Genomic DNA, 72,089 nt, shown 5'->3' with positions numbered 1-72,089 from the left:
GTGTCATACTGCCTTGATTACTGTAGCTTCATAGAAAGGTTGAAGTCAGGAAGAGTGTTGTTGGGTCAATCGGTATCCTGCTGAAACTTGCTGCCTTGTGGACCTGGAAACCTCTGGAGAAGAGAGATTCTTGCACTATGCTGAGAATTCTCATAGCCCTGGGACAGTTCTAACCATGTGGCAGTTGCCTACCAGATTGTTATTAACTAAATTAGCACACATATTGAGGCTCATGTGCTATAAATTATGGCTACATGTTGTGGGCTATGAGGTAAAGTTAAAGTTCACTGATTATTTTTATGGATAGACATCATCTCTTTAAGGGAATGTGTCAATTAGGAAAATCAGACATAGCCAAATGTTGTATCACAAATAAATAAAGTAGAGGAATCATTCAGATCTTGAGTTGCTGAAACTCTATTGCATTTACTGTCACATGAAATAAATAATTATTGGTCAGAGCCTAAACCTTGTGCTGATGATTGAGGTGAAGGAATTAGGAGGCATGGGACCAGTGGTTATTCCTTTTGTGAAGTTAAGAACCACTTCAAATTAATAATGGCCCCTTCTTTGGCTCTTTTGCAATGACTAATATCTGTATGTCTTGTATTCTGAACTTGGTCACAAATATAAATTACTAGATTTTTCTTGTACATACTATTTTTTATATGTTGGGCATGTTGTAGACAGACCACCAACAGATACTCCAGTTGTGAGCCTCCTGACCATTCAAGTGAAAGAGCCACCTGCAATGAGCTCACTGTGCCTCATCACCCACTGCCAGAGCCCCGAGGGGCATGGGGGCTGGGGTTGAGGAGGACTCTCCTTCCCTGACGCTGGGACACCCAGCATTGGGCTGGGCACTTAAAAAATGGTTATGAAAAAACCCATCTTCTCCAAACCAACATCAACAGTGAAAATCAATGATGGATGTCTCCCGGTGTGATGATGTGAGGGTGACACCTCAACCTGTGACCTTCCTCCTGAAACACACCACCCTAGTCTGATCATGAGAAACTCAGCTGACAAATCCCAATAGAAGAACACTCCACAAAGTTCCTGGCCAACACTCCTCAAAACTGCCAAGGTCATCAAAACCAAGGAAAGTATGAGAACAAGTCAGGCAAGAGGACCCTAAATGCCATGTGATGTCTTGGGTGTGATCCTGGGAGAAAAAAGGACAAACTTAGGGTAAAAACTAAGGCAATCTGAATCAACTATGGACTTTAGTTGGTGATCATATGTCAATATTGATTCATTACAAATAACAAATATCCCGTAGTAATGGAAGTTGTTACTAATAAGGGAAACTGGGTCTGTACTCCCTGTACTGTCCTCTCAGTTCTTATGTAAGTCCAAAGCTATTCCAAGAAATAAATTCTATTTGAAATAAAATCCCATCTTTCCTGTGGGGATTTGTTTTACATGGCTCTTATCTGAGATCGTTTACAGGAAAGAGGCTGTCACCTCACACTGCCTTTACACCCATGCCCTAGGGAGCCCTGTCCCTGTGGCCCCAGGCACCCTGACCCTTTTCAGTGACCACAGGGTCCTTGTTTACCTCCAAGTGGAGGTAATTGCTCCTTGCGCTCTGAGCTCGCCAGCACTCAAACATCCCCTCAAAGGGATTGGCTCCACTTACAGGTTCACAGCAAACAAGGGAGTCACGGAACAGGGAGGAGGGTCTCAGCCTCATGCCCCATCCTCTTTCCCACCAGAGTAAGAATTTCCTGTGTCTTTGCATGAAAATATGGATGTCTTATATTTAGATAGGAGATGATATGGGGTGTACCCCTTACATCCACAGTGAGTATCTTTCTGTCATTATCTCCTCTTGCTTTGGGGACTATCTTCCCTAATTTTCCTTTTGGTGTTTCTCAAAAGGCAGATTTGGTTTTGCCCCCACCTATTTTATTGTGGAAAAAATGATAGGAAATTGTTTTGCTCATGGCTTTCACTGCTTCAGTTTGAAATTGCAAAGTCCTCAGAGACCTCCAGCACATCTGTTCATCTGTGACCTATCTGTGCACCACATCAGGAGGAGGGAGAAACCCAGCAGTGTGGTTTGATCTCTAAGTAGGTCAGGATCTTTAAGAGAAAGACCCAATGAGCCTGCAGCTGGGGTTTTATGAATCTGGGTGGGCAGCCAGCCGCCCAGGCAGATGCCCGGAGTGCCAAAGGGGAGCTTGGGCCACTCAGATGCTGCAACCAGAAGAGGCTTTAGGAATTCCCACCTGCACACAGCAGGTCCTGGGTGACTGCTGAGAAGGGGTGTGTGTGGCATCTGGCATGGGACAGAGTTAGCAGTGACCAGCAGGTGGGGAGCCCCATCCTGCTGACTCAACGGCACCTTGGCTCTGCAGGAGTGGGAGCAAAAAGGGAAGAGGGTTAGATATGCAGCAGGCGGGGCTCTCAGGAAACCAAGAGCTCTACAGCGTTGGAGCTCCACCATAACTGATTGCAGCTGGTGACATATTTCTGTATATTGGCGTGTCTTTGTTCAGATTCCACCCAGGATAAGACAAACTTCCTCTGTTTGAGACGTGCCATGTTGTTAACACTTGTGCCTGGTAGCCCACAACCCATGTGAGCCCCCAGGGCAGGCCATAGATGCTCCTACCTGATGCCCCTGGGACTGCATGGAGGTTGGCCCCAGGGAGGGAGATCAGGCTGGCCTTATTTCCCTCATGCACCATCTAATTGCTCCATGGGCATGAGGAAGATGCTCTCCTCGAATAAGCTAGGCCCTGTCCTACCCAGGAAGACTGGGTGGCCCCAGAAGGGTTGAGGGCTGGGGATACACAGACCTGGGAGCTGGGCGGATGTGTTGGCCAAGGTCGTGTGGCTGCGCTGAACTGGGTCTGTGCCTTTCTTCCTGTATCCCAGTCCCTGGCCCAGAGAAGGGACAAGCTTCTTGTCCAGCTCAGGAGCAGGGGATGGGGTTAAAACCAGGAGGCTGGGTGACCCACACTCTCCCCATCTCATCACAAGGATGCAGCCTGGAATGGCCTAGGCAGAGCTGGGCAGCTGTGGCTTCAACTGAAGTGCTGTGGCCAGGTCAGTCCACAGATGAGTCTGATAGCCGAGAGTGACCTTCCCAAAGCAGCCAAGCTCTCTGGTGCCCCAACCATGACCAGGCTGTGCCCCAAGCCACTCACTCCCCTCCAAGACCCTGTGCTCCCCCTGACTGCCCAGCTCGAAGACCCCACAGGTGAAAATTCCATCCTGTCCTTAAGGCCCCAACTGACTGGATTCTCCTTCCAGGAATCTGGAGGCTGGTGCTTGGCTTGCTGATGGAGACATGCTCACCATGGCAGTGCCAGGCACACAGTACAACAGTGAGCTTTTTGTCCCTGGATAATGTAGGAAATGTTTGAAATCAAAGTAAGGAAAAGCTCATGTTGAGCTTTCTGTGTAATTTGTGATGTGATGTCGACCCAGCCAAAAGCAGGCTGTCATGGGGAGGGGTGTCTGCAGGGCTAGGAAGGGCTGGCAGGGAGGGGGTCCAGGAGGAGAGTTAATTCTCTGTCTCCCTGAGCCTAGGGACCTTCATTGGCATCTTCATTATGTGCTTTGTGCAGCAAAGTTCCAGACAGCAAGCATTCCCACAGAGGCTGCCCTGCCCACCCTGTGCTTCCCTTTGCAGGCAAGGCTGCATCCACGGGCCAGAGGGCCCCACCTACTGAATGGCCACAAACAATCCCACAGCTGTGGGGGAGGTTGTCCTGCAGCATTTCTCAGGGGACCCTGGGCTTCAGGGTCACTTCTTGGCTGTGTCCTTCCTCCTCTATTTTGGGGCTTTCACAGGAAATGCCTTCATTGTCATTGCCATCAGCCTGCATCCAGGCTCCATGCCCCAGTGAACCTCTTTCTCACCAACCTGGCCCTTGTAGACACCACCTGCACATCCACTATTCTCCCCAAATTGCTAGAGAACATGGTGGTCCAGGGGGACACCATCTCCAACCAGGGCTGCCTGGTCCGGGTCTTCTTCCTGATATGGTTCCTAGGGGCCAAGCCACTGCTGCTCAGGGCTGTGGCCTGTGACCGTTATGTGGCCATCTACCACCCAATGAGCTACAGCACGCTGAGGAGCTGGCCCATCTGTGCCCTGCTCTTGGGCAGCATGTGGGCAGTCTTTGCAGTCAGCATATCTGTGCACACAGGCATGATGACCAGGTTAACACTCTGGGGTCCCTGTCAAATCCATCACTTTCTGTGTTAAGTCCCCAAGCTGCTGCTGCTCTCCGGTAGCCCAACAGCCCTGAACAACATTATGATCGTCATTGTGGACATTTATTCTGAAGTAGTCAACCTCCTTCTCACCCTGGTGCTCTACAGCTGCATCCTCACCAGCATCCTGGGCATGCACTCAGTCGTGGGCAAGTGGTGGACATTTCTCATCTCACCTCCTCGTGGCTGCCTGGTACTACTCCACCATCATCTACACATACAGCTGCCCAGGCTTCAGCTCCTCCATGGAAAATGGCAGTTGTTGCTATGCTGCACAAGACAATCAGCCCCACCTTGAACCCCCTCATCTACTCTTTGTGGAACAAGGATGTCAACATGGCCCTCAAGAAAGTATTTTCCAACATTTAACAAATGAAGGGAAATGGCCAATGTTGAATTTTTGGGTGTTAACCAGCTAATCTCAAAATAGGACTTAGAGAATCTGATTTAAGTGGCAAAATGCAAGAAAGCAATAGATTTGTACATAATGTGTTTTCCCTGTAGGAGCTGCAATGTTCCACGTGGCACTTCAACTAAGCTGTCCAAGGTCCTTAGAACAGGCACTCTCAGGGCTCCAGGGAGCAGGAAAAGCCAATGTCCAGCCTGCCCACTGTCCTGCCCCTGCACCTGGCTTGAACTTTGGTCTCACTGAGGCCTCAGATGAAATGCCACCCACAGAGTCTCTGTTTGTCCCCTTATCTGAAAGTTCTCTTCCAGCTATTCACACTATAGCACTCTGTTTATTTTTTGAAACCTTAATGTTTATTTACCCAAGTATATTTTACTAGAACACAAGCCCCATGAGTACATGGACTTTTGTCTGTTCAGTTCCATGTTGTACTCCCAGCATCTAGAATAGTAACTTGCATGTGGCAGGCATCTGAAGTCAGTTGAATGCATGAATGCCTCACATTCTCGAATGTAGACTTTGTGTCCTCAAAGTTTCCATCTGCTTTGTTCAAGCTGAGCACAACACAATAATCACTTCCTGAGTGAATGATGTCCCCATGTCCTTCTGGAGAACCAAGGGGCTGGACTTTGCCCTTTATATGTGGTTTTGAGGAGTTTAGAATTGGGCCACACAGTTGTTTGGGGTTTTAGGGCTGCCATGACAAGCTTTGCCTGTAACTAAAGTTAAGAAGCAAAGTGCAGTTTCCAAAGCCTGAACTACACGTCCAAGCATGTCTGCATGCAGTCCTCTCAAGGGAGACCTGTCCCCGGGAGGCTCCAGTGGACAGGGAGGGAACCCTTCAGTGGCATAGAGGGTGGAGATTGTAAGGGGACATTTTCTGAAAATGAGACTTAAAAGTCACATGCATCACTTTAAATGGAACTCCTAAGAGGATGGAATTGTGTGGAAGTCTTTGGAAGTGCTGAGCCTGTCTTGGTCCTTGGTGAGCTGGTGCTGCTCCTTCTGCGTTGGCAGCCCTAAAGCTTCCCTGGTACACGTGCTCCCCACTGGTGCTCCTGTCCACTTGAATTGTAGCTCCTCCTCAGCCTGAACATACATCAACTAGCCATTGCTGACTGCCTCGAGGGGCTTCCTAGAAATAGGCCCTGAGACAGCACTTTGTGGAAGTGATTTATTAAAGCATCACTCCAGAGAAACCAGCCTAGGGAAGGACACAGAACCAAATATGAGTGTGATTGACTCCAGTTGAAGCCTCAACCTTGGTCTGATCCTGCAGGCAGCTCTGGAACATGAAATTGGCATGGGTAAAGGGGTGGACTTTCATTCTCCCACACCCACTGGCCCCTGTCCACTGGCCTTAGGGCAGGGATGTACGTGGGCAGGACAGCCTGGTCCTCACATCCAGTGAGATGGCATGGGAACTGCGGTGCAGGCCTTGCATGGAGGGAGGTGCGGGGTGGAGGGAAGTACTCAGGAGTGGGCGCATGGAGGGAAAAAGCAGACCTGCTGCAGGGTCCAGTGCAGGGCCTGTTGGTAACTGTATGTGCCATTTGTGTGCTGTATCTGTACTTTAGAAAGGCACAGTGTAGTCAGTCCACCATGGCAGCCCTGAGACCCAGCCGGGGCCTAGCACTGGGCTGTGAGCTACAAATTCTTAATAAATGTATGGGGGGGGGAGGTTAAGATGGCAGAGGAGTAGGGGACCCTAATGTTGTCTGGTCCCTGGAATTCAGCTAGATAGTTACCAAATCATTCTGAACACCTGTGAAATCAACCAGAAATCTAAGAAAAAAATTGCTGCAATTCTACAAATAGAAAAGCAATGGTAGGAAGTGCAGAGAAGTGAATCTGAGGTGATATATCGAAAGATAAACCGCGGGGGAGGGAGCTTCTTTAAGCTGGCTACCAGAAAGTGTTATAAGCAACAGAGTGCAAAATCAGAACTTTTAAAAGTCTGCCTGAAAGGTGATCAGGTGCTGAAGCAAGGTGGAACCTCAGGTGCGACAGCATGGTCTCAGGATCCCCAGGGTCCCAAACAGAACAGGAGTGCCTGACTCCCAGACATCGGAGCAAGGAAGCTGGCTGCAAACAGCGAGCCCAGGCACCAGCTTTCTGCTCTGTGTTGCCATAAACTGGGAACCGCCCAAAGTTGGGTGACCGCTCTCTGAGCAGGGGCCCAGCAAGAAGCAGAACTGGGTCAGGACCCTCCTCCATTCCCTGAGAGGAGCAGCACAGGTTCACCCCACAGGAGTCCGTGAAGTTTGGAGACTCAAAGGGGGGGGTCACAAGTCTGAAATAAAAACAGTCGCAGGCTGAGCAAACACAGAGTATGGACGCAAACCAGGGAGACAAGAGTGATTGACTGCTTTTCTATGAGGGTGCACTGAAGAGTAGGGGTGCTTTCAGCTTCAGGGCTGACAGTGGAGCGCCGCCATTTTTATCCCCGCCCCCACCAGCTCCAGAGCTGCTGACACTGAACCCAGCCCCCTGGCAAGGGCAGTGCAATTCCTCCTGGGAAAAGACACCTGAGAATCAGCTCAACAGGGCCCTCCCCCAGAAGACCAGCAGGAATTTGGGGTGAATACCAAGTTCATCCATCATAGAGACCTGCAAGACTTCAGTCTTTGAGGAAAATTGTATATAGAATTCGTGGGGGGGGGGTTATTATTATTCTTTAATCTTCCCGTTTTCTTTTTTCTTTTTTTAATTTCATTTATTTGACAGAGAGAGAGACAGCAAGAGAGGGAACACAAGCAGGGGGAGTGGGAGAGGGAGAAGCAGGCTCCCCGCTGAGCAGGGAGCCTGATGCAGGGCTCGATCCCAGGACCCTGGGATCATCACCCGAGCTGAAGGCAGATGCTCAAAGACTGAGCCACCCAGGTGCCCCCGTTTTATTTTTTTTTCTTTCCTTTTTTTTTTTTTAATTATGTTCAGTTAGCCAACATATAGTACATCATTAGTTTTTGGTGTAGAGTTCAGCAATTCATTAGTTGCATATAACACCCAGTGCTCATCACCATATGTGCCCTTCTTAATACCCATTCAGCTATTCTTATTTTATCAATTCTTTTTTTTTAAGTCCTTTTTAATTTTAATTTTTATATTTATGCTATATATATATGTTTTTCAATTGTGGTTTCCTGTCTTTGTATTCAATTCTATTTTTGCATATATATAAGTTTTTCTTTCTTTCCTATTGTGGGATCTAGTTTCTTCTAATAAACAGACCAAAATACAGCCAGGGTCTAGTTTATTGTTTGTTCTGTTTTACTTTTTGTTTGATTTCTCTCTCTCTCTCTCTGTTACTATTTTCTTCTGATTTGTTTTGTTTGTATTGTTTTGGTGTTGTTGTTGCTATTTTTGTATTTTCTCTCCTTTCATCTATTCTTTTCTGGACATAATGATGAGATGGAGAAACTCACCCCAAAAAACAAACAGGAAGCAGTACTCATTGCCAGGCATTTAATCAATATGAATATAAGTAAGATTCAGAACTAGAATTCAAAACAATAATTATAAAGATATTAGCTGGGCTTGAAAAAAGCATAGAAGATACTAGAGAATCCCTTACTGGAGAAATAAAATAACTAAAATCTAAACAAGTCAAAATCAGAAAGGCTATTACTGAGATGCAGTAAAAAATGGAGGCTCTAACTGCTAAGATAAATGAGGCAGAAGAGAGAATCAGTGATATAGTGATATAGAAGACAAAATGATGGAAAATGAGGAAGCTGAGAAAAAGAGAGATAAATAACTACTGACTCCCAAGGGGATAATTCGAGATACGTGATACTATAAAGTGAAATAACATTAGAATAATTGGAGTCCCAGAAGAAGAGGAGTGGGGGCAGAAGGTTTATTTGAATAAATTATAATGGAGAATTTCCCTAATCTGGGGAAGGAAACATGCATCCAAGTCTAGGAGGCACAGATAATCCCCACCCTCAAAATCAATAAAAATAGGTCAATACCTAGACATATGATAGTGAAACTTGCAAATTTCAGAGATAAAGAGAAAATCCTGAAAGCAGTTCAGGACAACAGATCCTTAACCTACAGAGGCTGAAACATAAGACTGGCATCAGCCCTGTCCACAGATACCTGGCAGGCCAAAAAGGACTGGTATGATATATTCAAGGGGCTAAATGAGAAAAATATGCAGCCAAGAATACTTTATCCAGCAAGGCTGTCATTCAGAATACAAGAAGAGATAAAGAGCTTCCAGAACAAACAGAAACTAAAAGAATTTGTGATCCCTAAACCAGCCCTGCAAGAATATTAAAGAGGGGGGGGGGGGCGCCTGGGTGTCTCAGTCATTAAGCATCTGCCTTCAGCTTGGGTCATGATCCCTGGGTCCTGGGATCGAGTTCCATGTAGGGCTCCCTGCTTGGCAGGAAGCCTACTTCTCCCTCTCCCACTCCCCCTGCTTGTGTTCCTGCTCTCGATATCTCTGTCTCTGTCAAATAAATAAATAAAATCTTAAAAAAAAAAAAAGAAATATTAAAGGGGATCCTTTAAGTGGAGAAAGAGCCCCAAAATAACAGAGACCATACAGAAACAGAGACAATATACAGAAACAGGGACTTTACAGGTACAATGGCACTAAATTCATCTTTCAGTAATTACTGTGAACGTAAAGGGGCATAATGTTCCAATCAAAAGACACAGGGTATCAGATTGGATTTAAAAAAAAAAAGACCCATCAATATGCTGTCTGCAATAGACCCATTTTATTTTTCTTTAATTTTTTTTATTTTATTATGTTATGTTAGTCACCATACAATACATCATTAGTTTTTGATGTAAAGATCCATGATTCATTGTTTTCGTTTAACACCCATTGCTCCATGCAGTATGTGCCCTCCTTAATACCCATCACCGGGCTAACCAATCTCCCCTCCCCCCTCCCCTCTAAAACCCTGTTTGTTTCTCAGAGTCCATAGTCTCTCATGGTTCATCTCTCCCTCCAATTTCCCCACCTTCATTTTTACCTTCCTCCTAATGTCCTCCATGCTATTCCTTATGTTCCACAAATAAGTGAAACCATATGATAATTGATTTCTCTGCTGGACTTATTTCACTTAACATAATCTCCTCCAATCCCATCCATGTTGATGTAAAAGTTGGGTATTCATCCTTTCTGATGGCTGAGTAATAGTCCATTGTATATATGGACCACATCTTCTTTATTCATTCATCTGTTGCAGGGCATCTCAGCTCTTTCTGCAGTTTGGCTATTGCGGACATTGCTGCTATGAACATTGGAGTGCATATGGCCCTTCTTTTCACTATATCTGTGTCTTTGGGGTAAATATCCAGGAGTGCAATTGCTGGGTCATAGGGTAGCTCTATTTTTAAATTTTTGAGGCACCTCCACACTGTTTTCCAAAGTGGCTGTACCAACTTGCATTCCCACCAACAGTGTAAGAGGGTTCCCCTTTATCCACAACCTCTCCAACATTTCTTGTTTCTTGCCTTGTCAATTTTTGCCATTCTAACTGGTGTAAGGTGGTATCTCAATGTGGTTTTGATTTGGATTTCCCTGATGGCTAATGATGATGAACATTTTTTCATGTGTCTGTTAGCCATTTGTATGTCTTCTATGGAGAAGTGTCTGTTCATATCTTCTGCCCACTTTTTGACTTGATTGTTTTTTGGGTGTTGAATTTGAGAAGTTCTTTATAGATTTTGGATACCAGCCCTTTATCTGTAGTGTCATTTGCAAATATCTTCTCCCATTCTGTGGGTTGCCTCTTTGTTTTGTTGACTGTTTCCTTTGCTGTGCAGAAGCTTTTTATCTTGATGAAGTCCCAAAAGTTCATTTTTGCATTTGTTTCACTAGTTTTTGGAGATGTATCTTGAAAGAAGTTGCTGTGGCCGATGTCAAAGAGGTTACTGCCTATGTTCTCCTCTAGGATTTTGATGGATTCCTGTCTCACATTGAGGTCTTCCATCCATTTTGAGTTTATCTTTGTGAATGGTGTTAGAGAATGGTTGAGTTTCATTCTTCTGCATGTGGCTGTCCAATTTTCCCAGCACCATTTATTGAAAAGACTGTCTTTCTTCCATTGCATATTTTTTCCTGCTTTGTCAAAGATTAGTTGACCATAGAGTTGAGGGTCCATATCGGGGTTCTCTATTCTGTTCCATTGGTCTATATTTCTGTTTTTGTGCCAGTACCATGCTGTCTTGGTGATCACTGCTTTGTAATATAGCTTGAAATTGGACAGTGATGCTCCCAGCTTTGTTTTTCTTTTTCAACATTTCCTTGGCAATTCAGGGTCTTTTCTGATTCCATACAAATTTTAGGACTGTTTGTTCCAGCACTCTCTCTTTTCACAGATGACATGATACTTTATGTGGAAAACTAAAAAGACTCCACCCCAAATTACTAAAACTCATACAGCAATTCAGTAATGTGGAAGGATACAAAATCAATGCACAGAAATCAGTTGCTTTCTTATACACTAACAATGCAACTGTAGAAAGAGAAATTAGAGAAATGATTCCATTTACAATAGCACCAAAAACCGTAAGATACCTCAAACTAAATCTAACCAAAGAGGTAAAGGATCTATACTCTAGGAACTACAGAACACTCATGAAAGAAATTGAAGAAGACACAAAAAGATGGGAAAACATTCCATGCTCATGGATCGGAAGAATAAACATTGTTAAAATGTCTATGCTACCCAGGCCAATCTATACCTTCAATGCTATCCCAATCAAAATTCCAACTACATTTTTCCAAGTGCTGGAACAATAGACTCATTTTAGACCCAAAGGCACCCCCAGATTGAAAGTGAGGGCATGGAGGGGGCAGAGCAAAATGGCGGAGGAGTCGGAGACCTGGATTTCATTTGTCTCAGGAATTCAGCTGGATAGGGATCAAACCATTCTGAACACCTACAAACTCAACAGGAGATCAAAGAAAAGAATAGCAACAACTCTCTGAACAGAAAAGCAACCACTTTCTGGAAGTGGTTATTCGGGAGGATAGATGGCGGGGGAGGGGGCCTCCGTCGGCCGCTTTGGGCAAGTGATAGAGCCACGGTCCACAAACTCAGAACTTTTAGAAGTCGGCTCTGCTGAGGGATGTCACTCCAGTGGCTAAGCGGGGGGTGGAACCCTCTCTGGGACAGTGTGGTCTCAGGACCCTCGAGGTCACAGAAAGACCGGGGGTGCCTGAGTGCGGCAGAGCTCCCAGGTATCGGAGCGGGGAAGCTGGCTGCAGAGACAGAGCCGAGGCGCGGGTTCTCAGCTCGGGGTTGCCATAAACTGTGATCCACGGCACAGTCGGGCCACTACTCCTCCAGCAGGGACCCAACAAGCGGCAGATCCGGGGAGACTCCCCTTCCTCCCCCGGGAGGAGTGGCACGGGAGCCCACTGCAAGGATCTGCTGGGTTTGGAGATTTCACACGGGGTCGTGTGCCAGAGATAGAAACGCTCAGTCACAGGCCAGGTGCGGATGGAGTACAACTGGAGACCGGGGAGATGGGAGTGACTGACGGCTTTTCTCTGGGGGCACACTGAGGAGTGGGGCCCCGAGGTCTTGGCTCTTCCAGGGTGGAGATTGGGAGGCCATTTTCACTATCGTCCTCCAAAGCTGTACTGAAAGCTTGCAGGGAACAAAAGCTCCCGAGAGCAAACCTGAGCAGATTACTTAGCCCTGACAGGCAAGCGTGGGGCAATTCTGCCTCTGGCAAAGACAGTTGGGAACCACAACAACAGGCCCCTCCCCCAGAAGATCAGCAAGAAGAGCCAGCCAAGACCAAGTCTACCGATCAATGAGAACGGCAGAACTCCAGCGCTAGGGGAATAATGCACATAGAATCCATGGCTTTTTTACCATGATTCTTTAGTCCTTTGAAGTTAATTTTTTTAACTGTCTTTTTTTTTAATTTTTCTTTTTCCCTTTTTCAACCAACATCTTACCAATCCCTTTTTTAAAAAACATTTTTATTTTTCATTTTTAGAGTCATATTCTATCCCTTCATAGTAGTTACCCTTATTTTTGGCATATATATATAAGTTTTTCTCTCTTTAAAATTTTGAGATACAGTTTCTTCTAACAGATCAAAATATACCCTAAATCTCTACTGTAGGCTTTGTTCTACTCTCCTGACTGATCACATCCTCTCCCTTTTTTTTCTTTTATTTTTTTAAATCCTCTTCTTTCTTTTTTCAAACAACTTCTTATCAATTCCTTTTATAAAATTTTTTATAATTTTCATCCTTACAGTCATATTCCATATCTTCATCATATCAACCCTTATTTTTGTACATATATAAGTTTTTCTTTCTTTAAAATTTTGGGAGGCACTTTCTTCTAACAGACCAAAATACACCCCAAATCTAGTGTGTGGCACTGATCTATGCACCAGCCTGATCATATTTGATCATATTCTGTTTTTTTGTTTGGGTTTATTTTTTGTTTTGTTCTGTTTTTGTTTATTTTTATCTTTTTCTTTTTTCTTTCTTTCGCTTTCTTTTCCCCCAGCTTCAGGTCTTTTCTGATTTGTTTAGAATATATTTTCTGGGGACTTTGTTACCCTGTTAGCATTTTCTTCTCTCAGTAATCTATTCTCCTCTCAACAAAATGACAAGATGGAAAAAATCACCTCAACAAAAAGAACAAGAGGTAGTACCAACTGCCAGGGACCTACTCAATATGGACATTAGTACAGTGTCGGATCTAGAGTTCAGAATCATGACTTTAAAGATACTAGCTGGGCTTGAAAAAAGCATGGAATTTATTACAGAAACCCTTTCTGGAGAAATAAAGTAACTAAAATCTAACCAAGTCGAAATCAAAAAGGCTATTCATGAGGTGCAATAAAAAATGGGGGTGCTAACTGCTAGGATAAATGAGGCAGAAGAGAGAATCAGTAATATAGAAGACCAAATGATGGAAAATAAAGAAGCTGAGAAAAAGACAGATAAACAACTACTGGATCACGAGGGCAGAATTCGAGAGATAAGCGATACCATAAGACAAAACAACATTAGAATAATTGGGATCCCAGAAGAAGAAGAAAGAGAGAGGGGGGCAGAAGGTATATTGGAGCAAATTATAGCAGAGAACTTCCCTAATTTGGGGAAAGGAAACAGGCATCAAAATCCAGGAGGCACAGAGAACCCCTCTCAAAATCAATAAAAATAGGTCAACACCCCGACATCTAATAGTAAAACTTACGAGTCTTCGAGACAAAGAGAAAATCCTGAAAGCAGCTCAGGAGAAGAGATATGTAACCTACAATGGTAGAAACATTAGATTGGCAACAGACCTATCCACAGAGACCTGGCAGGCCAGAAAGGACTGGCAGGATATACTCAGAGCACTAAACGAGAAAAATATGCAGCCAAGAATACTATATCCAGCTAGGCTGTCATTGAAAATAGAAGGAGAGATAAAAAGCTTCCAGGACAAACAAAAACTAAAGGAATTTGGGACGCCTGGGTGGCTCAGTCGGTTAACTGTCTGCCTTCAGCTCAGGTCATGATCCCAGGGTCCTGGGATCGAGTCCCGCATCGGGCTCCCTGCTCCGCGGGGAGCCTGCTTCTCCCTCTGCCTCTGCCTCTCTCTCTCTATCTCTCATGAATAAATAAATAAAATCTTAAAAAAAAAAAAAAACTAAAGGAATTTGCAAACACGAAACCAGCCCTACAAGAAATATTGAAAGGGGTCCTCTAAGCAAAGACAGAGCCTAAAGCAACATAGACCAGAAAGGAACACAGACAATATACAGTAACAGTCACCTTACAGGAAATACAATGGCACTAAATTCGTATCTTTCAATAGTTACCCTGAATGTAAATGGGCTAAATGCCCCAATCAAAAGAGACAGGCTATCAGATTGGATTAAAAAACAAGACCCATCGATATGCTGTCTGCAAGAGACTCATTTTAGACCCCCAGATTGAAAGTGAGGGGGTGGAAAACCATTTACCATGCTAATGGACACCAAAAGAAAGCTGGGGTGGCAATCCTTATATCAGACAAATTAGATTTTAAAACCAAAGACTGTAATAAGAGATGAGGAAGGACACTATATCCTACTTAAAGGGTCTATCCAACAAGAAGATCTAACAATTGTAAATATCTATGCCCCTAACATGGGAGCAGCCAATTATATAAGGCAATTAATAACAAAAGCAAAGAAACACATCGACAACAATACAGTAATAGTGGGGGACTTTAACACCCCCCTCAATGAAATGGACAGATTATCTAAGCAAAAGATCAACAAGGAAATAAAGACTTTAAATGACACACTGGACCAAATGGACTTCACAGACATATTCAGAACATTCCATCCCAAAGCAAAGGAATAAACATTCTTCTCTAGTGCCCATGGAACATTCTCCAGAATAGATCACATCCTAGGTCACAAATCAGGTCTCAACTGGTACCAAAAGACTGGGATCATTCCCTGCCTATTTTCAGACCACAATGCTTTGAAACTAGAACTCAATCACAAGAGGAAAGTCGGAAAGAACTCAAATACATGGAGGCTAAAGAGCATCCTACTGAAGAATGAATGGGTAAACCAGGAAATTAAAGAAGAATTAAAAAAATACATGGAAACCAATGAAAATGAAAACACAACCATTCAAAATCTTTGGGATGCAGCAAAGGCAGGCCTAAGAGGAAAGTTTATAGCAATACAAGCCTTTCTCAAGAAACAAGAAAGGTGTCAAGTACACAACCTAACCCTACACCTAAAGGAGCTGGAGAAAGAACAGCAAATAAAGCCTAAACCCAGCAAGAGAAGAGAAATAATAAAGATCAGAGCAGAAATCAATGAAATAGAAACCAAAAGAACAGTAGAACAGATCAACGAAACTAGGAGCTGGTTCTTTGAAAGAATTAACAAGATTGATAAACCCCTGGCCACACTTAGCAAAAAGAAAAGAGAAAGGACCTAAATCAACAAAATCATGAATGAAAGAGGAGAGATCACAACCAACACCAAAGAAATACAAACAATTATAAGAACATATTATCAGCAACTCTATGCCAGCAAATTAGATAACCTGGAAGAAATGGATGCATTCCTAGAGATATATCAACTACCAAAACTGAACCAGGAAGAAATAGAAAACCGGAACAGACCTATAACCAGTAAGGAAATTGAAGCAGTCATCAAAAATCTCCCAACAAACAAAAGCCCAGGGCCAGATGGCTTCCCAGGGGAATTCTACCAAACATTTCAAGAAGAATTAATACCTATTCTTCTGAAACTGTTCCAAAAAATAGAAATGGAAGGAAAATTTCCAAACTTGTTTTATGAGGCCAGCATTACTTTGATCCCCAAACCAGACAAAGACCCCATCAAAAAGGAGAATTACAGAGCAATATCCCTGATGAACATGGATGCAAAAATTCTCACCAAAATATTAGCCAATAGGATCCAACAGTACATTAAAAGGATTATTCACCACGACCAAGTGGGATTGATCCCTGGGCTGCAAGGTTGGTTCAACATCTGCATATCAATCAACGTGATACAATACATTAACAAAAGAAAGAACAAGAATCATATGATCCCCTCAATGGCTGCAGAAAAAGTATTTGGCAAAGTACAGCATCCTTTCTTGATCAAAACTCTTCAGAGTATAGGCATAGAGGGTACATACCTCAATATTATAAAAGTCATCTATGAAAAACCTACAGCGAATATCATTCTCAATGGGGAAAAACTGAGAGCTTTCCCCCTAAGGTCAGGAATGCAGCAGGGATGTCCACTATAACCACTGCTATTCAACATAGTATTAGAAGTCCTAGCCACAGCCATCAGACAACAAAAAGAAATCAAAGGCATCCAAATTGGCAAAGAAGAAGTCAAACTCTCACTCTTTGCAGATGATATGATACTTTATGTGGAAAACCCCAAAGATTCCACCCCAATACTGCTAGAACTCATACAGGAATTCAGTAAAGTGGCAGGATATAAAATCAGTGCACAGAAGTCAGTGGCATTCCTATACACCAACAACAAGACAGAAGAAAGAGAAATTAAGGAGTCGATCCCATTTACAATTGTAAATTGTAACCATAAGATACCTAGGAATAAATCTAATGAAAGAGGCAAAGGATCTGTACTCAGAAAACTATAAAATACTCATGAAAGAAATGGAGGAAGACACAAAGAAATGGAAAAACATTTCATGCTCATGGATTGGAAGAACAAATATTGTGAAGATGTCAATGCTACCTAGAGCAATCTACACATTCAATGCAATCCCCATCAAAATACCATCCACTTTTTTCAAAGAAATGGAACAAATAATCCTAAAATTTGTATGGAACCAGAAAAGACCCCGAATAGCCAGAGGAATGTTAAAAAAAGAAAAGCAAAGCTGGCGGCATCACAATTCTGGACTTCCAGCTCTATTACAAAACTGTCATCATCAAGACAGTATGGTACTGGCACAAAAGCAGACACATAGATCAATGGAACAGAATAGAGAGCCCAGAAATGGACCCTCAACTCTATGGTCAACTAATCTTCGACAAAGCAGGAAAGAATGTCCACTGGAAAAAAGACAGTCTCTTCAACAAATAGTGTTGGGAAAATTGGACAGCCACGTGCAGAAGAATGAAACTGGACCATTTCCTTACACCACACACAAAAATAGACTCCAAATGGTTGAAAGACCTCAATGTGAGACAGGAGTCCATCAAAATCCTAAAGGAGAACACAGGCAGCAACCTCTTCGACCTCAGCCGAAGCAACTTCTTCATAGAAACATCACCAAAGGCAAGGGAAGCAAGGGCAAAAATGAACTATTGGGACTTCATCAAGATAAAAAGCTTTTGCACAGCAAAGGAAACAGTCAACAAAACCAAAAGACAACCGACAGAATGGGAGAAGATATTTGCAATTGACGTATCAGATAAAGGGCTAGTATCCAAAATCTATAAAGCACTTATCAAACTCAACACCCAAAGAACAAAGAATCCAATCAAGAAATGGGCAGAAGACATGAACGACATTTTTCCAAAGAAGACATCCAAATGGCCAACAGACACATGAAAAAGTGCTCAACATTGCTCGGCATCAGGGAAATCCAAATCAAAACCTCAATGAGCTACCACCTCACACCAGTCAGAATGGCTAAAATTAACAAGTCAGGAAACAACAGATGTTGGCGGGGATGTGGAGAAAGGGGAACCCTCCTACACTGTTGGTGGGAATGCAAGCTGGTGCAACCACTCTGGAAAACAGTATGGAGGTTCCTCAAAAAGTTGAAAATAGAGCTACTGTACAATCCAGCAACTGCACTACTGGGTATTTACCCCAAAGATACAAATGCAGGGATCCGAAGGGGTACATGCACCCTGATGTTTATAGCAGCAATGTCCACAATAGCCAAACTGTGGAAAGAGCCAAGATGTCTATTGACAGATGAATGGATAAAGAAGAGGTGGAATATATATACAATGGAATATTATGCAGCCATCAAAAGGAATGAGATCTTGCCATTTGCAACGACGTAGATAGAACTGAAGGGTATTATGCTGAGTGAAATAAGTCAATCAGAGAAAGACATGTATCATATGACCTCACTGATATGACGAATTCTTAATCTCAGGAAACAAACTGAGGGTTGCTGGAGTCGGGGGTGGGGTGGGAGGGATGGGGTGACTGGGTGATAGACACTGGGGAGGGTATGTGCTCTGGTAAGTGCTGTGAATTGGGCAAGACTGTTGAATCTCAGATCGGTACCTCTGAAACAAATAATGCAATATATGTTAAGAAAAAAAAAAAAGAAGATAGCAGGAGGGGAAGAATGAAGGGGGGGAAATCGGAGGGGGAGATGAACCATGAGAGACGATGGACTCTGAGAAACATACTGAGGGTTCTAGAGGGGAGGGGGGTGGGAGGATGGGTTAGCCTGGTGATGGGTATTAAAGAGGGCACGTTCTGCACGGAGCACTGGGTGTTATGCACAAACAATGAATCATGGAACATTACATCAAAAACTAATGATGTAATGTATGGTGATTACGATAACAATAAAAAATTTAAAAAAAAAAAGAAAATGAGGGCATGGAAAACGTTTTATCATGCCAATGGACATCAAAAGAAAGCTGAGGTGACAATCCTTATATCAGACAAATTTGATTTTAAACCAAAGACTGTAATAAGAGATAAAGAAGGGCACTATATCATAATAAAAGTGTCTCTCCAACAAGAATATCTAACAATTGTAAATATTTATGCCCCTAATATTGGAGCAGCCAATTATATAAAACAATTAATAAAATTAAATAAACACATCAATAATAATACAATAATAGTAGGGGACTTTAACACCCCATTCACTGCAATAGACAGATCATCTAAGCAGAAGATCAACAAGGAAACAAGGGCTTTGAATGACACACTGGACCAGATGGACTTTACAGATATATTCAGAGCATTTCATCCTAAAGCAATAGAATACACATTCTTCTTGAGTGCACATGGAACATTCTCTAGAATAGATCACATACTGGGTCACAAATCATGTCTCAACTGGTACCAAAAGATTGGGATTATATCCTACATATTCTCAGATCACAATGTTTTAAAACTTGAACTCAATCACAAAAGAAAATTCGAAGGAACACAAATACATGGAGGCTAAAGAGCATTCTACTAAAGAATGAATGACCCAACCAGGAAATTAAAGAAGAATTTAAAAAATTCATGGAAACCAATGAAAATGAAAACACAAGATTCCAGAAACTTTGGGATGCAGCAAAGGCAGTCCTAAAAGGGAAGTATATAGCAATACAGGCATTTCTCAAGAAACAAGAAAAGACTCATACACAAGCTAACCTTACACCTAAAGGAGCTGGAGAAAGAACAACAAAAAAAAGCCTAATTCCAGCAGGAGGAGATAAATAATAAAGATTAGAGCATAAATCAATGAAATAGAAATCAAAAGAACAATAGAGCAGATGAACAAAACTGGGAGCTGGTTCTTTGAAAGAATCAATAAGATCAATAAACCCCAAGGCAGACTTCTCAGAAAGGAAAGAGAAAGGACCTAAACAAATAAAATCATAAATGAAAGAAGAGAGATCACAACCAACACTGAAGAAATACAGCTATAAGAGAATATTATGAGCAATTTTATGCCAACAAATTAGGTAATCTGGAAAAAATGGATACATTCCTAGAAATATATAAATTTTATCCATTCATCTGTTGAAGGGCATCTCAGCTCCTTCCACAGTTTGGCTATTGTGGACATTGCTGCTATGAATATTGGAGTGCATGTGCCCCTTCTTTTCACTATATCTGTATCTTTGGGGTAAATACCCAATAGTGCAATTGCTGGGTTGTAGCGTAGCTCTATTTTTAACATCTTGAGGAACCGCCATACAGTTTTCCAGAGTGGCTGTACCAGCTTGCATTCCCACCAACAGTGTTAGAGGGTTCCCCTTTCTCTACAACCTCTCCAACATTTGTTGTTTCTCTCCCTGTCCATTTTGGCCATTCTAACTGGTGTAAGGTGGTATCTCAATGTGGTTTTGATTTGGATTTCCCTGATGGCTAATGATGATGAACATTTTTTCATGTGTCTGTTAGCCATTTGTATGTCTTCTATGGAGAAGTGTCTGTTCATATCTTCTGCCCACTTTTTGACTTGATTGTTTTTTGGGTGTTGAGTTTGAGAAGTTCTTTATAGATTTTGGATACCAGCCCTTTATCTGTAGTGTCATTTGCAAATATCTTCTCCCATTCTGTGGGTTGCCTCTTTGTTTTGTTGACTGTTTCCTTTGCTGTGCAGAAGCTTTTTATCTTGATGAAGTCCCAAAAGCGCATTTTTGCTTTTGTTTCACTAGCTTTTGGAGATGTATCTTGAAAGAAGTTGCTGTGGCCGATGTCAAAGAGGTTACTGCCTACGTTCTTCTCTAGGATTTTGATGGATTCCTGTCTCACATTGAGGTCTTTCATCCACTTTGAGTTTATCTTTGTGAGTGGTGTTAGAGAATGGTTGAGTTTCATTCTTCTGCATGTGGCTGTCCAATTTTCCCAGCACCATTTATTGAAGAGACTGTCTTTTTTCCATTGCATGTTTTTTCCTGCTTTGTCAAAGATTATTTGACCATAGAGTTGAGGGTCCATATCTGGGTTCTCTATTCTGTTCCATTGTCTATATGTCTGTTTTTGTGCCAGTACCATGCTGTCTTGGTGATCACTGCTTTGTAATATAGCTTGAAATCAGGCAACGTGATGCCCCCAGCTTTGTTTTTCTTTTTCAACATTTCCTTGGCGATTCGGGGTCTTTTCTGATTCCATACAATTTAGGATTGTTTTTTCCAGCACTTTGAAAAATGTCTTTGGAATTTTGATCAGGATGGCATTGAAGGTTTAGATTGCTCTGGGTAGCATAGACATTTTAACAATGTTTATTCTTCCGATCCATGAGCATGGAATATTTTTCCATCTTTTTGTGTCTTCTTCAATTTCCCTCATGAGTGTTTTGTAGTTCCTAGAGTATAGATCCTTTACCTCTTTGGTTAGGTTTATTCCGAGGTATCTTATGGTTTTTGGTGCTATTGTAAATGGAATCGTTTCTTTAATTTCTCTTTCCACAGTTGCATTGTTAGGGTATAAGAAAGCAACTGATTTCTGTGCATTGATTTTGTATCCTGCCACATTACTGAATTGCTGGATGAGTTCTAGTAATTTGGGGGTGGAGTCTTTTGGGTTTTCCACATAAAGTATCATGTCGTCTGCGAAAAGAGAGAGTTTGACTTCCTCTTTGCCAATTTGAATACCTTTTATTTCTTTTTGTTGTCTGACTGCTGTTGCTAGGACTTCTAGTACTGTGTTGAACAACAGTGGTGAGAGTGGGCACCCTTGACGTGTTCCTGATCTTAAGGGAAAGGCTCTCAGCTTTTCCCCATTGAGGATGATATTCACTGTGGGTTTTTCATAGATGGATTTTATGAGCTTGAGGAATGTTCCCTCTATCCCTATACTCTGGAGAGTTTTAATCAGGAAAGGATGTTGTATTTTGTCAAATGCTTTTTCTGCAATTGAGAGGACCATATGTTTCTTCTCCCTTCTCTTATTAATGTGTTCTATCACATTGATTGATTTGCGAATGTTGAACCACCCTTGCATCCCGGGGATAAATCCCACTTGGTCGTGGTGGATGATCCTTTTAATGTATTGTTGGATCCTATTAGCTAGGATTTTGTTGAGGATTTTGGAATCCATATTCATCAGGGATATTGGTCTGAAATTCTCCTTTTTGATGGGGTCTTTGCCTGGTTTGGGGATTAAGGTAATGCTGACTTCATAGAATGAGTTTGGAAGTTTCCTTCTGTTTCTATTTTTTGAAACAGCTTCAGTAGAATAGGTATTATTTCTTCTTTGAATGTTTGGTAGAATTCCCCAAGGAATCCATCAGGCCCTGGACTCTTGTTTTTTGGGAGGTTTTTGATCACTGCTTCAATCTCGTTACTGGTTATTGGCCTATTCAGGTTGTCAATTTCTTCCTGTTTCAGTCTTGGCAGCTTATAGGTTTCCAGGAAGGCCTCCATTTCATCCAGATTGCTCAGTTTATTGGCATATAGTTGTTGATAATAATTTCTAATAATTGTCTCTTCAATAAATGGTGCTGGGAAAATTGGACAGCCACATGCAGAAGAATGAAACTCGACCATTCTCTAACACCATTCACAAAGATAAACTCAAAGTGGATGAAAGACCTCAGTGTGAGATAGGAATCCATCAAAATCCTAGAGAACATAGGCAGTAACCTCTTTGACATCGGCCACAGCAACTTCTTTCAAGATACATCTCCAAAAGCTAGTGAAACAAAAGCAAAAATGCACTTTTGGGACTTCATCAAGATAAAAAGCTTCTGGGGGTGCCTGGGTGGCTCAGTCGTTAAGCATCTGCCTTCGGCTCAGGTCATGATCCCAGGGTCCTGGGATCGAGGCCCACATCGGGCTCCCTGCTCAGCAGGAAGCCTGCTTCTTCCTCTCCCACTCTCCCTTCTTGTGTTCCCTCTCTCTCAGTCTAAATAAATAAATAAAATCTTTAAAAAAAAAAAAGATAAAAAGCTTCTGCACAGCAAAGGAAACAGTCAGCAAAACAAAGAGGCAACCAACCGAATGGGAGAAGATATTTGCAAAGAACACATCAGATAAAGGGCTGGTATCCAAGGTCTATAAAGAACTTCTCAAACTCAACACCAAAAAACCCACACATAATCCAGTCAAGAAATGGGCAGAAAGATGAATAGACACTTCTCCAAAGAAGACATACAAATGGCCAACAGGCACATCACTAGCCATCAGAGAAATACAAATAAAGACCACAATGAGATACCACCTTACACCAGTTAGAATGGCAAAAATTAACAAGACATGAAACAACAAATGTTGATGAGGATGTGGAGAAAGGGGACCCCTCTTACACTGTTGGTGGGAATGCAAGCTGGTACAGCCACTCTGGAAAAGAGTATGGAGTTTCCTCAAGATATTAAAAATTTATATATACTTAACTAATGAATCATTGAACACTGCATCAAGGACAAATTATGTACTATACAGTGGCTAACTGAACAAAAAAATAATAATTAAAAAAAGACATTAAAAATAGAGCTATCCTACAACCCAACAATTGCACTACTAGGTATTGACCCCAAAGATACAAATGTAGTGATCTGAAGGGGCACCTGCACCCCGATGTTCATAGCAGCAATGTCCACAATAGCCAAAGTGTGGAAGGAGCTGACATGTCCTTCAACAGACAAATGGATAAAGGAGATGTGGTTCATATATACAATGGAATATTACTCTGCCATCAGAAAGGATGAATATGTATCATTTGCATCGACATGGATGGAACTGAAGGGGATTATGCCAAGTGAAATAAGCCAGTCAGAAAAAGACAATTATCATATGGTCTCACTCATATGTAGAATATAAGGAATAGGGCAGAGGGCCATAGGGGAAGGGAGGGAAAACTGAATGGGAGGTCATCAGAGAGGGAGATGAACCATGAGAGACTCTGGACTCCGGGAAACAAACTGAGGGTTGCTGGAGGGGAGGTGGGTGGGGAGATGGGGTAGCCAGGTGATGGGTATTGAGGAGGGCATGTGTTGTGATGAGCACTGGGTGTTATATGCAACTAATGAATCCTTGAGCACTACATCAAAACTAATGATGTACTATATCTTGGTTAATTGAACTTAATGAAAGAGAAAGAAAAAGAAAGAAAGAAAGAAAGAAAGAAAGAAAGAAAGAAAGAAAGAAAGAAAGAAAGAAAGAAAGAAAGAAAGAAAGAAGAAAAGTTGTAAGCCAGAACACAATGAGATGGCATCTCTAACGCATGGAAGCATCTGGGGGCAAGACCACAGTGTATGTTACACACCCTCAGATGATTTGGAACAAAATGAAAATTTTGTGTGTGCATTTTCTAACAAATATTTAAGGAAAGAATAATACTAATTTTACAAAACATCTTCCAGGGAGGGTAAAGACTAAAGCATTCCTGACTTAGCTGACAAGGCCACCATTGTCCTGACTTCCAAAACAGACAACAAAGATATTATAAGAAAAGAAAACAGCAGATCAAAACCCTCAACAAAATATTACAAAGTTACTCTGATAACGTATAAAGGATATACATCATGTCAATTGAAGCTCAGTCTAAGAATGGACAGGTGGTTCAGTATCTTAGAATCAATCACTGTAGTTCACATTCCAACAGACTAAAAAAGTATATGATGATCCTATGAGATGCAGAAAAAAACAGTTGACAAAATTCAACATGCATCAATAATAAATATTCTAGGAAAAATAGGAATTAAAGAAAACTGCCTCAAACTAGTAAGGGGTATTGACAAAACACCAAGAGCCACACTGTATTTCGCAGTGAAGAACCAAATGCTTTCCCTCTCAGATCATAAACAATGGCTCCTGCTCAACCTCACGCGAGAAGCACTGGCCAGTAAGATGAGGCAAAGGACAACAATAACAGTAAAAGGCATAGAGAATTGTGAGGAAGAAGTAAAGTATTTCACTCCACACACATGATTATCTATGTAGAAAACCCAAAGATTTTACCAAAAGTCACTAAAATTAATAAATTCATTTTTAAAACTCACAGTATACAAGGTCACTATACAAACATCAGTTGCATGTCTATATACAAGCAATGAAACCATTAGAAACAAAACTTTAAAGTACCGGGGCGCCTGGGTGGCTCAGTCAGTTAAGCATCTGCCTTTGGCTCAGGTCATGATCCCGGGGTCCTGGGATCGAGTCCCGCACCGGGGTCCCTGCTCAGCGGGGAGTCTGCTTCTCTCTCTCCTCCCCACTTGTGCTCACTCTCGTTATCTCTGTCTCTCTCAAATAAGCAAATAAAATCTTTTAAAAAAAAATTTTACGTACCATTTGCAATAGCACCGAAAAGCAGGAAATACTTCATTATAAATTTAGCAAAACATGTGCAAAATTTGTATGCAGGAAACTAAACCCCTGATGAGAGAAATCAAAGGTGACCCAAGAAGAAGAGCAGATAGATTAGGTCACCAGAACAGAAAACCTGACCGGGAGAAAATCCTTGCAAACCGCATTTCTCTTCTCTGGTTCCTGAGGCCCTGGACAAACACCTGCTCTTGGAAATACAGAGGCTTCCTTGAAGGCCAGTCAGACCAGAGATCCAGCCAGGAGGACATGGGAGGACACAGGGCATCTGGGGCCACCGCAGAGCCTCCTGTGGCTAAAGCTGCCTTCCAGAGCATCCCCGGAGGCCACCGTGAGCAAAAGTGAGTGAAGCACTGCAGCTCCGCCCTCTGAATTGTTGGGAGAACAAACACCTGCTTCCCAAAACTTGACCACGGTCCTCAGAGCTCAGTGCAGGTGGGGTTAGGGCACCACACTCTGAGTTAACACTTCTTCAGGTTCTACTGAAAGTGACCGATCAAGGAAAGGACGCGGTAGAAATTTTTGGTTTTATGCCCCATCATTAAAAAGCATAATATCAAATTTTTATGACCCTTGAGCTTATTCAGATCTGTTATTTTTGCACTTTGTTCAAAACCTGGTTTTCTCACTCAACTGCCCTGCTGATAATACTGCTTTCGAAATTAAACAAATAATCTGTGAAGAATCTAAGATCCAAATCCATGACTAGACAATACTTGGGGTCCTCTCCTTCAGCCACGGCCTCCTGAGAGAACCTGAGAAACGATCCCAGATGCCAGCCCCCAGCCCTGCGTCAAGTCAAGAGCCAAGAACAGAAAATGAGTCTCACACCCCGTGAGAGAAACACTTACCCAGTCACGTCAGAGCTGGCCTGGCCCTGTCAGCAGCAGAGTCTGCGCGCGGCTGACTCCAAGTCACATCAGTGAAATAGCATTACCATTGGATGTAAAGTCAGTCAGAGCACAGGTCAAAGAGAGCACGGAGGGTCAAGGATGTGAGGAGAAAGCTGGGCTGCCAGGCAGTGTCTCGGGGAGTGTGTCCAGCATGCACTGAGCCTCCATGTTGAGGCCCGCGGGGTGCAGAGGCATCTCCATCCGTGACACAGTATGGGCCCCAATAGCCCACACCCAGGGTGGTCTCAGCCCCTGCAGGTGTGGAAGGCCTCCTCGCTGCGGACATTCAGGGTCCTTACACACGGCAGCCTCCAGGCTCAACGCCGGCCTTTCCCAGATGAACACGTCAGAGCCACACTCTGTTCCAAAGACCAGTCTGGACAGGTGGAAAGGTCCTAGGTGTGGATCCAGCCAAACCTGTGTGAGGCCAGTATGCATGTCCACACACGATTCATCCCACCTGGATAGCAGTTCCTATATCCGAAATAGAGGGATAAAAGTACCCCTCCAGCCAGCTGGGAAGAGAGGCCTCACAGTAGTCTGCTCAGGCCAATGGACAGAAACCTGATCAGTTATTGATTTGTTGTTTCTTAAAAGGCCATTTTAATCCTCCCAACTGCGTGTGTAAGATGTCACTCAGAGTACGAGGACTTGGAAAGCTGCCTCCCTGCAGGCAAGGCAGAATGAAAGGCCAGGTCCAGCAGAGGGGTGGCCAGTGCCCACCAGGCTGAGGCTCTCGGCTTGCCCCTTCTGCCCATGACCTAACTTCCACAAGAAGCCTCACAAAACACGCTGAGGGGCGGGGGTGGGGAGGGGGCAGTTTGCCCCGAGCCAGCAGCTCCAACTATCACCACTTGCTTAAGGTAATCGATTCCTCATAATTAGTAAATAATCTGTGGGAAATATTCTGAGGCCATGTAAGGTCCTGTGTCTGTCCCAAGTTTTACTTGTCCACACGTTTTTAGCAATGATTGATGATGTCATTTCCTTCCTCCTACTTTAAGGATGAGCATTCTCTTAGTTCCATTTTTTTAAATTTTATTTTATTATGTTATATAATAACATAATAAAGTCATCATACAGCACATCATTAGTTTTTTGTTTTTTGGTTTTTTTTAAAGATTTTATTTATTTATTTGAGACAGAGAGAATGAGAGACAGAGAGCATGAGAGGGAGGAGGGTCAGAGGGAGAAGCAGACTCCCTGCCGAGCAGGAAGCCCGATGCGGGACTCGATCCTGGGACTCCAGGATCATGACCTGAGCTGAAGGCAGTCGCTTAACCAACTGAGCCACCCAGGCGCCCTACACATCATTAGTTTTTGATGTCATGTTCCATAATTCACTGTTTGCATATAACACCCAGTGCTCCATGCAGAACGTGCCCTCCTCAATACCCACCACCAGGCTAACCCATCCTCCCACCCCCCTCCCCTCTAGAACCCTCAGTATGTTTCTCAGAGTCCATCGTCTCTCATGGTTCATCTCCCCCTCTGATTTCTCCCACTCCATTTAATTAATTAATGAAAATATGGACTCGTAGAATCTTAGCATGGTTGTTTCCTACCGTTAATTATTCGGGTTCTTGAATTGGTTCAGGTTTCACTAGCAGGAGCCCCTTCCACCTGGCTCTGTCCCCTTTGTGACTTCTTGTCATCATTCTTTGAGCAGTTTCTTGCTGGAAAGCACCAGCTCCTTCGCAGGACGTGTGGCCCAGCTCTCCTTCCCTGTCGTGCCCACGTGTTCAGCTGCAGCAGCTCAGGGCCATGGCCGTCTCCCGCACACTGCAGGGCAGCTGCTGGATGAGCCCGGGCTGTGCTCAGCGCTGCTGCGGGCGTGTGGGTGCTCCGTGCGTCAGCACACACGGGCCTTCTGCGGCCCCAGCGCCACCACACACTTCCGCTCTGAGACCCTCCATGCGTGCGAGCAGCATCAGGCTGTCTCAGCTGGTGCCTTCTACAGAGTCACAGGCTTCCTGCTCGCCCCAGTGCCCCAGGGCTGCACCATCACCAACATCCTGCACATCTGCTCACCGAGGACTCCTCCCGCCTCCTGCTGGTCACCTTGCGCTCCCCGGCTGTGTTCTGTGCCTACATCAGCCTGGCCTCCAGCTACAGCCCTGAGAGAAACAGTGTCCGTGTGCCATACACTGCCCTGAGCCCCACCCTGACCCCAGCATCTACTCTCTGAGGAACACAAAGGTCAAGCCCACCCAGGGAGACTTGTTACACTTTCCAGAGGTTCATGGTGATATGCAAGCCCTCCTTCGGCCTGGACTCCCTGTCTGTCTCCGAGACCAGGCTTGTGGAAGTTGGGCCGGGCTATCACCTGTCAGCTCGATTACCAGCCGGTGTGCGTGCTGGCCATGCCATCCTGGGTTTGCCTGACCTGTGTGGCCCTATGAACACAATAAATGCCTCATCTGCAGAATCTCGGCCCGGGTCCGGCGAAGTGCCCTTCTTGCATCCAGTAAACGTGTCATCGCCCTTGGGTGAGCCCTACAAACTGACAGTCAAACTGCCCCAAGGCCTTTCTTGACCCAGCTCGTCCTTAGCTGTGACAATCTCGGGCCCACCCCAAGCTCTAGCTGAAAGGGTCACCAGCTGGATCTATAATGTCTTACTGTCCCCACGACTGCACTCAGGGGGGTGGTCTGTTCCCAGAGCCCCTTCCTCAGTGCACAGTTGGCCCCATTCTTCAAGTCTTACCTACCACTGCCCCGAAGGGTTCATCCTCTCCCGATAACAGCCCCTCACTCTGTCTGCAGCGGCTGCTTAACTGCCCCCGGTCTACTGTATGCTCTAAGTCCACATAGCAACTTGCCTCTTTGGCCGCATTTTCAATTCCTATCCTTGCTGTTCCCGCCTCATGCTGGAGATTCACAGATGCCCCTCACCCCTCCAGAGTGTGTGGGAGCCATGACACAGTCTTTGGTCTCACCTGGGCCTTCCCTGCTGGGCCCTCAGGTGATTCTGTCTCGATGGGACAAGAATAGGGACTGCTTCAGGGTCCTGAAGTCCTAACTGCCCCATACTTCCCGTGCAGCTTCTCCGCTCCACGCATTCTCCCTCACCAAGGTCGTGCATCAAGAGTGACTCACAACTCAGTCTCACCACCCGCATGAAGCTCTGTGTCCTGGACCCTTTACCCAGTGGGGGTTGGGGGGCCCTTCATGTGGGTCATAAGTGCCCTGTTCCGTCCTAGAACAGCCCTCTACCCACTTATTCATCAGGAAGATGCCACAGCCCCTCATGGTCCAAATGCTCAGCTGGTCTTCTGGCCTTTGCATAAAACGACCCCTCAGTTGCCAACACCCCCTCTGGTTCCCGGTGTACCTGTATTCCTCACAAACCCTTTATAATGGTCCTTACCCATAGCTGTGGGTTGAACTGTGTGCCCTGAAAAGATATGTGGAAGTCTTAACACAGGAATTTTTGAATGTGGCCTTCTTTCGAGATAGGGTCATTTCAGATGTGGTCAGCTAAGGTGAGTTCCTGCCAAAGTAGGGTGGGCCCTAATCCCCCTGTCTGGGGTCCTTAAGAAAGACACAGTGACATGGACACGGAGGGAGAAGCCACTTGAGGATGGAGACAGGGGTTGGAGCAAAGTGTGCCAGGACACTGGACACTGGACACAAGCCAAGTGTGCCAGGACACTGGACAAGGCAACCAGGGCCCTCCCCATGGGCTCAGACAGGGATGGCTGACCCACACATCGATGTCAGTGTTGGGTCTCTACTCCTGGATCAAAATAAGTTTCTGTTGTTTTAACCCTCCCACTGTGTGGCACTTTATGACAGCAACCCTAGGAAACTACATTTTGCACAGGTGGCCATCCTGAGCATGAGCTGTGGCTTTGGGTCTGGTGGCCATTCAGATGCGGTGGGAAGGACATCACGGCAGACAGTACATTCAGTAGAGGGCACGGGGAATGGGTCCATAGCCCACAGTCCCCAAGGGGTGTGGAAGGGGCCTGAGCCAATGTTCAGTGAGGTGGGATGGTAAGAGTCTGCAGCATGGGGTCGAGGGTTCCACTGAAGGGTCCTGGAGTAAGATTTTGGGCTATATGCCAATTGTTTGGTGTAGTTCTCTCTGTACATAAGATAGCACTAATGCAAATTAGGCCCATATCAAATGCTGTCTGCTGCATCATTATGTCTTGCCTAGGGCAGGCCCTCAGCCCCATTTGTGCAAGCGAGAGACATGTCCCCATGCACCTGCCCTTCTGCTCCCAGGCTTGCCAAGAGTGCAGCATCCCAGCGTGTGGCCCAAGGTCTACCCTCCCCCATTCCCCCAACATGGAGATGTTTCTCCTGCTCTACTCTCTCTCCCACTAGTCAGACCAAAGTTTTCATTGCTACAATCCTTCTGGTTTCTCTGGGCAGCTCCTGAGAAGAGTTTCTCTTCTGTACCAAGGGGGCAGCCACCCGGCCACCCCTTCAGACCTGGATTAGGTCAACTTTCCTCCTGGACAGAGAGCGCAGTAACTGTCGCTAAGACTTGCTCAGAATCTCTTTTTCTTTAACACAAAAGCAGACTGGAAGTGGGTGGCCCCTAGGAAGCTGGTCCTTCTGCTCCCCTCCCTCATCATACCAGCTCACAGAAGAAGGGCTGTTCTGGCTCCTTCTGGGCTCCAATGGAACCCACCCAATGGCATCACCAGGCTCCCCTCTCAGGCTGAGCTCACTGCAGCCGGAGTGGGGTCAGCCGAGAGGTGGCAGGAGGGCCACGGGCAGTGCCGCTGCCGCCGGCGGGCAGCCTCCTGACTGGGGAGCCTCACGGCGTGCTCACACCAACCACCCCATGCTCTGCCCAGAGCATACAAGCAAGGGTGGTATCCCCTCTGAGACCTTGTCAGGGCTGGGTCCTGGCAACTGTCCTCACTTTCTGAAACACATGCCCAGGTCAGAACGCTCTCTGGGTAGACTGACCCCATGCAAAGGCAGGAGCACCCACCCAACACTTGGCTCAGTCTGTCTGGGGCTGCTAAAGCTGAACACCACAGACTGGAGGCTGCAAGCCCCAGACCAAGGCACTGGCAGACCCGGTGTCTGGTGAGAGCCCACCTCTGGCTCTCCTCCCTCTGTCCTCACAGGGAGGATGGGGTAGGGCGCTTTCTGGAGTCTCTTACAAGGGCACCGTCATATTCATGAGGGCTCCAGGATCACGACCTCGTCACCTTCCAAAGACCGCCACCTTGAGCGCTTAGGTTTCGACATAGGAATTTCAGGGACCCAAATATTCAGACCACAGCAGATGTGGAAACCAATGATACCCCACACACTAAGCCAGTAGGAGAGTCCCTGACTCATCCCTTGTGGTCTCTAGGGGGAGCAGGGCAGCCCCAGCGAGCCTGAGACAGCGGGGAAGGAGCGTGGCTCAGGGTTACCCTGTCAGGCGGTGGGGCCAGGCGAGGGTCTCCACACACAGGCAGCGACTTGTGACCCGGGTCTCTCATCAGCTTGTCCAGGTGTGGGGCAGAGGGTCTGGAGGAAGACTCCTCTCTTACTCACAACACCAAGGGACATGTGCTGAAACAAGATGTGGGTGCATTTGGTCCAGCACAGGTAGGAAATGGGCACTAGGGCAGAGCTGGTGGCAGCCGGCCAGAGCGCTGAAGGTGTGAGCCAACAAAGAGCTGGTGCACAAAGGCCAGGTGTTTGGTTTTGGCTGCAAGCATTTAAGAAAATCAATTTCAATCTACTTCAAGTCACCATTCAGCTAATGAAAGAGACCTCTGTGGTCACACGTAACAAAGAGTCTTTACATAGACTGTATGTTGGACCACAAATCAAATCTGAATACATTTTAAGAGATTGAAATCACAAAAAGTATCTCTGACTACAGTGGAATGAAGCTAGAAATGAACAGCACCAGGAAAACTGGAAAATCTACAAACACAACAGGCTCATAAACAGCCAATGGGGCAAAGACATCACACAGAAAGCTAGAAAAATCTTTGAGCTGAATGGAAATGAAAACACAACATACCAAGACATGGATTGAAGCAAAAAATAAAAAAATGCCTTCATTAAGAAGAATCTCCAAACAATAACCTAAATTTATACCTTAGGAAACTAGAAAGAGAAGAAGAAACCAGATCTGAAACGAGTAGAAGGAAGGGAGTCATGACGAACAGAATGAAAGCAAGTGAATGTACAGCACAAATCAAGAGAGAATAATGAAGATAAACATTTTATTCTTTAAAAAGGTAAATAAAATTCACACTTAGCTAGATTGACCATGAAAACAATAGAAAAGACTCAAGTTACTAAAATCAGAAACGGAAGTGGAGGCATTCCTACCAAACTTGAGGAACAGAAGCAGAGACAGTGAGCATGCACCCAGCACATGACATAATTCAGATGAAACGGACAGATTACCAGAAACACATAAACTACCAAAACTGACCAAAAATAAACAGAAAATCTGAGCAGACTTATAAAAATTAAAGAGAATGAGTCAGTAAATAAAAATCTCTGAACAAAGAAAAGCCCAGCCCCAGATTCTCCACTGATCATCTCGACTGATGCAGAAAAAGCATTTGACAAAACCCAGCAGACCTTCAGGATGAAACACTCGGCAAACTGGAAAGGAAAGGAACCTTTCTCAACATGACAGAGGCCATATATGAAAACCCACAGCACGCACCAGGCTCAGCGGTGGGTGGACTGCAAGCTCCCCTCCTATCGGGGGAAAAGTCATGGACGCCTTTCCCGCCACTCCTAGTCAAAACAATTAGGCAAGAAAAAAGAAACAAAAGGCATTCAGATGGGAAAAGAAGTAAAATATCTGTATTCACAGACACATGATCTTCTGTGTAGAAAATCCTACAGAATCCTACAAAAAACTATTAAATAAATTCAGGAAAGTTGATGGTACAAGATCAATACATAAAAATTAGTTGAATCTCTACATACCATCAATGAAAAACCCTAAAGGAAATTAAGAGAACAATTCCCTTCACAATGATAGAAACACGTACTTTCTGCTTCCCGCCTAAGTCTGGCATCCTGGCAGTGCTCACACTGGTGCCCAGTTCCCCAGGGGCAGTGAAACAGCAGAGACTCATTGCCTGCACAACAGAAGACCTCTGTCCACACAAGCCCAGAGCCCCAGTCAAAGTGGGCGCCCCCAGGAGTGGACACGGCTGAGCCACACTGCAGCTCCCGGGCACACCACGTGGGCCTTGGCCCGGTCCAGGTGGGCATTGCAGCCGATGCCCTAGGTCAGGCCAGACCTCACTTCTAGACGCTGGCACAGGGGTGCTCGGCACCCACTAGCTGGGCCTCCACATGACCTGGGGGGACACTGAACTGAAACAGTCCATCAAGGGCAGGGTAGGCGTTTGACAGGTCTCTGGGAAATTGACCCGACTGCCCGGCCCCCCAGCGGTGTCTGCCCCCCAGTGACTCTTGCCTTTGGAGCAAGAACACAGGAAGGTTGTACATGGCAAAAATGCACTCAAGGACTCTTTGTCCAGAAATTTCAAAAATTAGAAATCAAATATTCACCTTCCATCTCAATTTGTATCCTTAATTTTGATTTTCTTAAGTTTTCTCACACTTTATTTTGATGGTGTCAGTGACATTAAGGAATTAAAATATTAACAAATGAATGCCTAAGTACCGTTTTCTGAGGCATCTCCACAGAGTTAGGGTCTCGGCTCTTCACGTGCACACAGACGCTTCACTGCCTGCAAAGGGCTGAGACAGCCCATCTCTTGGGGGCCCACGTGGTGTGGTCCCCTCCTCTCATGGACCTCTTGGAACCCAGAGCCCTGTGGAGAGCAGCACATTCACCTGGAAGGAGGAAGGGCCACACCTCACAGCCACCTGGGTAGGGAGAGTGCTCCACCCACCTGCAAACGATGACCGCACGGGTCAGGCGGGAAACACACAGGACCCATAGACCACGCACCTCGTAAATCATGCTCATATCTACACATCAGTGCAAAGAAAGGTTCTCATGGATATAAACCAGGATGCTGAGGGATTCAGTTCTGAGCGTAGAACAAGTGTTTTCCATTCTCTTTCTTTGTTCTATGAGTTTTTAAATTTACAATAATAAACATGTATTGTTTTATAAACAGAATAAGATCAATAATGGTTGCTTTCCAAAAGATTTGCCAGATGACCAGTTTTCGAGAGGGCAGCTCAGGTTTTTAGACCAGCATGGAGGAGGTGAGGAGAGTCTGGAGGGAGACGAGGATTTCCAGGGAGGGCAGGAGGACCCGGTCAGCAGGACCCTCTGCGCAGCAGCCCCAGCACCTCCCGAGCCACAGTCTGCGCCTGCTCTGAGCTGCACCCCCAGCTCAGGGCTCAGGGACCTGCAGCTGCCTCAAGTGGGTCCCCCCATGCTCTTCCCTCACAAGAAGCCTAATCAATACCCTACAAATGCACTGAAAGGACTGGGGGCCACCGGGAAAAAGCTCAGCACACAGCCATGAAGGGGGCACGGTCCGGCTGCCTGGGGCAGGAGCGGAGCACTGTGCTTTGGGGAAGGGCAGCACAGATAGAGGGGTCCCACACACTGCCTCTAAGTCCCAACCGCTCTGGCTGCTTGGCTGACACCCTTACTCTGCTCCCCATGCGTCTTCCAGACCCCTGTCCCATGCCCAGACCCCCACCCCACTTCCTGCCAGCTCCCTTCTCTCCCTCCTGACCCCAGGGGACGCACTCCTGCCGCACACCTTCCCCCACCCCCCAGGCCCAGGGATATCCAGTGTGAGGGTGACCAGGCTGTGGTCAGGGTGGGTGTGGTCAGGGAAGGAGGGTGTGAGGAACGGTGTGAGGATGGGGTGGGGAAGGTGTGGTCAGGTGGGCGTGGTCAGAGTGGCAGTGGTCAGGGATGCAGGGTGTGAGGGTGGGGTGGGGAAGGTGTGGTCAGGTGGGCGTGGTCAGGGCGTGGTCAGAGCGGCGGTGGTCAGGGATGCAGGGTGTGAGGGTGGGGTGGGGAAGGTGTGGCCAGGTGGGCGTGGTCAGGGCGTGGTCAGAGTGGCGGTGGTCAGGGATGCAGGGTGTGAGGGTGGGGTGGGGAAGGTGTGGTCAGGTGGGCGTGGTCAGGGCGTGGTCAGAGCGGCGGTGGTCAGGGATGCAGGGTGTGAGGGTGGGGTGGGGAAGGTGTGGCCAGGTGGGCGTGGTCAGGGCGTGGTCAGAGTGCGGTGGTCAGGGATGCAGGGTGTGAGGGTAGGGTCAGGTGGGCATGGTCAGGGCGTGGTCAGAGTGGCGGTGGTCAGGGATGCAGGGTGTGAGGGTGGGGTGGGGAAGGTGTGGCCAGGTGGGCGTGGTCAGGGCGTGGTCACAGTGGCGGTGGTCAGGGATGCAGGGTGTGAGGGTGGGGTGGGGAAGGTGTGGTCAGGTGGGCGTGGTCAGGGCGTGGTCAGAGTGGCGGTGGTCAGGGATGCAGGGTGTGAGGGTAGGGTCAGGTGGGCATGGTCAGGGCGTGGTCAGAGTGGCGGTGGCAGGATGCAGGGTGTGAGGGTGGGGTGGGGAGGGTGTGGTCAGGTGGGCATGGTCAGAGTGGCGGTGGCAGGATGCAGAGAGTGAGGGTAGGGTGGGGACGGAAGGGAGGTGGAAAGACTGTGGCCAGTGTGGGTGTGGTCACAAAGGGCTGGGTCTCTCTGTGAGTACTGTGGACTTTGGCACAACGGAGCACCTGGGCCGGTTCCAGCACCCTCTGTGGATGTGAGGAGGGGCGCCCAGGAGTTGGTTCGTCAGGGGCCCCCATCCAGATGCGCACAGGAAAACCATGTGGGCAAGAAGCTGTGGGTGCAGAACGTTGAAAACATGCGTCCACATCGGACCAGGGTGAAGAGGGGGTAGCTGAGAACAGAACCTGGGCTGAGGGGGGATGGTCCAAGGAATGTTTCTGAGATGAATTAATGCATGAATGAGTGGGTTCAAAGGGACTTTAATGACATCTTTTGAAATGAGGACAATGAAAGCTCTCCAGGGCCTGGGCTCTCTCCCTCCTCTGGTCTCACTGATGTCCCCCATGGCCAGCTCACTGTCATCACGTCCTAGGGCACGCTGTGTCTTCCATCTCAGCCTGAGCTTTGGGGCCGAGGCTGCAAGGAGCCCCACCTGCGTTTAAGGAGAGAGACGTGCACTGGGCCCCTTGGCCATCGTTCAGAGCCCCCCTGACTTCTGGCCCTGGTGTGTCACTTGAAGCCAGAAGGTCAGACAAGAACTAGAGTGGGTGAGCCAGGGTCACACTGCATCCCCTCCCACCCTGTCTGCTCAGGCTCCCTGCAGCCGGCCAGGACAAGGTACTAGAAGGGCCCTGTGGGCAGCCATGAAAAGAAACCCAAAGAAAACTCCAGGACCCTCCCTAAACTCCATATCCACCCACAAGAAGATTCCTGTCTAAGGAGCAACTTTGAAGGGACGGCCGAATTTCCTGACATCCAAGCCTGTGATGCAGGAGTGAGGGTCATGGACACATGGGCTGATGGCTCTCAGGGTCTTTAAATGTAGGCACTGGCCAGAGCAGAGCCCCGGGCATAGGCACAGTACAGAAGGGACAGCAGGACAGACACCAAGGCACAGAGGTGCACACCGGTGGGGCTCAGGGGCGCCTCCTCCTCTTCCTCCTCCTCCTCAGGGCCCAGCTCTGGCTCCCCAGCATCATCATACTCCTCCTCCAGGGCCAGGTTCTGGGACACTCTGGGCCCCTCATCTTTCTCCCCCATGGGGACAGCTCCGATGTCCTCATAAACACCTTCCGAGGGCAGACTCCCCAACATTCTGGAACCTGCAAAAGCCACACCAGAGCCCTCTAGAAGAGACACTCCCCACAGTCTGGCAACCCCTCCCCAGCCCCCAACTGACCTCCTGTCTGCTGGCCCTGTGGGGTCTCCCATGCATGCAACCTGGCCCTTCTGCTGCAGTCGCCCACCAAGAGCAACATCCCCCACAAGGGCACATGCCTCCCCGGGCACCCAGGGCTGGTTAGCCCCACCACACAGATGGCCTGAGGAATCAGGACACAACTGGGGACTTGTTCTCACACCCAGGCCACCCTTCAGAAGCAAAGCAAGGCCCAGGATCCCGAGTCCCCAGGGTCCAAGAGTGTCACTGAGAAGTCGCCATGCAGTGGGGGTCCAGGTGGGACCAGGCATGCAGAGCAGTTACCAGGATAGAAGGGGCCTGTGATGGGCTGGGGTCTCAGAGTGTGCGCCCCCAGCCTCCCCATCCCGAGCCTTGTGTTCACCTCCCCAACCACACCCACCTACCCCTGCGGGTTCTGCCACGGTACCACTGCACTCCCAGGACCAGGGAGACAATGACCAGAAGGGTGCCGAGGACAAAGCAAAACGTCATGGGCAGGTTCTCGGCCTTGAGGGCAGATGGAGGGGCCAGGGGAGGGCCTGTGGGGACAGTGAGAGGCGGGGTCTCCCTTGTGTGCCTGTGTGCCTGGGGTATTGTGACCTTGGGTCTGGACCACCTGAGCCTCTCAGGGAGGGGGAAGGCACCCAGAGGAGAGATGGCCTTGTGCTCCTCCCCCAGAGATAGCCCCAAGGTCATAGGGCAAGGTCAGGAGGGAGGGGGCACAGGAGGGAGGGGGCCAGAAGGGAGGCCACAGTGTTCCCAGGTCAAACCCCCCAGTTGGTAAAAGAAAGACCCCAGAGAAGTTGCTGGGCAGGGCCTGGGCCTGCTGTCCCTCCCAATGGCTCTCCACAGAGGAGGATGCACAGCTGTTTTCCTTGGAGGAGGGGGTGGTCCTGGTCCTCCTGACCTTGGCCCGACCAGCCTAAGGAGGGGCTGACTGGAGCCTTGGCACCCACAGGAGACTCCAGGGCACCCCTCTGTGCAGAACCCATTGTAGGGCCCCTCTGAGTTGGGGCCAGATGAGAGCATGAGCTGAGCCCTGAGGGAGAGCACACTACCCGATGTCCATGCCAGCGCTGGTGGCAAGGCCGTGGTTCCCCTGTCACCTGCAAGAGAAATAGGAAGGATCTGAGGGCAAAGTAGGGGAGGCAGCCACAGCCCTGGGCAGCTAGACCCTTACTCAGACCCTCAGGGAAGTGTCCCAGCCCCACTCAGCCTGAGCCAACATGTCATGGGACAGCCACAGAGGCAGCCAGAGGAAGCCAGGTTCTGTGGGGATAGTCGGAGGAACCCTTCTGGTAACCCCTCCCCAGCCCCCAACAAACCCTCCCACCCCGCCTGTCCCGCTACCCCCTGCCCACTCACGGGAGCAGTGCACACCCGCATCCTCCTTGTGCCCACAGTCTCCGAGTCCCCATGGCTCTGCAGGACAGCTCCATAGGGATGCCTCGCTGCCACGGCACCCCACCTCATCCAGCCACACAGGCCCCGAGCCTGGCCCGAAGGCGGCCCCCACAAGGGCACCCACAGCCGGGCCACAGCCCAGCTGGCGGCACACAACCTCTGCATCTGCCAAGTCCCAGGAATCATCACAGATGGTGCCCCAGAAGCCAGCATGCCAGAGCTCCACGCGGCCAGAGCAGTTGTCCTTGCCCCCACGCACACGCAGCATACCCTCTTCTGGAAAAGGGGACTGTGGTCACTGCAGGGCAGGACCAAGATGAAGAGTGGACAGGGAGATGGACAGAAGGGTACCTGGGCAGCTGTGGGTGGATGAGCAGTTGAGGGTCTCCCCGGAATCCTGTGCCATTTTCTCTGACAATCCTATTGGATTAAGTAGGCACCATCCCACTGTAAATGCCCTGAAAAGCTTCAAAATGCAGTTTGTAGAATCCACATGACCCCCCGGCCCTGAATCATGGATGGGTGGCTTGTCAGAAACCACCAGCATCCCACCTGCACAGGTGATCCAGACCTCCTCTCCAGGGGTGCAGGAATGTGGGTACCATGGTGCCGAGGGGCACTGCCATAGCGTGGAGTTTCTCAGCCTGCGGCACTCGATGTTGTCCACCCAGGAGGTGCCCGAGCCAGTGTGGACGGGCCTGTTCTCTAGCCAGCCTTGCTCCCCACAGCCAAGCTGCTTGCAGATGATGGACAAGGAGATGTCCTTAAGGGCATTACTGCACACAGCGCCCCACGTCCCATTGTAGAACACATCCAGCCACCCAGCACAGTGGTGGATGCCACCTCGCAGCCTCAGAGCCACTGACCCTAGAAGACAAGAGCAGTCAGGCCAGGGGAAATCTCCAAAGGAGAAGGCCAAAATGAGAGGGTCCCAGCACCAGCATCAGTGCTGCTTGGGACATCTAACCCAGGGAGCCCCTGACATGAACCTTAAATCAATCATGCATCCCCATGACAATCTCCACCCCAGGGATATAGGTAGCAGTTAACCTCAGATGACCAGATTTCATCCCCAGCTGTAATGTCTCAGCTAACTGTCCAGAAATCCATCTTTGGAAATCATTCAAAATACAGAATAATCCGGGTGCTAAATGAGAAAAATATGCAGCCAAGTATACTTTATCCATCAAGGCTTCATTCAGAATACAAGGAAAGAGGGTGCCTGGGTGGCTCAGTTGGTTAAGTGACTGCCTTCGGCTCAGGTCATGATCCTGGAGTCCCTGGATCGAGTCCCTCATTGGGCTCCCTGCTTGGCAGGGAGCCTGCTTCTGCCTCTGACCCTCCCCCCTCTCATGTGCTCTCTCTCTCTCATTCTCTCTGTCTCAAATAAATAAATAAAATCTTTAAAAAAAAAAAAGAATACAAGGAAAGATAAAAAAAAATCCTCCAGGACAAACAGAAACTAAAAGAATTTGTGATCACTAAACCAGACCTGCAAGAAATATTAAAGGGGATCCTTTAAGCAAAGAGAGAGCCCAGAAGTAACAAAGACCAGAAAGGAACAGAGACAATATACAGAAACAGGGACTTTATAGGTAGTACAATGGCCCTAAATTCATATCTTTCAATAGTTACTCTGAATGTAAATGAGCTAAATGCCCCAATCAAAAGACACAGGGTATTAGATTGGATAAAAAAGCAAGACCCATGATATGCTGTCTGCAAGAGACTCATTTTAGACCTAAAGACACCTCCAGGTTGAAAGCGAAGGGTGGAAAACATGTATCATGCTAATGAACATTAAAAGAAAGCTGGGGTAACAATCCTTATATCAGACAAATTAGATTTTAAAACCAAAGACTAATAAGACACGAGGAAGGACACTATATCCTACTTAAAGGGTCTATCCAACAAGAAGATCTAACAATTGTAAATATCTATGCCCCTAACATTGGAGCAGCCAATTATATAAACCAGTAAATAACAAAATTAAAGAAACACATCAATAATAATACAATAATAGTAGGGGACTTTAACACCCCATTCACCGCAATGGACAAATCATCTAAGCAGAAGATCAACAAAGAAACAAGGGCTTTGAGTGACACACTGGACCAGATGGACTTAACAATATATTCAGAGCATTCCATCCTAAAGCAACAGAATACACATTCTTCTCAAATGCACATGGAACATTCTCCAGAATAGATCACATACTGGGTCACAAATCAGGTCTCAGCTGGTACCAAAAAGATTTGGATCATTCCCCGCAACAGTACATTAAAACAATTATTCACCACAACCAAGTGGGATTTATTACTGGGCTGCAAGGGTGGTTCAATATCCACAAATCAACAATGTGATACACTACATTAATAAAACAAAGGAAAAGAACCATATGTCCTCTCAATAGATGCAGAAAAAGCATTTGACAAAGTATAGCATCCTTTCTTGATTAAAACTCTTCACAGTGTAAGGATAGAGGGAACATACCTCAATATCATAAAAGCCACATATGAAAAGTCCACAGTGAATATCATTCTCTATGGGGAAAACCTGAGCGCTTTTCCCCTAAGGTCAGGAACATGGCAGGGATGCCCACTATCACCACTGCTATTCAACATAGTATTAGAAGTCCTAGCCTCAGCAATCAGACAACAAAAAGAAATAAGAGGCATCCAAATCGGCAAAGAAGAAGTCAATCTCTCATTCTTTGCAGACGACATGATACTCTATGTGGAAAACCCAAAAGACTCCACCGCAAAATTGCTAGAACTCATACAGGAATTCAGCAAAGTGGCAGGATATAAAATGAATGCACAGAAGTCAGTTGCATTTATATACACTAACAATGAGACAGAAGAAAGAGAAATTAAGGAGTCAATCTCATTTACAATGACACCAACAACCATAAGATACCTAGGAATAAACCTAACCAGAGAGGTAAAAGATCTGTACTCTGAAAAGTATAAAACACTCATGAAAGAAATTGAGGAATACACAAGGAAATGGAAAAACATTCCATGCTCATGGATTGGAAGAACAAACACTGTTAAAATGTCTATGCTACCCAAAGCAATCTATGCGTTCAATACAATCCTTATCAAAATACTATCAAGTTTTTTTGCAGAGCTGAAACAAATAATCCTAAAATTTGTATGGAATCAGAAAAGACCCCAAGTAGCCAGGGGAATGTGGAAAAAGAAAACCAAAGCTAGGGGCATCACAATTCTAGACTTCAAGCTGTATTACAAAGCTGTGATCATCAAGACAGCATGGTACTGGCACAAAAACAGACACATAGATCAATGGAACAGAATAGAGAGCCCAGAAATGGACCCTCAACTCTATGGTCAACTAATCTTTGACAAAGCAGGAAAGAATGTCCAATGGAAAAAAAGATAGTCTCTTCAACAAATGGTATTGGGAAAACTGGACAGCCACAAGCAGAAGAATGAAACTGGACCATTTCCTTACACCATACACAAAGATAAACTCAAAATGGATGAAAGACCTAAATGTGAGACAAGAATCCATCAAAATCCTAGAGGAAAACATAGGCAGTAACCTCTTCAACATTGGCCACAGTGACTTCTTTCAAGACACATCACCAAAGGCAAGGGAAACAAAGAAAAAAGTGAACTATTGGGACTTCATCAAGATAAAAAGCTCCTGCACAGCAAAGGAAACAGTCAACAAAACCAAAAGACAACCACGGAATGGGAGAAGATATTTGCAAATGACATATAAGATAAAGGGCTAGTATCTAAGATCTATAAAGAACTTCTCAAATTCAAAACCCAAAGAACAAATAATCCAGTCAAGAAATGGGCAGAAGACATGAAAAGACATGTCTCCAAAGAAGACATACAAATAGTCAACAGACACATGAAAAAAATGTTCAACATCATTGGCATCAGAGAAATACAAATAAAGACCACAATGAGATACCACCTCACACCAGTCAGAATGGCTAAAATTAACAAGTCAGGAAACATCAAATGTTGGCAAGGATGCGGAGAAAGGGGAACCCTCCTACACTGTTAGTGGGAATGCAAGCTGGTACGGCCACTCTGGAAAACAGTATGGAGGTTCCTCAAAAAGTTAAAAATAAAGCTATCCAATGACCCAGCAATTGCACTACTGGGTATTTACCCCAAAGATACAAATGTAGGGATCCGAAGGGGTACGTGCACCCCGATGTTTATAGCAGCAATGTCCACAATAGCCAAACTGTGGAAAGAGTCCAGATGTCCATCGACAGATGAATGGATAAAGAAGATGTGGTTCATATCTACAATGGACTATTACTTGGCCACCAAAAAGATTGAAATCTTGCCATTTCCAACAACATGGATGGAACTAGAGGGTATTTTGCTAAGCAAAGTAAGTCAGTCAGAGAAAGACAATTATCATATGATCTCACTCATATGTGGAATTTAAGAAATAAAATAGAGGGACGCCTGGGTGGCTCAGTCAGTTAAGCGGCTGCCTTCGGCCCAGGTCATGATCCCAGGGTCCTGGGATCGAGTCCCATATCGGGCTCCTTGCTCAGTAGGGAACCTGCTTCTCCCTCTCTCTTCTTCTGCTTGTGCTCTGTCAAATAAATAAAATCTTAAAAAAAAAAAAAAGAAATAAAATAGATGAACATAAGGGAAGAGAGGAAAAAATAAAACAAAACAATATCAGAGAGAGAGACAAACCATAAGAGACTCTTAACTATAGGAAACAAACTGAGGGTTGCTGGAGGGGAAGGGGGTAGGGGGATGGGGTAATTGGGTGATGGGCATTAGGAGGGCATGTGATGGAATGAGCAACTGGGTGTTATATAAGACTGATGAATCACTGAACTCTACTTCTCAAACTAAAATGGAGTATATATGTTCATTGAATTTAAATTAAAAAAAACAGAGTACAGAATAATCCTTGTGCACAAGATGATCAATGTAGCAGTGACTATAAAAACTTAAAAAATTGAAAAACAGGAATGAGTGCAGTTTCATGTTCAGAGAGCATCAACCCTGGCTGGTCATGGCCCAAGTACCATCACATTACCCTCAAGCAGGGCAACTCCAACAACACTGAGATGTCTTAAGTAAACCATAATATCACCACTAATAAAGCATTAGACAATCCTTTAAAATTATGTTATGAGAGTCCACAATACATTAAAAATACCTCTGCAGGGTATGAATTGCACGTGATGGGGCCATAACAAATTAAAATTTAAATAAGCTTTTAAAAAATGCTTGAAGGACGTACATCCATAACAGATTACCAAAGTGGCCCCTAAGATATCCTGCTGTACCCACACCCCTTGAAATGAGTCTGGGCTGACCCCCTGAATCTGGGCTGGCCTTGGGACTTCAGCCAACTGACCAAACGGGGTAAGAGTGGCCCACGCCTGTCCCAGGCCTGGGCGTCACACACATGCCTGGCCTGCTTTGGCTCTTGCTTTTGGAACATTGCTTTCACGTTGAATCATAACAGAAACAGAGCGCCCCCCACCCTTGCCAACAACCAGTTCCCAGCAGCAGAGTCCTATCAGTCAGCAAGTGATCAGCTGCCTGAGGGAGCCCCTGAGACAGAAGAAGGAAGGCAAACTTGCCAAGTTGAAATGCACATCCAAGAACTTTTGTTGACACACAAGCAAATCAGTGATGTATACAAAACCTAGAGACACTCCCCCAGAATATATGAGAAAAGACCAGAGCCCCCCCCCCAAAAAAATAATGAATAAAAAGGACAAGGAAGATCTAAAATAATGAGCTGAAATGTCACTTTGAAAGACACACAAGGATTGAAACAGAGCGATCATCTGAGACATCAGATGAGGAAAACTTTCCTAAGGCAAAACCAGGAAGAAGAAAGCACAGTGAACGCTCAACCCCGTCATGGAGGGCAGCCCTGCGCAGACCGCTCACAGGCTCACACCCCCCAATAAATGACACTCTGTCCCTCGGGAATGACCACACCCACACTACCAATATAAAGAGCCTCAGATATGCATAAGCTTTCATACACCACCTTTTAAGCATTCTGGAAAAAGTCCTCCAGAACACTGAAATAAGGGTCCAAAGAGTTTGAGACAGAGAAAGCTCACACACAAATGTGAGCTGAGCCTGTGAGCAGGGGTGACAGACCCCAGGCAGTGCTGGTCCGGGACCGCCAGCCGCATCTGAGCAGACCCGCACCCTCCCCCCGCCGGGGTCTCCTGTCCACCCCCCACCCCACCCCCCACCGGGGTCTCCTGTCCACCCCTCCCGGTGCCCCCACCCCCGGCAGCGTAAAGTTGCTCTGGCCTGCAGCATCATTGCAGCAAGAGAACACTGTCCAATACACCGTGGAGCTCTCCAGCCGGGAAGAGACGTTAGCGGAATCCGTGGAAGGCAAGTGTGCGAGATGTTATGCACTAGGACAGCGCGACCATTCCGTATCCAGCTGCCCCGTGAAGACAGTCAACTAACAGGACCGACCTGAGCAGATGACGCCGGCGTCCTCCTTGTGCCCGCAGTCCTGCTGGCCCCAGCCCCCTGACGGGCACTGCCACAGCGCAGACTCGTGGCCGCTGCAGCCCAGCTGGTCCATCCAGATGCGCCCCGACCCCGCACCGAAGGGCGCGGCCCCCAGGGCGCGGAGGGCTTGGCCGCAGCCCAGCTGCCGGCAGACCACGTGGGCGTCCCGCAGGTCCCAGCCATCGTCACACACGGTGCCCCACGTGCCCCCGTGCAGCACCTCCACGCGCCCCGCACAGCGGTGGGGCCCGGCGGCCAGCCGCACCCGCCGGCTCCCTGCGGAGACACGCGGCGTCAGGGCAGCCGGCCCGCGGGCTATGGGCGGGCGGCGCGGGCACTCACTCACCCGAGCACACGACGCCCGCGTCCCGCGAGGCCCCCGAGGGTACCAGCGGGGATGCGGACACGTTGCACTGGGTCAGGCGGTTCTCGGTGCCCCGACAGCGCGCGCGGCTCAGCCCCACCGGGACCGCCCCGCGCCTGGGCGCAGGCGCGTCGTAGGCCCGGTCAGCCTGTCCGCACCCCAGCTGCCTGCACACCACGCGGGCGCCGCTCAGGTCCCACGCGTCGTCCAGGACGCGGCCCCACACCCCGTCCAGGGAGACCTCCGCGCGGCCATCGCAGCGGCTCTGTCCGTCCCTCAGCCGCAGGGCGTGGAGGAGACCTGGGGAGGACGCACGCATGGACGAGGGGTCAGGGGGAGACAACCACCACCTCCCAGCAGAACCCCGCCCACTCCCAGCCTCCCTCAGCCCACCGCTCTTGCGGACCCACCTGAGCAGACCGCTGCAGCCGCGTTTCCCGGCGCACAGGCCCCGGCCCCCAGGGTGCTTACTGGGCAATTCCACAAATAGGGTTCTGTCCCCACACAGTGAAACACATCAGGCCAGATGGGAGCGTCCCCGTTCCCAAAGTGGCCTCCTCGGGGTGTGGCCTCCGCACTACCGCAGTTGAGCTGGTGGCAGAGGACGGTGGCATCTGCTAAGTCCCAGTGGGCAGCACAGAGGGGTGCCCAGGCCCCCTGCACTTGGAGCTCCACGCGCCCCTCACAGCTGCTGCTGCCGTTAACCAGCCGGAACTCTGAAGAGGGGAGTGGGAGTCAGCGTCCCCCTCAGCCACAGACCAGCTTCTTTCCTTTGCACCCAGTGCGCTGGCCACAGCCACGCCCTTGCCTCACTAGCTCCCTCCCCACCTCAGCCTCAGCATCCAGATCCTGCCTCTGCAGATGTGCCCACAGACTATGGTGTAGCCACGGCGGGGGGCACAAGCCTCTCCTCCCCCTCAACCCACAGAAGCAACACTTCCTCAACCAGGAACACGCACACCCTTCTGGCCAGAGGCACCTTTATGAGCCTAGTTTAGAGACCCCAGAGGGAGTCACCAAGGGAGGCTGGCAGGGAAGTCTACCTGAGGCTACCCTCCCAGCCTCACCTGAGCACCTGAGCCCGGCATCCTGGCGGTGCCCACACTGGTGCCCAGGCCCCTGGGGGCAGTGGAACAGCAGAGACTCATTGCCTGCACAATGGAAGGCCTGTGTCCACACAGGCCCAGAACCCCGGCCGAAGTGGGCGCTCCCGGGAGTGGACACAGCCGAGCCGCACTGCAGCTCCCGGCACATAACGTGAGCCGTTGCCTGGTCCAGGTCAGCGTCACAGACAGTGCCCCAGGTCAGGCCACGCCTCACTTCCAGACGCCCGGCACAGGGGTGCTCACCGCCCTCCAACCGGGCTTCTATGTGTCCTGGGGGAGGATACAAACTCTCAGTGAGGGACTTATCCCGTTCTCAGGTGAACAATTCAGCCACCTCCCTGGGCCACAGGAGGCTCCAGCCAGGGTAGACAATCTGTAACCAGGCAGTGGGTCTGCAAACCCTGGGCAGAAACTGATAGCCCATACACCCTCCACCTAGAACAGAGTAGGAGTCCCTGGTCACTTCCCTGAGATCAGAGGTCAGAGTCACCTCCTCCAGGTGCCCTCAGGTGTCACACAGCCTCTGCCTGCCCAGGGCAGGGGCATCAAGACCCTGTATAGTCTTGGAAGCCAGGTCAAGGCACCTCTCCGGCCCAGATCACTGCCTTCTTGGGGGCACCAAGGAAGGTGGCCCATCCACCTCACTTTAGCCTTTCCTAATTCCCAGAACACAGGCAGGATCTATGAGGGCCAACTCATTTGCCCATCTGAGACAGGACTGGGAGGGGGCAACCACCAGCCAGCTGACTCATGTTATAAGGCGACAATCACAGCTCAACCAGCGCAGATGCTGCAGGACAGCCAGGACCCCAGCTGGCCCAAGGATTCTGAGCCAGGACACCTCTGCGGGGACGCACACACAGGGGACCTGGTGAGGCACATGGTGAGCCACCCAAGAGCGCCTCCTGTGCTCTCACCTCCAGGCCTCTGTGAGCTAGAGAACGCCAGATGGTCATAGTGCCTGCCCTCACCTGTCCAGCCCATGCCTAATCCATCTGAGACACCAAACTGCCCGGGTGTCAGGAGGAGATGGGTCTGCAAGAGCTGAGACCACTCCCAGCAGCTCCTTCCCCAGGGGTGTGCGCCCTGAGACTCAGGCGGGCCGCGCGTGGGGCCTTACCTGAGCAGACGACCTCCGCGTCCTGCTGGAAGTCACAACCACTGCGGAGATTATTGTTGAGTCTGCAGTTCCGGATGGTGGGCTCAGTACCCCTGCACGTCAGGTACTTCCTGACAACCCCCACGTCTTGGCGGGGGGCCTGAAGCACAGGCCCACACCCCAGCTCCTGGCAGAACACCGTGGCCTCCTCCTCATGCAGGCCGCAGAGGCGATCCACCCCATTCACATTCCTGATCTCGGGGAGTCCAGAGCAGGGGCTGCGGCCCTTTACCAGCCGGATCTCCCGGAAGGTGCCATCTGAGAAGCACAGGCCCACGTGACAGAAGGTGGGGACTCTGCTGGCCGCATGGCCACTCAGAGCCTCTGGCCTGCCTCGATGACCAGACTCCATTTGGGCGTGGCAGTCCCTACGCTGGGCCTGGATCAGAGACTGCAACCAACCCTGCTCCTTCCAGAGGGTCCAGAAGGCCCTTTCTGAGAGCAGCCAGTCACAAAGCCCTCCCCCCCACCCCTCAGAGGGACCTGTGCCTGGCTTAATACTCTGCTGTCACTGTCGTGAAAATCTTGTTGTTTTGAACAAGGGTCCCTGCATTTTCGCTTTATACTGGGCCCCGTTAACCATGTAGTGGGTCAGCTTCACAGACAGGAGGCTATGGGGGGCCTCACAAGTTCACAAGTGCCCAGAGACAGCAGAAGACCCTCAAGATAGACCTCAAAGGGAAAGCATTTGCCTCCTCATCATTTTTGAAATCATGTTTAAATAACTAATGTTAAACATCGACAGGCACCCTCAGGTGTCTAGAAGACAGGGTGGTCCCTAGCCCCCACCCGTCTGTCCGTTTCCCGCTTCTCCACATTCCCACATTGCTGTTGTACTTCTTTATTTACTCTGTTTCCCCCTAGGAGAGTACAGGCTCCATGCAGCAGGATTTTTGTCTGATTTATTCACAGCTGCATCCCCAGCACCCAGAATAGTGCCTTGCAAATAAGCACTTGTTGAATGAAAAGCAACGGACCGCTAACAGAAAGAATGAAAGAGTCATGAGAGGTTGGAAAGCTTTACAGGTGGGGATGGTTCCCATGCCCAGTAAGGAGTGCCCCCGCAGATCCTCTCTCCTCCCCCCTCCCCCAGACCTACCCTCTTCCCCCTCCCCAGCTTCCTCCTGCACGGACTTACTTGCACACAGAGCAACCACCACCCACTCGTGAGGGCACTCGCTCCGAGTCCAAGCCCCGAGGCTGCACTCCCAGAAGGAAAGCTCATCACCCCTGCAGGATACATTGTGGAGCCAGGGCCGCACCATCTCCCCGGGCAACGGGACGTACTTGGGGGCACCCACAGCATGTCCACAGCCCAGCTGCCTGCAGACCACAGATGCCTCCGCCAACGTCCACTCCTGGTTGCACACATGTCCCCACTGCTCCTTGTGGCGGACCAGCACCACTCCGTCGCAGGAACTGTGTCTGTACGCCAGCCTCAGGTCGCCTGGTCCGCCTACAGAAGGACAGGCCAGCCTCAGAGGGGCCCGGAACCGTCTTTGTGCGGGTGGGGGGAGAGCCGGCTGCAGCTGAGAGGTATAAAGACGCCTGCGTTTGCCCACGGCCACTTCCAAGGTCTTGCTGCGAGGCCTCAGCACAAAGTCAGGTCCCCTGACCCCCCAGTACGCGCAGTCCAGAAAGGTGACGGGGTGGGGTCACACAGAGACCCGCCCCCTGCCCCCACGCAGCCCTGCGTCCATGTCTCCACAGTCCCCCTCCCCCCCAACCATGTCCTCCGCTCCCCTCCCAAGCCCTCTGGGGCGCCCTACGATGTGGGTGACCCCACCCCCCCAGGCAAGGAAGTCACTTGTCCTCCGCTGCCTGGAACTGGGGCTGCTCTTCCCACCACCCCACCGCGCCTCCCAATCATTATTTCCCCCCTTCCACTGGCGGGCCTGTGGCCCACCACACGCACCCCACCACTCTCCACTCCCTCCTCACCTCTACCCCACCCCCAGCCAGCTGCCTGTCCTTCCTTCCGCTCTCCCAGGCTCCTCGGGTTTCAGGTCTCGGCAGCTCCCGGGACCAGGACCAAATGGACCACCTCACCAGGACCAGGATGTATTTCCCGAACCACACCCCTTCTAGGCCTCTGCACCCTGGTTTTTCCTGCACAGCCCCTCCCCATCACAGCCCCTTGATCCCGGATTCTCATCACCCCTTCCTGGGCTGGTGCTGGAGAAACACAACAGCAGTCACGGAGAAGTCTCTGTCCCAGCCTGGGCCACCCCAGACCACCTCCCGGGCCCATCCTGGACTCACAGAGGGAGGAGACAGAGGGCAGACTCCCGCACACAGATCCAGAGGAAGGCATGTCCCTCTCCCTACCACTCTCACTGACCCCTGAGGGTCTTCATTCATCACTGGTACATCTCTGGTACATCCCCCAGAGCCTCCTCATCCCCTTCCAACCTGTGCATGGGTGTCTGCATCTCTAACACAAAACGGGATCCCCTCCGGTTTTCCTACACCACTCCCACGCATGGCATCACTGCCCACAGATTCCTGCCACCACCACCTGGGGCGTCCCTACTGTCCAGCTCTGAGGCCACCTGGGCTGGGCCAGGGATCAGCCTGCCCAGTGAAATGCTCTTCCCTCAGTTTCCAGGGCACTGGACACTGCTACCCTCTCCCGTCTCCCCTGTGTGTCTCCCTGTGTGACTCACATGCATGCACACACTCACACACACTCTCTGACACCAACACTATCACTCACCCAGTCAAAGGCCCCATGTTACTATATGCAGTCTCCCCCCAGGGGCTTGCTCTCTCACTACCAGCCTTTCCGTGCTGTTCCATCCGGCAGAACCCCCTCTCTACAGCTTGCTGCCCATGATTCTGCCTCTTGGGTTCTGGACCCAGCAGCATCCCACACCCCTGTGCCCCCCACCTTGCTACTGTGACTCCCTGGAACTGTGTCTCTCTTCCATGTCCCAGCACAAGCTGAATGGTCACCCTCACTGCCAGGTACAGCTGGCTTTCCACTCCCCCACCAGCCACCCAGCCCCAGGGAAAGGGGATGGAGCAGCCCCTCTGCAGGACCCATCAACACCTCCTGTCCATGGGGATCACTGGGACCAGACACTAGCCATGTCCCCTCATTCCATCCAGGCTCTGACCCAGCCCTGCACCCTGCGTTCACCCTGAATTAGATCTGCTCAGTCTTTGTTAGAACAAGAGCCTCCAGGGATACACACTTTGGAACCCACATGCCCACTTGCCCCAGGATGACCCATCCACCTCTGGGCTGAGCAAGAGCCAGACAGACAGCTGGTCATAGCAGAAGACCCCCACACCCCAGGGTCTCAGGCTCTACAGAACCACTGCCTCCAGAAGCTTCCATGGATGAGGGAAGGAGAAACTTACCAATGGGGACTGCCCTGAGAGTGAAGAGAAGGGTCCCCAGTCCCAAGGCCCAGAGAACTGTCTTCATGGCCCTGTGACCCCGAGGGCTCAACCAGCTCCAGCCACTCAACTGGGGCAATGCAGAGATTACAGTCAAGAGTCAAATATACAGAAGTAGGAGCCACCAATGGCCTCCAGGAACCAATGGGGACAGTGAGGGCCTTTCCAGAACCAATCAGGGGTCTGTCTCTCTGTCTCTGAGCAGAGCAACCAATGGCCTTGGCAGCCCTGAGCATTGCCAGGTATGAGCGAGGGGCCCAGGCTGTGGGTTTCCTCCCACACTGATAACTGCTGACAGAGTAGCTTTACTCAGACCCCACAGTCAGACAGGTGGTCCAATCTGCCCACAGCCGCAGCAACAAAGCCCTGTGTCTCTGCCCTCCACCCAGGCCCGGTAGGCTTGGCTCCCCACCACAGACAGTGGCACAGTGACACCAGACTTCTGGGGACCAGCAGGGACTGAGTGGAAGCCCCACAGCACCAAAAGAATGAGACAGCCCAGGATAGCCTTTCAAGGCCCCTAAAAACTGAACTGTCATTGGACCTAAAGCTGCAAAAGGACAGAACCTATACTCTGAACCTAAACAGGATGACTACCTGCTGACATGGAAGGGTCTCCCAACATCACAGTCCAGAATACAAGTGAAAATCATCCATCATATGAAAAATCAGGAAAACAACAATTTGATGATAAAATACAATGAACTGATACAAGGTGAAGTTGATCTCAGAACTATCTGCCGAGGATTTTAAAGTAGTCTTCATAAAAGATGCTTCCACAGTAAATTGCAAACTCTTTTGAAACGAATGGGAAAAAAACCAAAAAATCTCAGCAAAGAAATAGAAGTTATAAAAATGAACTACTCGTGAGAGTGTGGAAAAATTGGAACATTCATGAGATTGGAAAATGGTGCAGCCACTTTGGAAAACAGTTTGGCAGTTATTCATAATGTTAACCCAGCAATTCCACTCCAAGGTACATATCAAAGAGAAATTAAGTTATGTCCACACAAAAACCTGTACATAAATGTTCATAGCAGCATTATTCATAATAAACAAAAAATAGAAACAAGCTAAATGTACATCAATCGATGAATGGATAAAAAAATATGGTCTATCCACAACACAGAACATATTCAGCCGTTGAAAGGAAGGAAGGTCTGACACCTGCAACAGTGGAATGAACCTTGGAAACAGTATGCTAAGTGTCAGACACAAAAGACCACATGTATGATTCCATTTATATAAAATGTCCTGATTGGGCAAATCCACAGAGAGAGAAAGTGAATTAGTGTTTGCCAGGGGCTGGAAGGAGGAGAAAATTGGAAATGACTGCTAATAGGTATGGGGTTTCCTTTGGGGAGATGAAAATGTTCTGAAATCAGCCAGTGGTGATTGTGGTATAATTCTGAGTATACTAAAAACTACTGGATTATACACTTTTAAAGGATACATCTGTGGTGTATGAGTTATGTTCTCAATAAAGCTGTTATCCTTTTAAAGAACCAAATGGAAATTATAGAACTAAAAATACAACTGACTTTTTTTTAAACTCACTAAAAGGGGTCCCTGGGTGGCTCAGTCAGTGAAGTGTCTGCCTTTGGCTCAGGTCGTGATCTCAGGGTCCTGGGATCGAGTCCCACATCGGGCTCCCTGCTCAGCAGGGAGTCTGTTTCTCCCTCTCCCTCTGCCCCTCCCCCATTCATCCACTCTCTCTCTCTTTCTCTCAAATAAATAAATAAAATCTTTTTTTTAAAAACTCACCCAATGGACTCAAGAACAGAATGGAAATGCCAGAGGACAGCATCCGTCAAATTGAAGACAAATAAATAGAATTTACTTAATGTAAACAACAGAGAGAAAATAGACAAAAAAATTAATACAGCCTCAGAGACCTCTGGGACAATAACAAAAGAGATAATATTTCTATCATTGGAGGTCTAGGAGGGAGAGGAGAGAAAAGAATGTGAAGAAACTGAAAACTTCCCAAGACATAAACTTACAGATTCAGGAAGTTGAGCAAACTCCAAACAGGATAAACCCAAAGAAATTCACACCAAACCACATCATAAGTAAAATTCTGAAAACTAAGAATTAAAAAAAAAATCCTAAAAGCAGACAAAGAAAAACAATACATCATTATCAATAAAGGAAAACCAATTTGAATGATAGCAAATTTCTCATCTAAAATGGAGACCAGTAGGTAATGGAAGACCTGTTTTTAAGAGTTGAAAGAGAGGGTGTGTCAAGCTTGTATGCTACATCTGTGAAACTATCCTGCAGAAATTATGGGGAAATAAAGACAACCTCAAATGAAGGAAAACAAGAGAGCTTCTTGCTAGAAGACATACTGTTACATAATAGCTAAAGAAAACCCTCCAATCAGAAAGCAAATGATTACAAAAAGATGGGACTTTCAGAAAGGAAAGAAGAACAATGAAATGGGTAAAAGTAGAAGTGACCATAATAGATTATCCTTCACTTTGTGAGGTTCTTTAATCACATTTTATGTTACAACACCACCTGAAGTGGTGCTCAGTGAATACAGAAGAAATACTCCAGACAGTTCTATGTTTAAAGTAGGAGGGTAAAAAAAAAAAACTAAATTAAGTAAGGTTTCTATATTTCACTTGAAGTGTTAACATGGCAACACCAGAAGCCTGTTATAAGTTACATACAGTATCATATATAACTTACATATAAGGTAACCAATAAAAAAATTATACAAAACTCAAAAACATTATAAATACATCAAAATAGAAGTCTGAAAAATGTTCACATAACTCATTGAGAGAGAGGGGGAAAAGAAACAGATACATGAAAACAGGGGAACAAATAGGAAACAAAAAGTAAATGGCAGATATAAGCCCTAAAACATTAGTAATAACTTAGATGTAAATGTTCTAAATACACAAATTAAAAGGCAGATGTTGGGGGTGCCTGGGTGGCTCAGTCAGTTGGGCGTCTGCCTTAGGCTCGGCTCACTATCCCAGGGTCCTGGGATCGAGCCCCACATCGGGCTCCCTGCTTCGGTTAGGGTTAGGGTTAGGGTTAGGGTTAAGATTGGCAAAGTGAATTTTGGCAGGAGTGGCTATATTGATATCAGAGAAAAACTTCAGATAAAAGAAAATTACTAGGAAGAATAGGGGACATTACATAATAATAAAAAGGATGAATCCACCAAAAAGATAGAACAATCCTAAATGTGTATGTGCCAAACTACAGAACTTCAAAATATATGAAGCAAAAATGGATAAAGCTGAAAAAAGAAATGGACAAATCCACAATTCTACTTGGAGAATTCAAGATGTCTCTCACAACAATTGACAGAACTACTGGAGATAAAATCAGCAAGATCTGGAAGAACTGAACACCATCAACCAATGGATCTAATTCACATCTGCAGAACACTCCACGCAACAAAAGTAGAATACACATTTGTTTCACATACATGGGACATTCACCAAAATTTGTATCTTAGGTCATAAAACAACCTTAACAAACTTAAAAGAATTTAAATCATACAGAATATATTTTCTGACCATAATAGATTCAAACAAGAACTCAGTAACAGAAAGATAATGGAAAAATCTGCAAACACTTGAAAATTAAACACACTTCTAAATAATCCATGGGTCAATGTTGAAATCTCAAAGGAAATTTTAAAAATACAAAGAAGTGAATAAAAATGAAAACGACATATCAACATTTGGGGGATACAGCTAAAGAAATGCTAAGAGGGAAGTTTACAGTGCTTAATATTTACATGAGAGGAAAGATCTCAAATCCATAAGCTAAATTGTGATCTCAAAAATCTAGGGAGATAAAAGCTAAATAAAGCCAAAGTCTGCATAAGGAAAGAAATAATAAAGATAAAATCAGAAATGAATGAAGTTAAAAACAGGAAAACAATTTTAAAAATTAATGAAACAAAAAGCTGGTTTTTTGAAAAAAATAAAAATAAAATAAACCTCTAGCAAGATTAACAAAAATAAAAAATAACCCAAATCAATACCCAGAATAGAAAAAGTGATATACCGGGGCGCCTGGGTGGCTCAGTCGTTAAGCGTCTGCCTTTGGCTCAGGTCATGATCCCAGGGTCCTGGGTTCGAGCCCCGCATCGGGCTCCCTGCTCAGGGGAAGCCTGCTTCTCCCTCTCCCACTCCCCCTGCTTGTGTTCCCTCTCTCGCTGTGTCTCTCTCTGTCAAGTAAATAAATAAAATCTTTAAAAAGAAAAAGTGATATACCAACAGACACAACAGCCATTAGAAGGATAAGAGAGAAATACTATGGACAACTTTAAACTCATAAATTCAACAACTTAGAAGAGATGGACCAATTCTCTGAAAACCACAAACTACTAAAACTCAGCCAGATGAAACAGAGAACTAAAACTATAAAGGAACTAGGTTTTTGTCATCAAAATGTTTCTGAATCCAGAGTTCTCACTGTTAGAATTGACATTTACAGATCAGCAAGGGCAAGAGGCTGGAATGACCCACATGGTGGTGGATTAGAGGTGGAGATGTCAGTAAGATCTTGTGTTCAGCTTAATCTGGGTACAGATGGCTACATACAGAAGTACTGTAGATGTGTGTGTGTGTGTGTGTATTTCTATACAGATGTGTGCATAGGTATGTACAAATACACATGTATTTCTTTGTTCTGCCAACCGAGAGGGCCTGGAAGCCATGGTGCCCCAGCAGCAATGAGCACACCCAGTGCCCAGATCTTGGCATCTAACATCATCCTCAGTCAAAGGAAACAGGACACCTGGGAGAAGCAGCTGATTCTAAGACTGGGGTAGGAAATATATAAGGGCCTGGAGCATCTTGTAATGTCAGAAAGTAAAGAAGTGATCAAACACAAACAAAACAGAAAATTGAAAACACCGATGATGAGATAGGGCAGAGGTGCATAGGGACTGACTGAAGGGTTCCCAAAGACCAAAGCTGGAACAATTTGAGCAATGATCAGTCAATATTGGATTATAACCCAAAGGGCAAAATGCACACCTATGAGTCATACTGACATTAAAAAATGACTGAATACATAAAGGAGGAGAAGAGACACATTTCCCATGCAGAAGAAGTCTGAATAATTTGTGTGGATACTCTGCTTTCAAGGAAGGAGCACATAACTTCCCACTCCTTGAGTGCAGGCCTGCCTAATGTCTTCCTCCAAAGAGTGAAGTATAGAAAGGGGAGAAAAGGAACAGCTCTTCAATGGGGAAGAAACCTGACAAACACAATTCAGCCATGTGAAAAAAGTCAACATCAACAGCCATACACCATCTTAGTATGTGTACTCTTGATCATAAGGGATGAAAATGGCACTTCACCTCTGTGATCTGCCTCCAAAAAAACCCATAACCATGATCTAATGGGAAGAAGATCAGAGAAATTCCAGTAAAAGGGCATCTTACAAATACCTGAGCAGTACTCTTCAAAACTGTCAAGGTCATCAAAACCAAGAAAAATATGAGAAACCATCACAGCCAAGAGGAGCCTAAGGAGACAGGCCAACTAAATATAAGGTGGTGTCCTAGATGGGTTCCTAAGACAGGAAAAGGACATTAGGTAAAAACTAAGGAAATCTGAATAAACTATGGACTTTCATTTATAATAATATGTCAATATTGGTTCATTAATTGTAGCAAATATACCATATTAATGTAAGATGTATATAATGTATGTGGGGTGTCTGTAACTGTTCTAAAAAATAAAGTCTAAAAATTCCTAAAAAAGAAATCTCTAGGCCAAGATGGTTCCACTAGAGTATTTTACCAGACATTTAAAAAAGAATACACCAATTTCACACAATCTCTTATAAAAATAAGATGGAACACTTTCCAACTCATTTTATAAGACAAGAATTACCCTGAAAGTACAACCAAAGATAGCACTGAAAATGAAAACCACAGACCAATATCTCTAATGAATTTAGTTGCAAAATCCTCAACAAAACTTCATCAAACATAATCCAATATATAAAAAGAATAATACACTATAACTAAGTGGATTTACTCCAAGCATGCAAGATTGATTCTGAAAATCAATCATCATAATTCATCTCATCAACAGGCAAAAGAGGACAAATCTTATGATCATATCAAATGTGCAGGAAAAGCTTGACAAAATTCACACCCTATTCAGGATAAATAAAAAACTCTCAGGAAACTAGGAATAGAGGGGAACTTTCTCAATCTCATAAAGAATATCTACCAAAAATTCTCTGCAATTAACATCATCATTAATGCTGAAAGACTGAATGTCCTCCCTGAAGATCAGGAATTCAGTGTAGTGATGCCCATTCTCAGCACCCTCACTCAACATAGCACTGGAAGTTCCAGCCAGAGCAACAGGGCAAGAAAAAGAACTAAAAGCATACATGTTGGAAAGGAAGAAATAAAAAATATCTCTATTTACAGATGACATAATTACTTATGTAGAAAATCCCAAGAAGTCTCCAAAAATAAAACCCTTAGAAGTAATAAGTGGACTCAACAAGATCATAGGACACAAGATCAAACACAAAAATCAGGTGCATTTCTACACACTAACAATGACCAGGTGGAACCCTCAATAAAAAATGTAATACAATTTATAATTTCTCCAAAGAAATGAACTCAACCTAACCCTCATATCTTATACAAAAATTAATTCAAAATGAATGATGGGCTTAAATGTCAAATGTAAAACTATAAAACTTCTAGAAAAAAAATTATAAAATCTTTGAGACCTACGATGAGGTAAAGCATTCTTAATTTGCAACCAAAACAAAATTCTACAAAAAGTTATATTGGACCTTGTAAAAATTAAAAATCTTTGCTTTGTGAAAGTTTTGTGAAAATACTTATCCACTGGGAGAAAATATTTGCAAATTACATATTTAACACAAGACTTGCATTCAAAGTATTTTTTAAAAACTCTAAAAACTCAACATGAAAAAATATTCAATTAGAAAATAGGAATGCATAGTCATTTCACCAAAGGGGACATACAGATGTGTCATATAAGAACATGAAACGATGTTCACCTTCATTAGCCGTTAAGTAAATGCAAACTAAAACACAATAAGATATCACTACAGAACTACCAGAATGGCTTTTAAAAAAATTAGTGGTAATACCAGATGCTGGCAAGAAGTAGAGGAACTAAATCACTCACACATTGCTGGTGGGAATGTAAATGGTACAGCCACAGCCACTCTAAATAATCTGGCCTTTTCTTTCTAACCTGAAAATTAGATTTGCCGTATGACTCAGTGACTACACTGCTGGGCACTGACCCCAGAGCAGTGAAAACTTACCTTCATGCAGAAATTTGTCTCTAAGGCTCACAGCAGCTTTATTCATGGTAGCTGGAGACTGGGAATTACTTAATGCCTCTCCAAGGTTCAACAGTTAAATTGTGGTGTATCCATGCATGAAACACTACTCAGCAATAAAAAAGGACTGAGCTATTGATACACACAAAACAACCTGGATGAACGAACCTCAAAGAAATTATGCTGAATGAAAAAAACAATCTCAAAAGGATATATATTGCATGATCCCATTTATATAACATTTCCGAAATAACAACAGAGACGAAAAACAGATTAGTGGGCTCGGTACGTGAGGGTGTAGGGGTGTGACTAGAAAGGGGCAGCACCAGGGAGTCAGTGTGATTCCTGTGGTACTCACCTGAGCAAACATATGTGATGTGACTGTGACTTACATGGACACACACGAGAACGTGCACAGCCAGTGAAATCTGATAGTCTAGGGACTGTACCCATGTGGATTTCCTGCACTGTTTAGTTTGGGACTATTATAAATAAATCTATTAAGAACATTCTTGTGGGGCGCCTGGGTGGCTCAGTCAGTTAAGTCTCTGCCTTCGGCTCAGGCCATGATCCCAGGGTCCTGGGATCAAGCCCCACATGGGGCTCCCTGCTCTGCAGGAAGCCTGCTTCTCCCTCTCCCACTCCCCCTGCTTGTGTTCCCTCTCTCGCTGTGTCTCTCTCTGTCAAATAAATAAAATCTTTAAAAAAAAAAAAAAAGAAGAAGAAGAACATTCTTGTACAAGTTCTTTGGTGCACGTCTATTTTCACTTCTCTGAAGTAAGTACTTCAGAGTGGAGTGGTGGGGTCGTTCAGTAGGAGCAGGTGTAACTCACTAGGAAGGGTCCAAACCGTTTTCCAAAGTGGTTATACTAGTTGGAGCTTCAGTTCCTCCACATCCTCTCCACTCATAAATTTCTAGGAAATGCAAACTAACGTACAGTGACAGAAAGCAGGTCAGTGGCCGCCTGGGGAGGTAGTGTGGGGAGGGGCAGGAAGGAGGAAACTTTTGGGGGGGTGGAATGCACATTCTGTTGATTGTGGTATCAGTTTCATGGGTGTATACATATGTCAAAACTAATCAAATTGTACACTTCAAATATGTGCTATTTATTGTACATCATTTGTACCTGGATAATGCTGTTTTTAAAGCAAGATTATCCTCCCACAAAGAAAACCCTGTGCCCAGAACCAACAGAATCGGCAATGTGTATAAAGCATAATAATGGTGCCCACAACTGGCTTTTTCCTAGGACTGCAAAGTTGGTTTGCCATTAGAAAAGCCATCATTGAAATTTGCCACACTGAGATACTAAGGGAGAAAAATTATGTTATTCTCTTAAGAGAGGCAAAAAGTTTTATATTAAAAAATGTGTTACAATTAATAAATACTTTGCAAACTAGGAGTAGCCGGGAACTCCCGTAATCTGATAACAAGTATCAAACCACAACCCACAGCAAGCCTCCTGCTCTCCAAAACCAAGTCAGAGACCAGAGACAGCACAGGGCTGCCCTCCCCACTTCGACCGGCTCTGCCCTGCCCTGGGGGCCTTCACCAGTGAAGTGGGTTATGAGAAGAAAGTCATTAGGACTGGAAATGAGGGCAAAGCCCTCATGGCCCACAGACAATGCCACCAGGAATGAAAGGAATCCAGAAGAATCTGCAGATAAATGAGTAGAATCCATGACAGTTTAGCAAGCTCACAGGGCATGGTTAATTTAAAAAAGCAATTGTTTTTCTACATAAGAGCAACAACAAACAGAAAAGGAATTCTTTTAAAAAGCTATCACTTACAAAAGCAACAAAAATATTAAATATCTAGGAATTACTGTAATGAAAGATGTGGGAAACCTTTACACAGAAAACTGAGAGACATCACAGCAAAGTTTAAGTAAGGAAGAAAAATACACCCAGTTTACGGGTCAGAAGACTCAATCTTGCAAAGACATAAAATTTCCCCAAATTAACTACTGAAGGAGGGAGGCCAAACCTGACAAAATGACTCTAAAATTTACATGGAACCCCAAATGGGCGTGAGTAACTGCCAAGTCAACTAGGAGCAGGATCCTGCAGGCCCAGCTGGATTAGCAGCAATGCAATTATGGACGTACCTGTCAGCCAGCCAGTGTGGATGGAAGCAGAGAGCACGGTCAGGAGTGGACTCTCTGCTTCTCGAAGGCCAGTGACAGGCAGGGGGCCTCCTGCCCAGCTGACAAGGGCACTAGAGTGGGCAAGAGGTGGGGTGAGGGCACGAGGGTGCAGCTACCAGGGGGCAGCAGGGCGTAGGCTGCAGGGCTGGGGCTTCCTTCCCTTTCATTTCCAAGACAGGAGGCTGGAGCCTGTGTCTGTGCTGATGTTAGGAAAGGCAGAAAGAAAGAAGATGGAGACCCAGCAGGAAAGGCCAGGGAAGCGTCCAGAGCTCAGCACAGCCTGGAGCAGGAAAGCACCCAGGATGTGTGTGGATAAAGATAAGGTCTCTGTGGGGGAAGCAGGAAGTCAGAGTCCCTGCCCCTTGGCTTGTTTTCTTTTTCTTTTCTTTTTTTTTTTATGTTATGTTAGTCACCATACAATACATCATTAGTTTTTTTTTTTTTTTTTTTTTTAAGATTTTATTTATTTATTTGACTGAGAGAGACATAGTGAGAGAGAGAGCACAAGCAGGGGGAGTGGGAGAGGGAGAAGCAGGCTTCCCACTGAGCAGGGAGCCTGATGCAGGGCTCAATCCCAGGACCCTGGGATCATGACCTGAGCCAAAGGCAGACGTTTAACGATTGAGCCACCCAGGCGCCCCACATCATTAGTTTTTGATGTAGTGATCCACGATCCATTGTTTTCGTATAACACCCAGTGCTCCATGCAGTACGTGCCCTCCTTAATACCCATCACCGGGCTAACCAATCCCCCCTCCCCCCTCCCCTCTAAAACCCTGTTTGTTTCTCAGGTGCATAGTCTCTCATGGTTCATCTCTCCCTCCAATTCCTCCCCGCCCCCCCCCCCCATTTTTCCCTTCCTTCTCCTAATGTCCTCCATGCTATTCCTTATGTTCCACAAATAAGTGAAACATATGGTTTCCCTTGGCTTGTTTTCTGAGGACGGGGTGGGGACTGTAGGGTTTGCGAAACCTGCCTGGGGCCGCAGAGGGCCTTTGGGTCTGCTGGAGCTCTCGCTGCAGGAACAGACTGGGGACTCTGCAGGGGGCAGGGGTGAACACTGACGCTGGAGTTTGGGGAGGCAGCCCATCTGGACCCCGCCAGTCTATTCTCCCCAGCAGCCCTGCTCTGTCCAGAACCCTGCACATCTCAGGGGCACCACCAGGCCATGCACCCACTGTGCCCAGGTGTTGGGCACCCACCGAGGTGGGACTAGGGGTGCTGTGGGAGTGACGTGAGAAATGGGCAGGACCTTGATCTCCACACCTTGGATGCAGAGGTGAAGTTCTGGGCCATGGGAAGCCAGGGGTGTCTGTGGAAAGGGGTTGAGATGATGTGGGGAAACAGGATCCTGAGAAGTAGGAAGCTGGGGAACTGTGGGGAGCACTGCCGGTGGATGCTGGGATTCCCAAGAAGAAAATCTCCAACCACCCACCAAAATCAACAAAGCAGCAAGAAGTCCAGCAGCCCAAGACACACCCTGCCTGAACACAGCCTGCAGAGAGCCACCTGACCTCCCTACTGGAGAGGGGCTGTGGTGCCAGGCCCCTGGGAGGGTGCAGGGGCGGTGGGGAGGGGAGGCGGGGAGGAAGGCCGATTTGCACCAGGGCAGGAAGCCCTAAGCAGAACAGGGTAGGGGCTGAGGCATTCACGTGAGCAAGAGAGCTTCTTCCCCTGGAAGGTTCCAGCCACCTCTCGGCAAAGCAGCCTGGCTGGCCCAGGTGGACCCCAAGGCAGTGAGGCCCAGAGGGTGGTCAGCCCTGCCCAGGAGCCACAGCTACTCCCCAGCACCAAGGCCCAGTGGGAAGGGATGGTGTAGGGCTGAGGGTGTGGACACACGGACCAGCAGTGTATCTGAGTGTCCTCCCTTGGTCACTCACTCGGGCCACGTTCATGGTCACCTCAAATTGCAGCCTGAAAAGCCTAGCTCCAGCATGCCCGAAGTTCCTCACCAGGGCAACTGAGGAGTCGCTTACAGCAATGGAAAAGAGCCTGGCCATCTTGACTCATGTCCGCAGCCCAACGGCCCTGCTCCTGGCTCCTTCCTCATCCCACACCCTCATCTGCCGGAGGCCCCAGTCCTTGGTCCTCCCCTCAGCCTCGCACCTTGTGGGACCCCAAATGCCCACCTCCAGGAAGGCTCTGAGCTCCAGATGCACGTGCCCATGTCCCCACCTAACTTCCCCTCATCTCTAAATCTGCACACCAAAAACACTTACTCCCACCCCCCCCCCCAGCCCTCCAAAACCCACCAATCCCACATCCTTGGACTCCTCGTTCTTCCACACCACGCCCGATCCATCAGCAAATCCAGCAACATCCTGCCCCACCACAGTGATCCTTAGGTCCGACAGCAGCCCGAATGCAGCCCATCTGGACCCCGCCAGTCTATTCTCCCCAGCAGCCCTGCTCCATCCAGAACCCTGCACATCTCAGGGGCACCACCAGGCCATGCGCCCACTGCGGAGCTCAGCCGCTGACCCCTCCCCAGCTCTGAGTCCAGGTCGGTCCCAGCATGAGCCCTCCCCCTCCACACGTGGAGCGCACGCCCCCTCCCCCCTCTGCCACACCCTGCTCAGCCCCAAGCTCAGTCTGAGGCCTCGGTGGACAAGGCCTGGTGTGGGGGAATGCCCTCTGAAGGCTCACAGCAGCAAGATGCAGAACAGAGCCCGAGTAAGAGTTTAGGGGTTTTGTCCTCCAAACCCATTCTCCCGTATATCAGCCAGCTTGTTTAGCACACTCTCACTTCCACATCAAATGTGCAGATCCACTCAGGGCCACGTTCTGAGGCACTCGGGGTGCAGGTAAGAAGCTAAAACCCCAACCATACTACAAATGAGTGCATTGGTTTTTAAATGGGTTTTGGAGATCTAGAAGCACAGCCTGTGACCTGCGGGAACATTCCTAGAACGGAGAGCACAGGCTGATGGGCGGCAGGGTGCAGGGGGACCCTGGACAGGGCTCAGCCACATCTTGGGGAGCCCCTGAGCCAGCAAACCCATGGGTGGGCAGGGGTGAAGGAAGCTGACTTCTGTTTTGAGGATCTGGCCCTTTCAATCCTGTGAAAACAGTTCCCTGTAGCAGCGAGGAAGCTGCCCACCAATTCTGCCCCTCCCGATCCCTCGGCCACCACTGCAGACACGGAATCAGGGGGCACAGGGACTCTGGCCCTGAGAACCTCTCTGCACAGCTGTGGCTTGGGCAGAATCAGACAGGAGCTGCACGTGGGGTGAGGTGGCGGAGGGCTGGACGCCCAGGGCCCGTGGAGGGGCCTCAGCTCCTGGGAGCTCCAGCGAGCACGTAGCTTGCTTGGCCAGGGTGTCAAGGGGACCCAGGGTGGGAAACTTGGCCTCCTGCATCCCTCCAACTCCCTGGGATGCTGAATTCTCCTAGGGAACAGGCGCCCCCTGAGTGGCCATGATCCGCATCGGCCCCTCACTACACATGCCCACGGACGTCCTCCTCAGCACCCCATCCCTCCCGGAGGTGTGGTACATCTCTGCTTAACCTGAGGGCAAATTCTGGGGCTGTCATCTCAAGAACAGACAAGGAAGCCGCGTCTCTGGGCAGCGAGTGCCTTCCCCCTCACCCAGGAAGATGGCAGGAGCCCGGCTCCAGGCCCAGCCCTTCCTCGTCAACCCCAGGCCGCTCACTTGCCCACTGACCCACGACACCCATTCTTCCGACCTGGGTGACCTTGGCCACGGCCTCCCCCCTCCCCACCAGTGGGTCCAAGCCAGGCCTGGGGTGCGGCCGCATGCACACCTGTTAGCAGGTCCCCAGGCCAGGCCTCTGAGGCCTTCTCGGGTGCCCTGCACAGGCCCCCACCACACCACGGCCTTTGTCTAGTCCGTGACCACGCAGGGCCGGTGGCTCCAGGGCAGAGCCCACGTCTGCCCACCCCCCACCCAGTGCCCGGAGGAAACGTGTGAGGCCGCGGGCCCTGCCGTGGGCCGTCCTGGGGGATACTGACCAGGACGGGGGCCCCCCACCACACCCTGCCCGCCCCTCAGCGTCCAACCCGCTGCGTCTGCCACCGGACAGTGCACACCATGTCTGCCGGGGACACCCGCTCCGAGGTGACAGAGTTCATCCTGGCGGGCTTCCCGGGCTCGCTGGGCTTCCACGTGTGCCTGCTGGTGTTGTTCACACTGGCCTACACGCTGACGGTCACGGAGAACGTGGTCATCCTCACCGTGACCCGTGTCAATCCCCCGCTGCACAAGCCCATGTACGTCTTCCTGAGCAACCTGTCCTTCCTGGAGGTGTGGTACATCTCCGTCACCGTGCCCAAGATGCTGCTCAGCCTGGCGGCGCCCCAGTGCCACCACGTCTCCTTCGTGGCTGCATGGCACAGCCGTACTTCTTGCTGGCGCGGGCCTGCACCGAGTGCACGCTCCTGGGCATCGTGGCCTACGATCGCTACGTGCCATCTGCAGCCCCCTGCGCTACCCCGCCGTCATGAGCCCCAGTTTCTGCAGCTTCCTGGCCGCCAGCTCCTGGATCTCGGGCTTCACCGTCTCCCTGGGAAAGGTCTTCTTCATCTCGGGCCTGGGCTACCATGGCCCCAACGTCGTGAACCACTTCTTCTGCGATGTGTCCCCCCGCTGAACCTGGCGTGCTCTGACATGTCCGCGGCAGAACTGGTGGACTTCCTCCTGGTGCCGCTCTTCCTGCTGGGGCCGCTCCCGCTCACCATTCTCTCGTACACCGCCGTCCTCGGCACCGTGCTGCGCATCCCTTCTGCCGCCGGCTGGCACAAGGTCTTCTCCACCTGCGCCTCGCACCTGGCTGTGGTGGTCGTCTTCTACTCGGCCTCCCTCTTCATCTACACCCGGCCATGCGCCATCTACTCCCTCGACCTCAACAAGCTGGGGTCCGTGGTCTACACGGTGCTCACGCCGCTGCTCAGCCCCGTCATTTACTGCCTGCGGAACCGAGAGGTCAAGGAGGCGCCATGCAAGGCGGCTCGGAGGGCAGCCCAGGCCCTGGGTGCCCGGTCCTAGGAGCCTCCCCAGGACCCGCACTGGGCCCCGGTGTCTCCTGTTTAACTCCTGAGCAGCTCCACCAGGCCGAGGGGCTGAAGGCAGAGTCCTTGCTGTCCCTGCCCCTCATCAGTGGGACCTGCCCCGGGACACTACACAGGATGACCACCCCAACCCGGCCCATGGCCAGGGGGCCAATGCCTGGAACAGGCACCCTGTGTGGAGCCCCCTCGCCCTGCCATGCCCTGGTGCTGCCTGAGGCTGCCCACACCCCGTTCCTGGTGGTGACACCCTCTGTCCCCCAACCCTGGGTAGGAGTGGAGTGGCCAGGGTGCAGGCCTGGGCAGGCCCCCAGAGGCCAGGTCAGCTGCAGCACAGTTATGGGGAGAGGGTCTTGGGGCAGCAGGGTGATGCCCAACCAGTGAAGGGGGAGGGACAGGAGTGTAGACGACACAGCAGGGCAAATAAGACTCTGGGAAGGTGGAGAACTGCCCACCTACAACCAGCAGCCCCCTCCCAGCACCTCCTGACCAGTGGCCCTGTGACCAGCTTCCTCTCTGTTGGGAGCACGCAGAGTAAACAAGGCTGGGCTTGAAAGCGATGTGTAGGCCCTGAGCCACAACCCTGCTCCACACGGACCCCGGCTGTCTGCCCGACTGTGGCCTCCCTGCTCTGTGGTGGACCTGGTGTATAGGATCCCCTCCAAGCTGGCTCACTTTGGCCCTGCTGTGCAGCTGACCCTGGTGCCTACCCTGGCTACAGCTCCCACAAGCACATCGTCACCAAGTGGGGACTGGGTGGGGGTCCACACTCACCATGGGCCTGGCTGACCAGGGAGGACAGGACCTGGATCGTCCTAGAGGAACCTTAGCCTGCTCTCCTGAGATGATTGGTGCCATGGCGTCAGAAGGCCCTGCGTCCCCACTGGGGCATGACTGTGATGGCCCATGAGCCTCTGCTATGGATTCTAGGGTCACGAGGCCCGGCACCAGCCTCTGCTGCAAAGGCAGCCGGGTGCTGGTCAGAAATCTCATGATGCCTCTGCAGGATTTCTGGTTATAATTGTCAGCCATGCTGGCAAGGTTGGGGAAATCTAGAATGTTCATCTTGAGCAACTGACAATGGGGGTTTTGAGCTCCATTCTCTGGGCTGCCACAGAAACACACTAGACACTGAGCATGAAGGCTGCTCATTCAGCATGCACACACTGGGCTCCGTGGGTGTGATGGGCCATGTGCTGCAAGGAGCAGGGCCCAAGTCTCCGCGTAGCCCCTTGGTCCAGGACTGTGGGCAGTCCCAGCACAGACTGACCCATCACTGCATCCTGCCAGCTGTCTTGGCACAGACTCCACCTGCCATGGCAGCCACCAGGATGGAGCAAACGGCCCATGCAAGGTGCCTGTAGGTCTGAAACCTCGAGCACTTCCCACTTTCATAATGAAGGTCCTTCCAAATCAAACTTCTGTAAAGCAATCACTTTAGAAACTAGGGTGAAAATACTACGACTCACTGGTCTGACGATTAATAAAGCAAGCACTGAGTACCAGCCTCTTGCTGGGGCTGCTTGGCCCTGCAGAGACCAGCTGGGTCAGGGAACTCACAGCCTGGCTTAGTCCCCTGGAAGCAACAGAAGCAGCTCGGGTCGGGGCTTGCCACACAGCAGGGCCTCCAAGGCCAGGGAGACACGACCCGTTCCAGGCAGGGCCTGGATGCCGAGGATGGATGAGGACGTAAGTCAGCCCCAGCGAGTGTGGAGTGCCCCACAGGAGAAGAGCCGTGTCGGGAGACCAATCACAGCCGTACACCAGAAGGTGCTGGAATGCAAGGCTACCTGCAGGGCAGATGTGTTCCCCGAACATCCTCCTGAAGAGGTGGAAGCCACTTTAAACAAAGTGGAGACGCGCTCTGATCTTCATGTTGGAGAGACAGCTCTGCAGCTGGGTCAGAGGGACAGCCCACCTGAGCACAGGGGGAGAAGTCGGAGACGGGCTGCTGGGGGAGAGCAGCATAAGCAGCCCAATCAGGCGACTAGTTAATGTTGGGGGAGTGAAAACTAGGGGTCATGGACAAGGCCCCAGTGTTGGCTGGGACTGCTGGGCAGGCGCCCCAAACTGAAGACAGAAAGAGCCCCCAGAGCAGAGATGGGGTGGGAAGCAGGCAGGGGCCTGATGGAGGAGCCTCATGCGCTCTTGGACTTGGGGCACCGGGAGCCACTGAAAGCACAGCCGCATAAAATCATAATTTGAGTTTTTCGCAGATTGCTCTAAACTTGGGGAGGTTCTACAGGATTTGGCCTTGTTCTAATCTGGGGCATGGAGCACAGTGTGGAAGCAGGAGTCCAGGGATAAGGGAGCCGGTGTAGAAGCCCAGGCAAGGGGCTGGGGCGCCTCAGACACGGCACAGTTGGCAGGCGTGTGAGGCTGCGGGGCAGCCCTGCAGGTGGGGCCCCAGCACTGAGGCTGGGGGAGGAGGACACTGGAACGTCCAAGAGGTGGTCCAGGCCAGAGAAAAGGGGCCAGGAATAGAACTTTCAGAGTCAGCTTATAGAGGGATAGCACAGTCAGGAGCACAAGAAGGTCACCTGCCAGGGGTGAAGAGCAGAGGAGCAGAGAAGACCCCTCAGCAAGAGGGCACTGAGGGTGGAAGAGGTAACCCACAGGCCGCCCCACACCCCGGTCAGGGTGGAGGTCCCCACAGGGCGCCAGCTGAGGACAGAACCGTTCCACTGGGTTTGTCAGCAGGTGGCTCAGACATCAGGTGGGAGGGGTAGAGCAGTGAGGGAGCAGGGCGGGGGGCGGAGAGGGGGGCAACCTGCTGGGTAGCCAGAGAAGGGGTGTTGAGGAAGCACTGGCTAGGGAGGTGGGCTGCTGGAGGAGGCAGCTGTTGTGGGCAGGGGTCTGCTGGTTGTCCCTGCAGGCTGGTGGGAAGAGCTTGAAGGGGGGGCGGTAGAAACAAAAGGGACAGACCCCATTCAGGGCAGGAATGAGGTGCAAGGAACAGGCCAGAGCCTCAGCTGGGAAGGAGGACACCTCCTGCACGGGAGCCCAGCCTTCAAGCTCTCCTAGTTCCGAGCAGAGCTCCATTTGTTGTTTTCTCAGACTTTTGAAGACGTGTATTTCCGGTGGCTACTCCTTTCTTTTGCACACTGTGAAGCTGGGGGCCATTGCAGCAGAGAAGGAAGAGGCCGCTATTCCTGTCTGAGCAGCAGTGGGAGGTCAGTGTCCCTAGGTCTGCAGTGCTGAGCCAGACCCGCCCCATACCCCAGGGCCCCCAGAGACAGGATGACCCACTAGCAGATGAGGAGTCGGAGCCTCTGTGGCCCGGGACGCCTTGCCACCAGTGGTCCCGCTGACCACCGCCAGGCCCTCTCCAAGGGGGCCTCTGCCTCCCCGGCCCAGCCCCCAGTGTCTCCCCAGCCCAGCCCCCAGTGAGGATTCAGTTAGCGGATTGAGCACCACATGCTCCCTCCTTAAATCCCACCAGATTGATGGTAAAGGAACCCATAGGATAAGGACAACGACAGAGGGGACAGCAGCAACAAAGCCCCAGAAACTGGATAAATGGAGTGGACCCGGCAGAGCAGAGAGGACTAAGGTGCAAAGCCCAGAAGGAAGGGGTTTTCCTCGCAGATGCCTCTGAGACTGTCTACTCGGGGCTGACGTGATGAGCAAAGAGGAGACTCATAGAGTCTACAATAACGCTCATTATTCAAACAGCAATTGTATTTCTATATATCAGCAAAAAACAACAGGAAATTGGAATATTTTTCAAATACCATTTCCAGTATGATGGGAATTAAAGAGGGCGCGGGATGTGATGAGCACTGGGTGTTATAGTAATGAATCATTGACCATTATATCAAAAACTAATGATGTACTATACTTTGGCTAATTGAATTTAAATTTAAAAAAATAAAATAGCTAAGTGTAAATCTTACAAAAATGTGCAGGAACTATACACTCAAAACTACAAAATATTGCTGAGAACAGTAAAGAAGACCTAAAGAAATGGGATGTAAACCACGTTCATTGGTTGAAACACTCACTATAGTTAAAATGCCAATCCTTCCCAAACTGATCTATACATTTGATGCAATCTCAATCAGAACCGAAGCAGGTTTCTCTTAGGAGCTACCAAACTGATTCTAAGGACCTGGAATTTTCCAAACAGCTCTTCTTCTGACTAACACTGTCTGATTTCAGGTTTTATTGTAAAGTTACCATAATAAGACAGTGTAGTATGGGCATCAAGATAGACAAATAAATCAGCAGATCAGAGCAGAGAGACTAAGAAATGGAGCCCCACGTATAAAGACAACTGATTTTTCACAGAAGTGCAAAGGCAATTTAGTGGAAAAAGAATAGTCTTTTCAACAAATAGTGCCAGAAAAATTAGATATCTTGATTCCCCCAAATAGGCTTTGATCGATACCTCACACCATATGTACTCATAGACCTAAATATAACCTAAAACTCCCAGAGGAAAACATGAGGAAATCTTTTTTACCTTGGGTTGGGCAAAATTTCTTAGATATAAAAGCAAAACCAAAATCCGTAAAAGAAAAAAATCATCAACTGGACTTCAATAGAATTTAAATCCTTTGCTCTTCAAGAGGCACAGTTAAAATAATGAAAATACAAGCCACAGCCTGAGAGAAGGTATTTCCAAATCATATGTCTTGATTGGAGCGTAAAGGGCAGAGCCACTTTGGAGAACAAGATGGGAACTTCCTGAAACATTACACACAAACGTACCACACAACACCCCATCTCACAGGTATTTACCTAAAAGAAATGAAAGTCCTTTCAAAGACCTGTAGGTGTATGTTCATAACAGCTTTCTTGTGATAGCCCCAAACTGGAAATAGCTCAAGGGTCCATCAGGAGGTGGATAAATTATGGTATAACCACATATTGGATTTATTAGCAATAAAGAGGAATGGACTATTGATACAATGACATAGATGGTCTCAGAGTAATTATGTTAAATGGGAAAAATGTGATACATAAAAATCTAGAAAATGCAGACTGATCACCAGTGACAGAAAGCAGATCAGTGGTTTCCTGTGATGCATTAGGGAGGGGTGGGCAGGAAGAGTAAGACCTGCGAGTCAAATATATACTATCTGATCCTTTTCAGAAAAGGCTTGTCCCTGATATAGAGCAATATTTGATAAGACTGTGGTTGAGAGTATTCCAGAACTAATGAACAAAAGAAATCTATGGATTCAATAAAGGCCCATGAATGCTGAACAGAATTAATACAAATGATGCCCAGACACATTATACTGAAAGTACAGGACATCAAAGACAGAGAGAAGCTCTCAAAAGCAGCCGGGAAAAGGGCAGATGTCTTCCCAGGGAACCAGAAGCTGCCTTTCCAGCAGTAACTATGGAAGTCAGTGAGTGCCTTCAAGGTACTGGGAAAATCTGCCATCCCAGGAGCCTGTACTCGGGGAAAATCGCACATGGCAACTTTGGCTGGTTTTCCTAAAAAGTCAGTCACAGTCTAAGGTGGGTATTTGCCCCTGCTGCAGACACTTAGAATCAGCTGGTCCAGGCCTTATAGGAGAGTCCTGAGAAGTTCCCGAGCACGGTCTGGGGACCAGCCTCTGCACCCCAGATCACCTGCCAATGACCAAGAGCATTTGAGGAGCCTGCAAAGGTGCTAATTAGTCTTAGATTACTCTCAGAGAAAACCTGCTTATGCCTTTGCGAAAATCGTTCATTTTAAAAATATTTCCAGCCTCACATTCCACCATCCTCCTCTTGACCATCTATATTAGTTTTCTATTGCTGTGTAACAAATTATCACAGGTTAGCCACACAAAACTATTGATGATCTCATAGTTTCCATTGGTCCTCTGCTTGGGGTCTTGCCAGACTGCAGGCAGATGTCAGTGGGGCTGTGTTCCATGTGAGGCTCAGCTGGGGAGGGACCCACTTCCAAGCTCTCTCAGGCTTTTGGCAGAATTCATCTCCTTGCAAATGTAGGACCGAGGTCCTATTCTCTTTCTGGGAAGAGATCCCTGCCAGGTGGCCCTACATGCCCTCCTACTGTTTGGCAGCTCCTTCCAGGCCTGCAGGGTCAGACTCCGATGGAGTCTCATGGAACATAATGCATCACAGGAGTGACATCCCAATCCCTTTGCATATTTGTTGGTTCCCATCCACTCTCAAATGCTTTATGCCCCTTTTTTGTTATCCTCAACATATTAATAAAAGTGAATTGGAGATGAGCTAGGTTCACTCAGCAGTCTAGAGGTCTTTTGCCCAGAAAACTGTCAGCCAAATTTGTACCCAAGCACTTCCCACTGCTTAACCTTTTAAAATTCTTTTTTTGAAAAAACCTCTATTCAAATTACAGAGGGGAATATAAAGCAAATTTTAACAAAACTAGAACTTGTTGGTAACAATGAAGTTGTATTACTAGGAAGAAATTTCAGACCAGGATAATGTGAGGTGTAATTTCTTTTTAATGTTGACTTTTAAAAATGCTCATTGCAATACTGGCAAATAAGCCCAGATTTTATTTTTAACCATGGAGTAATTCCTAGGAAATGTTTAGGATTTATGCCTCAAATTGACAGACACTCTCTTATGCTTTTGCATTTATGCCCTAATACAATATACGAAGTCCAGCCCCAGGCCTCACTGAACACCTGATGGTTGGTTGGACAAAAAAGAACTTGCTTTGGAAGAGGGGGGAAAAAGGTCCCATCCACTCTCAAGAGAATTACACAGCAGGGGGACATGGGGCCACCCTAGGATCTGCCACCTGCTTCTTTTCTGAAAGTCCTAAGTGCACTGCACACTACAGTATTATCAGCATAAACACAATGTCATGTGGCTGAT

General features: G+C 48.0%; 1 protein-coding gene and 1 pseudogene across 1 annotated transcript; one reads left to right on the top strand and one right to left on the bottom strand.

Annotated features, from left to right (window-relative positions):
* Positions 1-38,000: 38,000 nt before the first annotated feature.
* SCART1 (scavenger receptor family member expressed on T cells 1) lies at positions 38,001-50,801 on the bottom strand. The gene is given in 11 exon segments (XM_045879243.1): positions 38,001-38,500; positions 38,576-38,644; positions 38,796-38,951; positions 38,954-39,091; positions 44,701-44,965; positions 44,967-45,403; positions 45,514-45,819; positions 46,171-46,479; positions 47,330-47,626; positions 48,507-48,824; positions 50,735-50,801. Coding segments are annotated over 11 exon segments (2,862 nt in total).
* Positions 50,802-64,302: 13,501 nt separating this feature from the next.
* LOC123847143 (olfactory receptor 6A2-like) lies at positions 64,303-65,256 on the top strand (annotated as a pseudogene).
* Positions 65,257-72,089: the final 6,833 nt, after the last annotated feature.

The sequence above is a fragment of the Mirounga angustirostris genome, unplaced genomic scaffold (genome assembly GCF_029215605.1).
Source record: "Mirounga angustirostris isolate CCGP_5_RB_7025 unplaced genomic scaffold, mMirAng1.0.hap1 SCAF_6, whole genome shotgun sequence".
Classification (NCBI taxonomy): domain Eukaryota; kingdom Metazoa; phylum Chordata; class Mammalia; order Carnivora; family Phocidae; genus Mirounga; species Mirounga angustirostris.
The sequence above is the reverse complement of the archived record's forward strand: the minus strand, read 5'-3'. Positions and strand labels throughout refer to the sequence as shown.